Source organism: Camellia sinensis, chromosome 10, assembly GCF_055761805.1.
Source record: "Camellia sinensis isolate YWXY chromosome 10, ASM5576180v1, whole genome shotgun sequence".
Lineage (NCBI taxonomy): Eukaryota > Viridiplantae > Streptophyta > Magnoliopsida > Ericales > Theaceae > Camellia > Camellia sinensis.
In genome coordinates, this window is record NC_138970.1 from 182,980,900 (window position 1) to 183,052,988 (window position 72,089).

Here is a 72,089-nt window from a genome sequence, read left to right on the forward strand (position 1 = left end):
GCATCCGGGTTATCACCCCCAGGAATACCGGACTCAGACTCAGTCGAGCTGGAACCTGATTCCGACTCACAAGACTCGGTGGAATCAGACTCCGGCTCACTACCTGACCCGGTGCTGCTCGACAAAAATCCCTCTTCATATTGCCAGACGAGAGAGGGTGTGATGGATGCATCCAAAATAGTTGATGGTAGGCCCGTAGCCATTTCATTTCCGATCATGCATACCGAGGAGTTGTCCCCCAAGCACTTCTGTTTGATCGGAGGATCTGAAAGTAGACATGCCAGCGCTACCCCCATTTCATTTTCAGCATCCTCAGACTGCACTTCCTTACTTTGCTCAGCCTCGGCTAATGGGTCTATCTGCTCTTCGGTAATGTCATCCCCAGGTAACTGTAGATCAAAGAAAATCTCAAACCCCGGCACACGCTTCCTTTCCGCGTTCAGCCACGGCTCTGGGAAGCCGCAAAACGGAAAATCCTCCTCCTCCCGGACGAAGCGTCCGTTTAGGGTACCCTGAATGGGCCTGTACATCAATTCAAAAGGTTTCCCAGCCTGCTTTGCTCTGGCTCTTCCAGCCATTTCCTTTCCCTTCCTTATCCAGTCCTCTTTGGTGGGTAGATAACCCAATCCAAAGGCATGAGGGTTGTGTGGCACTTTGGCCAATGCTGCGACGCCCTTGCGGGCACTTTTTCCTATTCCCATCCCGGGGATATGTTGGAGTTTGTTCATGAGATAGACTGCTTGAGCATTGACATATATCCCTTCATTAGCTGCCATGATGTTCTATACAACCTGAGCCTCAGCTAGGGTGAAACCTGATATGAACACATCCTCCATGCCATGCTCGATTTCTAGAACAGGCGTGGATACCTCTGGCGGCGGATGAATTGATGAATTTTTGAAGACAATGGCTACTCCCTTCCCATAGGGGTATTTCACCACGTGATGTAGGGTGGAGGAGACTGCCTTTACCTGGTGCAGCCACAGCCGCCCCAAAAGCAGGTTGAAAGTTACAGGAACCTCCAAGACATGGAAATCTATCTCATGCTGTCCCGGCCCAACCTTTGTTTGAATCTTAACTGTTCCCATTACTTCCCGGTTTGTGTTGTCATACGCCCGAATCACCTGGGCCGTTGGCATAAAATCCGCGATTTTCAAACCGATCGCATAGGCTGTCCTTACCGGACAGACGTTGATGGCAGACCCTGTGTCGACAAGCACCATGGGTATCCATTTATTTCTGCACTCCACGGAAATGTAGAGTGGCTTGTTATGGTTTGCACCCTTAGGTGGCAATTCTTTGTCAGAAAAGGTCAACATCGGGGTAGCTCCTCCCGAAAAAACTAGGCCCACCAGCTGTTCGGGCGTGGTGTCTATAGAAAGCTTGGCCTTGTCCATGGCTGAAAGGATAGCCTGCCTATGTACTCGAGAAGCCATAAGTAGCTCCCAGATGGAGATGTCTGCTTGTATCTTTTTCAATTGTCTCAATACGGCCTCATCCTCAAGTTGCTTTTCTTTTTGCTTCCCTGCCTCCCTATCTTTTCCAGACGCCTCTGGCTGACCTAGGTGCGGAGGCTTGAAATACCATCCACTCCTAGTCATGTGATCGACTTCGCCGATATACCAGGTATCATCTGGTTGGATACTTCCCCAATCTTCGTCTGTATGGGCAAGACATAGATCATTGTCTTCCCACCACATTCCATCTGCAGCCGATAGGCACCCGTCCAGTTCTGGCATGACTGTTCTCATACTCGCAGTACCTTTTATCCTTATGCTCGCTGCATTCTCCATCTCTGTGCTCACAGCAGTCTCAGTCCCCACATGGGCCTTTGCCTTCCTGATCCTCTCGGAATCTTCGAATCTTCCCTGTTCCGACTGTGTCAATGCAGCCGACTGTTCAATAATCACCGTACTAGAAATGCTCCAATCCCGAGCGAAATTCTTGACACCGACGCTCTCCGGCGATGCACTCTGTTCTTCAACCCTTCTGGCTGTCACTGACATTCTCGCCCCTGCCGGGCCTTGTTGTGGCTGAAACTCTTCTACCACATCTGGCTGATCGTCCAACCATCCCATAGCCTCTGTTGATTCCTCATAATCGAAACAGTTGACGGCTGAGTCTCCTGGATCTTGGTTACTGTAAAACTGGAGCTTGGCAAGGTCCTCTTCCACAGCCGTTAAATCATCTGTTCCTCCCCCCAGACTGTCCCCTTGGATCACACACAGCTCTCCTCCTGCTGGAAATTCCACATCTGGTCCATTCTAGCCTATTGGTGAAATGTAGTCACTCGGACTATATGTTTTCTCAACACAACTCCCAGATTCCGCAGACTCTGGCTCAACAATCCTCTTCTCCTTTGGGACCTCCTCTCTCCTGTCCTCGGCAGCCACTACCGCTGGCTTGGGTTGAGTTATGGAGATGTCCATCATGTACAAGTCGGTGCAATCGGGAAGGAAAACCTCCGGCTTAGGCAGGTAGGAAGGTGTGATATAAATACTAGGATCGTAGGACACGACCCCAGTATGGATGAAATTGATTCTTTTGGGTGGTGGAGCTTGGTTATGTGTGGGGAGAGGATTTGTAGTAACATTGGGTTTCTCAGGAGGCAAAATCACCCCGTTATCAATGAGATCTTGAATCTCATGACGTAATCGGAAGCACAGATCGGTGTCATGACCGTGCTGTTGGTGAAATGCACAATATTTGGCTGGGTTGTGAGCAGTGGGGAGTCTTTCTGGTAAGGGCCGCGGCTCTAGGGGCTTTAGATGCCCTTTTCTGATTAAAACCCCCAAAGCTTTGGACAGGGGCATATAAAGCGGAGCGAAGGTTCTGGTGTTTTTGGGTGGGTATTTGGCTGTTTGTGGGTTGCTTCCGGACGCACCGGAGAATGGTGCAGCTGCCATAGTTCTTGAGGGAGGGTTGGTGGTGACCATACTTACTTCGGAGGTCTTGGTAGTTGTAGCGCCACTCAAGCCTGCATTAGTGTTATGATTGAAAGTTCTGCGGGGTTGCTCCCGGTCATTATCAATCAAGCCTTGCTTTAAGGCATCCTCAATCTGCACCCCCATTTCATGTAGATCAGAAAAGGTAGGGAAGGGGAGTACGATCATCTTTTGCATCAACTTCGGCTGAAGATTGCGCACAATTATCCGAATCTGGTCTTTGTCTGTGGGCCTTAAGGTCATCATCGAAGCCTTAGCCCGCCATCTGGTTACGAATTTTGAGAAGCTCTCTTTGGGTTCTTGCCTCGTTGTCTCGAGATCCCGGGTCGTAATCTCGATTTGTGTATTGTATGAGTACTGCAAGATGAAGGCCTCAGCCATCTCGTCCCAACTTCTCTTGACGTCATCCTCTAATTTGGTATACCATATGGCCGCTACACCGGACAGGGTCCGGCCAAATAGAGACAGCTTCTGCAGTCTAGTGAGGCCCATTGGCCTTAGGATGTCTGAAAACAATCTTAGGTGCACCATGGGTTCCCCGGACCCATCAAATCGATCAATGTGCGACATTTTGTGTCAAGCAGCGTCACGGCTGCGTCGGTGTATCCATCTTCGATGTCAGGGATGGTCTTGACTCCCTGGGACTTCTTGAACATCTTTTCCAACTTGCTTAATTTTATAGCCGTGGGGTCCACTTCGAACTCAAAAGGAGAGTCCGGCATATTGACAGGCGTGGGTGCCTTGGATAGTTGTGGTGGAATCGGGGGCGGAGCTGGCCCCGCTGGAAGGTCTGTATCCTCTTGGACATTCCGGGCATTCAGTGTTTCTTCGGGTATCGGAACCCTTAGTGGGGGAGGGACTTGCTGTGAAGCAGATGCTCCGGTTTGCTGCTGTAACCTCACGATTAACTCTGTTTGTTCATTCATAACCGTGGCTTGCTGTTTGACGAACTCTGCCTGTCGGACAGCATCCTGCTGCATCACTTTCACGTTTTCTTGGAGTTGGCGCACCATCTCCTCTAAACTAGCCATACTATTCTGTTCTGACTGAATTATCGGTATATGTTCCCTCTCTGTGGGTGAAACAGAACCCTGATCCCTACTGTACACAGGTGGGGTAGATAAAGTACTCTGTACTGACTGCTGAACTGATGCTCTCTGCCTAGCTGTCCTCCGTCTAGTAACCGGGGGTAGAGAGTGGTACACTGGTTGTCCATCTACCAGATCCTCAGATCGATGGAGCCGACGACCTCTAATCCAGAGTGCTTGGGGAATATCTACCAGGTTGGAAGCAATGGTGCTAAACTACCTAGCAAAAAGATAAATAAAGCAATAAATAACCAAACAATCGGACAGCATAACGGCGTAAAATAAACACATACAACGCGCAGTTGGGTATTCATAATGCACAGTTGGTAAGCCGAACACACTGTTCCTCGATACTGGTCATTATTCTCAAATCACCGCTCCCAAAACTGAACTTGATATCCGCAGATAACCGATTTCTCAACAACACTGATACTGGTGCCCTCTGGCCTGATACTCAAACTTGCAAACTGATGTGTACGTCCCTGTAGAGATACACTCTAAAAGCACATAGCAAGTAAAGAGAACCAAAACACCCCTATGTTGGGGTAGGGTTTCCCTGTCCTATTTTGTCAGGAGCTAGGGTTCCACTATGCACGCAACAGTTTTCAAACAACCTAACATCGGGTAAGCAACCTGTCCTAGCTTGGAATGGTCACTATGGATTTCGATATGCGCTAGGTCGAATGGTCGAAAAGGGTGCCCCGGTAAAACCGGGGTTTGTGTTCCCATACTGTCAGAGCCCATAACCGGTCAGCCTTATGGTCATGCCTTGACAAGACAAGCCTTCGGCAAACCGTTCAAGAATGGCAGATGGCAAACACGGTGTCCTAGGTGCACCAATACACATGCAATGCAAAGAGACACATAAATGAGATCAAAACAGGATATCATGAGTTCGAGCCAAGCTCTCTAAATTCCCCAGCAGAGTCGCCAGAAACTGTAGCACGCGCCCGCGAGCGGCCCTCGCTACAGTTCGGACTCGATTCTGTGTCACGGTTCTTAATCTGAACCAAAGAGTCCAAATCCAGCAAATCGTTTTGAGAAAACAGATTTTTGAAAGAAGTGTCAAACATGGACTGCTTTGCAGGATACAGAGTCGCCACCTAAATATTTTATTTTTGGGGGAATTTAGGAAACCCTGACTCGGTGCCAAAGGCCACGTGTCCGTCATCACCAAAGTTGCCTCGGCTCGGGAACTTGGGTACGATTGGGGAAGGTCAGCTATGAGCACCCCCTCTCGCCCGATCCAAAGATCGGCCTCTACTAACCATGATATCCGTTTTTGAAAAACGTTATGTGTTCTTATTCCGGTTATTAGCCTAGAATTACTATGTTATGCGCACAGCAAACAAGTATAGACTAGATTGCCTAATTTGGGAATAAGCATTGCATCTCCGATTGTTTTGAAAAAATGTTTTGGAATTTGCTACTCGCAAGTAGGCTAAAACACGGATTTCAATGAGTCATCCCAACTCAGACAATCCAACCTTCACCCACAGGCATTCAAGCAGTTATATCACATAAGCAGCTAGCCTCATGGTAATCATGCTATCATGGCAACACTCACACGCATGCAAGGATGCTAAAGCATAAATACTTACATCGTACTCCGTGCCAAAACAAAAACTAGTTAGTAATCACATGCATGATCCTAGTTCATGTTAAAAATGGCTAGTGCAACATATGCAAAGATGCAATCTAGACAGGCTCAGCTATTCTAAGATGGCATATGATGATGATACAACTAACATGTATTCAACTTGGAATTGAAGTACAATGCAGTTAGTATGATGCGCCGAGCCCGATACATGCAAGACAAATGTATGGATGCACGCATGCGTAGCATAAGGTATGCTAAATTAAATATGCCCTAACACTAACCATCGAAAGCAGGTAAGTAAAAGGGAGAAAGAAGTGGGGATTGGAAGACATGCACACACGCACCCACACTTATTACAAATCCGCCCTCGCTCGGAGGGACCAAATAAATATTACAGTCCGGATAAATAATACTAAATTAAATATTATAAAATTTCTAATCTAATTAACAAATTAAATGCAAAGAGAAGAGGGCCGCAGCCCCCGCCTCGGGATGCGTGAATGATGCATGCTGGGTCCATTTTGCCCGGAAACCCGTACCATGCCACTGCTGCCTCTGTTAATGCTGCCCTGTTCCTCTGAAAATTGCCAAACTCTCAGGGTATCTTCAATGAGAACTGCATAACATCACCGGCTAAGTGAAATGACCACCGGCCATGGGAAACTTCCATCGGCTGCTTTCAAGTCTATCGGCCACCAATATAAGGCCGGTCGGCATTCTACAGTGCCGGTCGGCAAAAGCTTCCTGCAGAAGCTGGTTTTTGACAGCAGCAGAGGACAGGTAGTGCATGGCATAGAATTTCAAGCACATGTAAGCATGGTCATGTTCCCTATCATGTATTGAACTCAGGGGAGCATGGTCCTTGATCCTTGGGCCATCAATTGCGCATGATGGCCTAAGGGACCAAACTTGCCATTCAATGTAAAATGCATGCAACACACAAATGAGGACCGAGACCCTATCATGTCAAAGTCAAGGGCCTCGGTGACCGAGGGTTGAGATGTGTTTCATCACTTGTAGTATGAACACCTCTCACCCTCACACTAGGTTTGACACCCCAAACCAAGCAATGCAATGCATGTTGTGCAAACATGGCTCAAAAATGCAACAAGGAGTAAAGATGCAAAACATGTCAAATGTGATGCAATGCAAACTATCATGCAAACAATATGGTAATGCCACTAGCATGCAACACTACAAGCAATACTACAATGCACACTAGATAGGCAAGTATGTAAAGAGGTGGGCATGCAACAATGCACAAACCATAAGGATACCACAACATGCAATGTCATGAGCATACTACAAGATGCAAATATATGATCCATGGACTTACACTAAGATGGAGGACCCTTAGCCACACCCCAAAACAGTGGCCAAAAGTGATGGAATGATGGGTAAATACTCATGCAAACTTGCATACCAAAGAGCATAAGGCTAAGGCATAAAAGAAGCCTTCTACCACAACTATCATAACCACACATGGTATGAATGGAACAACCAAAAAAAAAAACAGAGTTTTAATGCATTAAAACACACCCCAAAACCCTCATGAATGGTAATCCAAGTGACCTAAACATGAAAGCATGCACAATGCCCATTTCAAGGCACAAAACTACAACACCTTAAGGCATAAAAGGATGATGAATGCTGTCATACGAGCATGATATAGGGACTGAAATAGCATAAGAAATGACTCCAAATCATTTAAACAACCTAACCAAAGCATGCTAATGACTCACTCGCTCAAGGCCAAAATTCTAGAATGCAAAGGAGCTATGTAAAACACGACAAACATGACAAAAACAGTGGCCAACAGACCTAAAGCATGACAAATCATGACCAAAAACTTCAATAAGCTAAGCCAAATCATGAAGATATACTAGGCTAAACACATGGCACATTTCTAGGCAAGATAAGGAATTACAAAGCAAGTACAAGATCCATGCTAAGGGCTACAAATCCAACCAAAGACAGAGATATAACATGACTAATAGGCACCCAAAAACCTCTGAGATGGGACCAAAAACAACCAAGCATGCATGTTGCCCTTTTAAGCCAAAACAAAGGTAAAAGAAAGACAAAGGGGAGAGGGGTGTCCCTCCCCTACACAAGACTCCAAAATCACTCCATCACCACTGAAAATCCACTGGATTTCAGTGGTGAGAAGACCAATACAACAAAGTAAACAAAACTTAAAGAAAAGGGCACCAAAATAGGCCAAAAGAGGCCTAAGGGGAGGAGTTCGACCCCCAATGCCAAAACACCCTTAATGAAAGATGTTAAGCACAAAAAAAAAAAGACTTTTTCATGTTATACACAAAGCCTAAATCAGCATGCAAGACAGGTAGAAAACTAGTGCAAGATTGGGGAAACTAAAGCAAATGTCTCACCCTTGAAGAAACCTTGAAGAACAGATGATCCAGCCACTCTCTACTGATCAAAATCAGTCCAAAACCTCAACAAACAACCCTCAATGCCTCTCAATCTCGGAGCAAGGTGTAATGGTGTGTGTGTTAGTGCAAAAGTAAGGTCAAAATGCACTTTTAGGCTTCCAAACACACCCTAAGGATGAGAGAGAGGATGATATATCAGATATATAGATATAGAAGCTCTGGTTTTTTGGTTCAAAAGCTCTAACCCCAAACAAATGGAGAGGATGGGTGCTTATATAGGCAAAGGCCAAGGTTCTAGGCTTCTCCAAGAAGCTAGATGAAAGGGGCAAAGGGTGCAAAAGGGTTCTTGGCTTCTTGGAGAAGCTAATACAGAGCTTGGCCAAAGGGTTCAAGCTTCTAGAAGGAAAGAGGGTTCAAAGGTTCACACTAGCCAAAAAATTGCACGGGGAGGAGTGATGGTGCATTCTAGCTGCCACAGCTGGCATGCACCATGCCTCAAGGGTGCAAAGGAGTCACACCGGCCAGCAAAAGAGGTTGCCGGCAAAATAAAGTGCCGGCCGGCCAAATATGGTGCCGACCGGCCATTGGTTTTAAGAAACCATGGCCGGTGGCACCCACAAATAGCCGGTGATGCTAGGGGAAGGCCGGTAGAATGTGGGGATGGCCAACAAGCCATTCCCCGCCCTTCAAGGCAGAAACACAAGTGTTTGGTGCCAAAACCAAACACGGAACAGTCAAGTCGAGAGATCCTGAGGCAAGGCGCGCAACCAAGACTTTCGGGAACTCGAGACGGAACACAAACAAAAAGGATCACCGAGTGTTCTGATGGTGACGTCCAAGTCTTGAGGACGGTCAAAAATGAGGTATCTACAGTATCCAAATAATGAGTGATAAGGGATGGGTCAAGACTAGGCATCTCGTCGTATGTCCAAGCAAAGACATCACTGTATCACTTTAGTAGTGTTATCAATTCTGCCTTAGCTGTTGGAGCCATTGTATTGTTGATGAACACCAACTTGCTCTTCCCCGGTAAGGCACTGAGGTTGACCTCAGCAAGTACCTCCTGCTGCGGTTTGGGTCTATTTTGCATGCATTCAAGGGTGGGCTCAGGCGTCTCCACTAACCCTTCTTGGGACTCATCACCGTCATACTTATTTGTCTCGAGGCCATCCTCCCAAGGTATGAAGCCTGACCCCTAAGGCTGTCATAGGTAATAAACTGTCTTACCGCCCTTGTGCACCTTAACAATCTTGGGCAGAGGACTTGTGGATTTGCTACTCTTTTTCTGTCCATTGCTTTTTGGAGTAGCCTCTGCATCTCGAATGTCTTCCTACTTCGACAATTTCACCCCTGTAATTTTACCAGTCCTTGGAGTTTCATCCGTTGACAACTCAGTAAAGAAAACTGCATCTAAATAGTGTGCCTCCTCCACTCCGAATGGCCTTTCAAACACATTTATGGTTACTGTGCACTTTTCCAACTTCGCCTTTACGTATTGGTGATAACTCGACAAGATAGCTCCATATCGATGCATCCAAGCTCTGCTAAGTATCATGTGGTAGTTTGTGTCTGCTTCAATCACATGGAACTTAGTGGCGGAGCGGATCTCACTAACTGCTAAGTCCACTACAGTATGACCCTTAGTAACGTTCTTCTCACCACCAAATCCCGTTATAGTGATGGGTTGGTGAACCATCCTGGATTCTGGGATATCAGCCTTTGCAAAGGTGTCGGTAATGATGATGTTTATGGACGCCCCACCATCAAGGAAAGCATGCTTGAACTCTACATCATTGATGTAAACTGTGACAAAAAGAAGACGGTTATGAGGAAATGGGTACGCTCTGTCTGCTTCTGAAAAAGTAATGGCTCCATAATCTTCCTGGATGCACCGAGACACATACTCCTTAGCCTCAGCAACTTCATCATGGTGCACTTTAGAGATGTTAATGAGGGCCTTTGTTGCTTTCAACCTAGTGGCTTGGCTCAGACCCAATTGATCAAAGAAGGTGTGAAACTTAACAGAGTTTTGCAAGGCCTGAACATAAGTATCCTCTGCGAATTTTGCCTCTGCAGGTACTGCCTCAGGGAGCTGGCCGCTAGCGATTTCTTCTAACTCATCATAGTAGGACGCCATGTGCACTTGATCGTGCATGGGACCACAGTACCCAATCATATGTACATTCTTCCTTTTCTCTTTGTGATTAGGATAAAGGTCCTTCCTTACGTCACGATTACTGACATCCTTGAGCTTCAGTTCATTTGCGTCAACTTTCTTCTTGAAGATACTTTTCAAAGTTTAACAGTCCCTAGTAGGGTGTCTGGTGGTTCTGTGATAAACACAATAATCTGGGCTTTCTTTGTCCTTATTGGTTGGAGTGACATCAACTAGAGGCAAAGTAAGTTCACCATCAGCTACCCATTCTTTAACCAAGGCCTTAACATTCTCAAGGCTACAAGAATATGGATTTCTGTCCTCATAACTCTTTCTCTTTCGAGAGGATGATGCCTCCTCTTACGAGCGACTCCCTCCTGTAGAGGTTACCGCAGCAACTCTATTACTACAGGGGTAGCGGTGGCTGTCACGAGATCTGTGCAAGGGACCAGTGGTACTGAGGTTCCTAGTTGCCTCAATTAAGGCTGAAAAGGTAGGCAAATTATAGTTCACCAAGAAAATTTTGCAGTCGCATATGGCACCCTCCATACATATGCTAACTAAGTGGACTTCATCCACTAGTTCATGATAGTCAATAGCCATATCTTGGAACCGTTTAACATAGTCCAGTATATCTTCGCTTTCATTTTGGACATCTCGCCAAAGTGTGAGGGTTGTAATTTTCTTTTGGACTTGGAAGAACTTCGTATAGAACTTGTTCACCATCTTCTCCCAACTCTTGATCAAGTTGGGAGCCAAGTTCACATACCAGCTGTAAGCCTTTTCAGTAAGTGATTTAGAGAACTCCCGAAGGTGCAGAGAGTAGTCACTGCCATGGATACCAAGAGTTTCGATGAACCTCACCACGTATTCTCTGGCATTACCTTGTTTCCCATTAAACTTAATAAACTTGGGCACTGTATACCCAGTTGGGTATGGCATGGTCAATATCTCCTGAGAGTATGGAGGCTTCACATCTAGGTCGGGGAGAGATGGTAGTTGTTTCTTACTATGTTCTTGCTCGAGCATAGCTTGTTCATCAGCTAGAGTAACAAAGTAAGTGAGCTGGAATGGTCCAATCTGCTCCTGGATGGCTGAACCAGCGGTCGTACCATTTACCTGAGGTACCACCGGAGGTACCTGGATCGGAGCTCGAACCTTAGGGAATAGGTTAGGCACTGGGTTTGGGACTACTATAGGCGGAGTTGCTTGCACTGGAACTGGTCGAGAAGCCATGGCCATAATAGCCTCAGTGAGGGTTTGCAAAGCTGCCAGGATCTCCCTCTGCGTATCCTGGAGTGACTGAACTGCCTCAATCACAACACTGTGGTCACGGTCCTCCGCATGTGTTACTCCGTCATTGGAAGAGCCTTGTTGCCGTGGGGGTTGCTGAACTTCATCCCCTGCCATCTTTTCCAGTGAAGTGTGTAAGCCACTACGGGTATGAACCATCAACAAAGCAGCCTCCCCAGTAGAGTCGTCAAAAAATGTAAGGGGGTTCAAGGTCAGAGAGGTGATTAGAGAGGCAAAACTATGCTAATGGTCGAATAATGGTAGAAATGATTGGAGAATGAGTAACAGCAACTATCTGGGAGTTAGAGAGTGTGTAGCTAGGTGAGGGTGAAGCAAGTGGCTCAAGAAGAAATGTACGGCAGTGCCAAAATGGGCAGCATCTTCCTCAAATCCCAAAAATTCCTCTTCTTGAACCTTAGGAAATGGGTCTTATTTATAGGGTTTTCGTTGGTGCCAAGAGGACACCAAGTGGCCAAACAGAGAGAAGACATATGTCCCAGAGGATTACATGGATTATTCTGCCTTGAGCCACCAGGCTGGAGATGCCACGTGTCCCTCTGCATGTACTATGTACTATCTGTTTGCCTCCACAACTACCTTTTTGAGCCTCAGCAAGTGTAGTTGCAACGGGAGTGTTTGGTGTTGCAACTCCCTTTTGAGTCTTAGCAAGTGCAGTTGTAGCGGGAGTGTTTGCCTCTATACTTGCCTTCTCAGCCTGAACCTCAGCAAGTGCACTTACAGCGGTGAACCTTGTTGCTGTACTTGCATTCTCAGTTCTATTTGGCCAGTTCATGTATTTTCAAGACTCCATTAGTTTGTTATCGACTATGTTTGTGCTCACCTCAGCGAAGCCTCCACTCTTAGCCACCTAACCACAAACTCTCCAGCTTCCCAGGGCAAAGGTCACAGCCTAGCCTACTGTCGACTATGTTGTGCCTTAGTACCAAGCCCAAGGGGGCTTCCTTAGTCCTGCCTGTGAGACTAAGGTAGGTCCATGACCTGGGTAATGGAAATGGAGTCCTTTATGTTCGGGCTACCCTGCTTCCATCTTCGCGGGATTGCCGCGGTAAACCGGTATCGCTGGGCCAGCAATCAGTGCCAAGTTAAATGAGCCTTGGGGCCTGCTATCAGCCCTAGGTTAGCAATGCCTTGGGGCCTGCTATTAGCGCCAAGCATTAGCCTCTACTTGCAAAGGGAGGCCTCTCTCAAAGGCTGCTATCACCTCGGCAGGATATTCCCTCTTCAACTTAGTTGCTGTGGTACCCATTTCCCGCGGCGAGTTCAGACGGCAGCATCGAAGATATTAGAGATGGCGGTGCCGATAGAATGTCTCTACAACTTGGGCATTGCATATACTGCCTCTGCAACTTAGTTGATTCGATTTTCTCCTTTCCTCAGTAACTCCAGATGGCTGTGGTACCGACATTACTTGGAATGGCAGTGGAACTGACATTACTTGAAACGGCTGCGCTGGGACGAAGTGCCTCCGCAACTTGGCCATCGCAAGTGTTGCCTCAGCAACTTAGTTGCGTCGGCTTTCTTTTTATCTCAACAACTTCGGATGGCAGTGGAACCAAAGATATTAGGAATGGCAGTGCTAAGGCAAAGTGCCTCAGTAACTTTCCCGCTGCACATGTTCCCTCCTCAACTTCACTGCTGCAGGTGTTGCCTTCGCAGGTTTGACTTAGGCATTTTCCTTCGTGAAGTCTACTTGGACCCTTGGTGGGTCAGACCTGCTTCGGCCCACTGTTTGTCCACTTCCGTTGGGCTTTGGCCCATGCTCTTTTTTCAATCCTGGTCGCCTCTTTAGGGCAACCTTAGTACTTAGGCCCATACTTAATTTGGAGCTTAATTTATGACCCTCTACATTTGCATGTGAGAGTTTTCCTTCACGAAGTGATATGCCTTTGCTTATGTAGGAGGTATCTATCAACACTCTGTCGCTAGCGAGACACATGTTGGTTCGTCATTGATCGTAAGCTTGTGTGGTTGCTTTACACATGGCATTCCTTAATGTAATCATATGAAAAATGTAATTAACTTGTTGATTGAACTTTTTTGAAAAATTTTATCATAATTGATTACAAGAGATCCACTTGATCCTAAGATCAAGAAACTTTTTAGCATATTCCAAGATGTGCACAGTAGGAGCATAAATATCTTCTTCGATATTGATTCGAATTAAGAGAATGTTATGTTTCAATCTCCCACAATGTGATATGTCAATTTCTCTCAACAAATTTTTATGAAATAGAAGTCTTAAAAATTGATATTTTAGTCTTAAAAATTGATTTAATGAGTTTATGTGAAAATTATTATCTTGATTCTTGTAGATGTGTCCCCCTAAATAATAAATAAAAAATGATAATGAATATATTATTATTTTGATTTATAGTTATAAAAATATTAAAAATTTTAAAAATTTTATTAAAATTTTTATCAAATATTTCACATAGATATGAGACTCATATGATATGTGTCTCACATTCATATAAAATATTTACTCCCTCCGTCCCAAAATATTAGTCCCTTATTTCATTTTTCATTGTCCCAAAATATTAGTCTCTCTTTATAAATTAAGTACAAAAATAATGTAAATTTCCTATTTTGCCCTTCTTTTAAATTAATAAACAATTTAAAAAGTACAATTATGACATTGATATTCCCAAAAAATGTACTATCAAAAGGGTAATTTTGGAAAATCAACTTTTTTTAAATGCAATAAGTGTACTATCAAAAAAAGTTAAATTCCTCAAAAGGGACCAATATTTTGGGACGGAGAGAGTATTAAAAATTTTAAAATTTCTAAAACTGTTAATAATAACATAATTAATTGACCACTCATTGACATGACAGGAAAGGATGGAATTTTTGCACTGCCTTCTCCTCAATCCAAAGGAGGTAGGTACAAATCCTAAGTTGACCGCTTGTGTGTCTTATATATTATTAAAAATATTAGAGATTTCAAAAATTCAATTAGAAATTTTATCAAATGTTTCGTGTGGGATCCATATAGAACCTACATTATGTAAGTCTCACACTCATATAAAATATTTAATAAAACTTTTAATAAAATATTAGGAGTCTCTAACATTAGTCATATATTACTCAACACCTAAATTACACACGCATTACAATACAATCTTCAAAAATTCCAATTGATGATTTTATCAATACTAGTTAGGTGGTACATCATGAGTCGCATCCAGCTTTCCTTTATTCAACTCTACGTCGAGTTAGGTTAGGAATTCTAAATAACTTATTAATTTTTTTATAAATTTTTTTATATAAGTATATATCTTATACATAATAAATTTGTGTGTTATATTCATATGAAATATTTGGTAAAAAATTTAATAATTTATTTAGAATTTATAACATTTTTTTTTTACATTGGACTCCAAAAATTCACTCCATTCATATGCAAAGAAAACAAAGGTAGCGTTTGGTAAAATTTTCTAAATATGATTTGAGAATTAAGTTGTATTTTTAATTTGTGAGTTTTGAAATTATGATTTGAGTGTAAAAATTTGTTTGGTTATGAGTTTTGAAAAAAAAATTCAATTGAGTTTTAGAGGGAGTTTTGAATTTTTGAAATTAAAAAAATTATTTGATTCAAAAATTTAAAACTCATAACCAAATACACAACCCAAAATTCTATTCAAAACTCATATAAAAATTAAAAAAAAATCTGAAAATATTTTTTATTTACAATATAAAAATAGCATGTGCTCAAGAAAAAAAAAAAAAAAAAACCGAATACTGTACCGATCAATCAGCCAGATGTCCGGGTGGACAACTAGGTTAGCCAAATTTTCTCGTTTGGAAATAAGTTTTCAAAAGTAAATGTAGAATTATAATTTGAAAACTCAAAACAAACACTACACTCAAATGAGCTGGTGGAAATGAATTTAGAACACATAACCAAAAACAATCAAACACTTTGAAAACGAAACAACTCAATCATATATATATATATATATATATTTATTTATAATATTATCTGAATTTGGCTAACAAGTTTTGAATATATATATACAATATATTTTTTTATTAATTTAAAATTTTTATCTTTCTTAAAATACCTCTTACACAAATTGTAATATGAAAAAAATATCTCAAAAGCATTTATTAGCATTTGACATAGTATATTAGAATATGTTAGAGATGGAGGATTCATACAAAGATATCAAAAAAAAACAATTAATACCAGCTTTACCCCGTAAATATTGAAAGTTATACTTAAAATCAATCTACACTATGCATTAAAGTTGTGTTTGGTTTATTAATTTAAGTAAAAATTTGAAAAAAAAATGTGATATAAAAATAAAATATAATTAAATTTTACACATATTTTATATATATATATATATATATATATTAAATCTTTATCAAAATTTATAAATCAAAAAATAACGGTACGGTAATATTTTTCTATGCCAAACTTTTTAGTTTCTTTTAACATGATGAGAAATTAAACAAAAACAGACATCAACTAGAGAGACCCATGGGCATAAAAAAAAAAACTAGAGAGACCCATAAACCTTGGTGGACGCCTGCTCTTGATTCATCACTATCTAGTCATAATGAATGCATATTTCTCTGTACCTTGTGGCTTTGTGCTGATTGATTGTGGGACCTAATGGAATTCGCCATTTATTAAATTGGAACTTGGACCATTTTTGCTTTGTCTTTCAATGCCTTTCATAATTACCAACATATTAAATTAATCAAAAATATATACACTAATAAAACTTATAAATTTATTTATCAATTAAAATATCATTCAATAAATAATTTTTTAATTTAAAATAAGACCCACTTTGATAATGTAATCGGTGATGTTACATGCATAAATTAATTTACACATTAATATACCAACTAGTGTTATGATATTATTATTGATCACATTTATTATACAAGTTACAAATACTTAAAACTATATAAATGATGCCACATCATATATTAGTATATTAATATGTACATTAATTGATACATATAGTATTATTCTAATGCAATAAGTATCGCATTAATTATTAAAAAAAATATCAAATTTATTAAATTGTATCGTTTGGCAAGTTAACATTTTAGATAAAAAGTCAAAAAGTTATTAAAAAAGTCAAAAAGCCTAAAATCTATATAAAAAAAATCAAAGATTTCATTTTCTCTCTACTTTTTACATATCTTTTTGTAAAAAATTAAAAAAATACTCTAAATATATTAATTTTTTTTACTTTATATTTTAACTAAAAAATTTAAAAATTACTAAAATAATCTATTCCCAAACAAGATCTAAGTAATGTATTTGACAATATTGTGAGGCAAGTTACTTGTAAAGAGATGGTGTGAATTCAGTGTGTTAATTTAATAATTAATTATTAACTTTCATTGGTAAAGTGCTCTTTTAGTAAAGGGTCCAGCTTCTCTCAAGTTGAGATCAAGATTGGACCCGTCCAGTCTGATTTATGCAGCCTTTTTTTTGGCCTGTTTTAATAATCTGAACCGTTCAATGTGCAGAACTCGTCGAGTACTGTATGCCTGTAAAAAATCACGTTGATCGGATATCAATAGCTATGTGATCATATCAGTTTTGTATCAAAAAAATGGACGATGAAAAAATTAACGGTTGATAAAAAACTATTTTGTTCATATAGCTATCGATATCCGATCAACGTGATTTTTTACAAGCATATAGTACTCGACGAGTTCTACACATTGAACGGTTTAGATTATCAAAACGAGACCCGTGGTCGGTCCTCACGGACCCAACAGTACGATCTAGTTCGATCTTGGACTGGACCAAAACCACTGCCTTTAGTAAAAAGCTACGTTTGTAGCCTTGTTTGTTAAAAAAGTTAGGTTGACTTTTTTAGAAATGAGTCATTTGGCAAATTTTAAAAAGTCACATATTTATACTATATATTAAGTAAAAGGAGATTTTTAACCCCAAGTTTTGTGAGAGTTTCAATCTCCCAATCTAAATTTCTTGATTTTTTGATTTAAAAAAAAAAACCTTAACATTTATTAACTTCTCCAAACTCCCAAGTCTTACCTTCATAATAACACTTTAATACATTAGGAACATAAAAAAAATATTTTGAAATCTAACACATGAATTCCTTGAAAAGTCCCAACACATATGATTATTATCCCTCATAATAATACTTTAATGCATTAAGAACAAGCATAAAAAAAAATTCTTTAAAAGTCTAACACATATGATTATTATCAAAATATTAAACTTTAATATAATATAATAAAAAAAGACATTTAATTTCTTGAAAAGTCTAACACATATGATTATTATCAAAATATTAAACTTTAATATAATATAAAAAAGGAAAAAAAGAAGACATTTAAAAAAAAAAAAATTTAAAAATCGCAATTCAAAAAAAAACCTTAACATTTATTAACTTCTCCCAACCCCCAAGTTTTACCCTCATAATAACACTTTAATGCATTAAGAACAAGCATAAAAAAAATTCTTTGAAATCCAACACATATGAATTCCTTGAAAAGTCTCAACACATATGATTATTATCCCTCATAATAACATTTTAATGGATTAAGAACAAACATAAAAAAAAATTTCTTAAAAAGTCCAATGCATATGATTATTATCAATATATCAACTTTAATATAATATAATAAAAAAAAAGACATTTAATTCATTGAAAAGTCTAACGCATATGATTATTATCAAAATATTAAACTTTAATATAATATAAAAAAGAAAAAAAAGAAGGCATTTAAAAAAAGAAAGAGAAGATATTTAAAAATCGCAATTCACATATATAGATAATTGTAAACACAATCCGTGCATAACATGGGTGATATGCTAGTAGAATTATAATTATATCGTTTATGTTTTTTTATTTATATTTACATGGATAAAAATATAAATTTTTTATATTGGGTGGAGGTAGTTTAGTCATTTTATTGTGATGTGACATTATAAATAAATATTAATCAAAAAAGTTAAAAGCAACTTTTTACTAACTTCCCAAATCACTTTCTAAAAAAACCAAAAACTTAGTTAAAAACAAAAAATTAATTTTTAACAATCTTTTCAAAACACTCCAATATATATATATATATATATATTAGTAGTCAAGCATAGGCAGCACAAATGCTTCTTTTATTTTCCTATAATTTTTTTTTTATAAAAAGATAGAATAATTGGAAAATGTTATTTTTTTTCAAAACTTGTATACACTTCTACTTGAATAATGTAATAATAATATTTTTATAATGGAAAAGTGCATTAATAGGTTATTTGTTTTAAATTGATACACCCACAATCAAATAACTCATCCTTTAATATTTTTTATTTGTGTAGTCTTCTTACTCGAAAGAAAATAATCATACATGTCACTAAACAAATTTTACAAATAAATTTCACTCTCTACAACAACAAATGAAATTGTTATGTGTATGATCTATTATGTTCAAAAAGCAATGGAACCTTTACTATTTTCTTAAATATAACAAGTTTTATGTATTTATATTTAAAGGGAGAAATAAAAAAGGTAAAACTTATATCACAATAGACAATAATCCTCTCTACTCAATAAGGCTAGGTTTGACATCCCTTAAAAAAGTCAAAAAGTCATTATCCTATTTAAGTTAAATCATCTTATTTAAGTCACATCACCTTTCTATCACATCACTTCAAACCCAACTCATATTTCATAAAAAGTTAAAAAGTACACATATTTAAAACATCCCAAACAATCCTACGAGAAAAAACAAGATAAGATAAAAACAAGACATTTTTATTAAATTAAAAATATATTTTACTAAATTAATAAATCTTTTATTGAAATTAATATATTTTTTAATTTTTCTTTACCTATTTGAAAGATATTTTTCACCCAATTTGGATACTAAACAATTGCCTTACGATACTTAGGGATTGTTTTGCATTTCCTATATTAGCACATTTTTTTTTTAATCTTTTTATCTTTTTGTTGTCATCACCTCTCTATTTTTTTATATATCTTTTCGTGAAAAATCAAAAAATACATTTACTTAGATCATCCCAAATAACCTTTTAATAGAATTTGATTAATGTCAGGCATCGTTGTTTTGGAAAATAAGTTAAAAGTTTGTTTTTTTTTTTGATTTTTTTTAAATATATATAAAAAAATAGAAAAGTGATGTAACTTAAAAAAAATTAAAAGTCAAAAAATTACTTTTAACCTCATCCCCAAAAAAGGCCTTTGAGACTAATTCAAAAGTGATTGAATAATATACAATAAAATAATACAACTAATTCAAAGATAAAGAATCTTTATAAAAATTTTTCATAATATCTCTTTTATGATATCTCACATTATTGATAAAATTTGCCGTTGTACGAATGATCATCCAGGTTAGCAGCTTAATTATTTATTTATTTTTTATTCAAGGGGAGCAGCTTATTGAGAAGTGGAACAAATGGAATAGGAATGGCAATGGGGTAATGGGGTGGATATTAATTCCCCATCTCCATTCCTCTATAATAAATTTTTTTCATTCCCCATTCTCCATGGGTACCACCCTCCCCATTTTTTAATGGGTATGGATTTTCCCTAACCCACTTTAATCCCCATTTTTATTTTTTATATTTAATGTTAACAACCACTTTTTTTTTTTTTTTTTAAGGTTCACAACAAAAACTAAATATACCTTCAATCTTTTTTCTTTCTTTTTAAATATATTTAATGTTAACAATTTTTTTTATTTTTTATTTTTTATTTTTTTTAAGGTTCACAACAAAAGTTAAATATACATTCAATCTTTTTTCTTTTTTTTAATATATTTAATGTTAATAATTTTTATTTATTTATTTATTATTTATTTTTTTATTTTTTTAAGGTTCACAACAAAAGTTAAATATACCTTCAATCTTTTTTCTTTCTTTTTTAATATATTTAATGTTAACAACCTTCTTGTTTTTCTTTTGTCTTTTTTTTATAAAGGTTTTAGCTAAATATACCTTCAATCTTTTTTCTTTCTTTTTTAATATATTTAATGTTAACAACTTATTTTTTTATTTTATTTTTTATTTTTTTAAGGTTCACAACAAAAGCTAAATATACCTTCAATCTTATTTTATTTTATTTGGTTCAACAACAAAATCAAATACACATTAATTAATTAATTAAAAAGTTTGTTTTATAATAATCAAATATATAATTTTGAGAAAATCAAAAAGTTTGTTTGAAGAAAGTGTTATAAGACTCATATTAAATTGCATCAGGGCATAAACAAGTAATTGTTAGCCACGGACAATTTAGACATTAAACCATCTTTCTCTTAGCAAATTTGAACAATTCATTTTAATTTATCCAAAATCTAATTATACCTTTAACAAATCTGAACCACTCATTTTAAGATATCTATGCATTACCACACCCAATCCATCCTCCATCTTCTTCCTTTAGTCCCCCACGAATTTTGTTGTTTGTTACTTTTAAAAAACAAAAAATATTTTTTCAATTAAATTTTTACTAATTTCACAACACCATCACCACTATTCTCACTTTCACTGTCACACTATCATCACCATAGCCACTACCATCATCACTGCCGCCATCACCCCACCACTATGTAACAATTTCTACTTTCACCTTCGTTCCATCACCACCACCACCAAATATAAAAAAATATATTTTGAATTTTTTTTATAAAAAATATTTTTCATTAAAAAATATTTTCTATCTAAATAAATGAAGCATAACATTGGGAAACAAGCTGATTTTAGTTAAATCTGTTCATAACTAAGAAAAATTCTTTTAATTTAAAAAAAATTATTTAGTATGACTTTGTATCCCCTTTTTGTTTTTCTAGCAAATAAATCTATGTACCCATCATTTCTAACCAATCACAACTCATGTTTGTTTTGATTCTCTACAATTTCCTTATTTTCATATATATATATATATATATATATATGTTGTATAAATTGTGTGATAACATAAAACAAATAGATTCATACTCGTTAATTGAAATTTCAGAACAAGCAAACCATTCTGAAAATTACAATACACAACAAAATAAAATAACATAGAAAAGCAAACAGAAACCTACACTAGACAATGTCCTTAATTTTTTTTAAATAAATTTAAAAAATTCTAGATATGCATAAAATTTGACAAGAATAATGTGACAATGTTAATTAATGTGTATTTGATTTTATTGTTGAGCCAAATAAAATAAAATAAGATTGAATGTATAGCTTTGGTTGTGAATCTTAAAAAAAAAAAAAAAAAAAATGGTTGTGAACCTTAAAAAAAAAGAAAAAAAATTAAATATATATTTAGCTTTGGTTGTGAATTTAAAAAAAAAAAAAATGGTTGTGAACCTTAAAAAAAATTAAAAAAAGGAAAAAAATTAAATGTATATTTAGCTTTTGTTGTAAATCTTAAAAATTTAAAAAAAAAATGGTTGTGAACCTTAAAAATAAAATAAAAAAAGATTGGAGGTATATTTAGCTTTGGTTGTGGATCTTAAAAAAAAAAAAAAAAAAAATTGGTTGTGAACCTGAAAAAATAAATAAATAAAAAAAAGAAAAAAGATTGAATATATATTTAGTTTTAGTTGTGAATCTTAAAAAAAAAAAAAAAAAAAAAAAAAAAAAAAAAAAAAAACATATGGGGAAATTAGTGGGTACCCATCCCCAACCCATTCCCTGTGGATATTTAAAGAATATCACCTACCCTACCCAATGGATAAGAAAAAGAGGAAAAAATCCATGTATTTGGGTTGGGTCTCCATGAATACCCACAGGGTAGGTTATCCATTGTCATCCCTAAAATGGAAAGAAGAGAACTTTATATAGTGACTAATAGGGCCATTGTTGTCACCTTTTTGACCATTGCACTCGCCATTTTCTTTTTCCACTCCCTTTCACATATTAATTTTTGAGGTGAAATTAATCTTCGTACACTTTTTTCCAATACCACTGCACCTTGCAGAACTCCCGTTCCACTGTTTTGATTTGAGAAAATCCCCTGTAAATTTAATTAGAAGAAAATTACAAACTTATTAAATAAAAAAAGTCAATTAGTTTCATCTTTTGCCATCACCTTAATTTATAATTATATGTCACTCCACTGACTTTGCCACTCATATACTGAAATAACTAATGTTCTTTGCCTGATTAATGGGGTCAATTTAGTAAAATTAATTATAAGGTAAAAGTTGATAATTAAATGTAAAAGCTAAGAACATAAATCTCAACACATTATGATAATTAGCTTTTTTTTTTTAATCTCATAAGTTATAAGCAAAGAATAGTGTAAAAAATAATTTTGTATGACTATGGTGCTTAGCCAAACAAAGAAAAGGTCACGCGAACAAAATGTGTGATTAGGTGTTTAGATAATCATCTAGTCAAATGTTTAGTCGAACATAAAGTTTAGATGGGAAGCCCAAGCACAAAATGAACCAAGTCAAGGATAAATCCACAATAAGTGAGATAATACTTATCATTTCTTGGAAAAAAATCACTCAACCAGGGCACAATACCACTTATGGCAAAGCAACATAGGCAAAAAGTTGCACAAAACTCTCAACAGTAAAGTAAATAGGTATAAAGCAGAGTTCAACTTCCAGGCCTTGGTACACAATCACTTGTGCTCATTGCACTTACATTGAGAGATAAGTTTGTAACTATTGATTTGACCTATAGTTGATCATCCCAATCACAAGAACTCATTGTATTGTTATTGTAAGCTAGTTGAGAGTGACTGGAATCAACCACGGTTTGTGTGAATCTATTCATTGCCACTGTAGTAGATCTTTCCCTACATATACACTAAATACTCTAACATAAACTTTCAAAATAAAAAATTACTATAATCAACCATACAAGCCACATCAAAACACTATGAATGCATATAACTAACATCAATTACAAAGATTTTTCTAGATTTAGGCTCTGTTTGGTTGTGAATTCAAATCATGATTTCACACCTTAATTCAAGTATGGTGTTTGGTTAGTGTTCTCAAACGATGATTCCAAAACTCTGCACAGAACACCTGCAGTTTTCTGTTTTGATAGGCGCGTTTTTCTTTTTTTTTTTTGAAAATTTTGCCAGACGAGACGTCCGGCAGGTCGTCCGGCCAGTTGACCGGAATAGTAATTTTTTTTTTTTTTTTTTTTTTTGCAATTGATTTATATAATTGGAAAAAATATTTTCTGAAATTTTTAAATTTTTTATGTACTTTAAAATAATTTTGAGTTGTATGTTTAGTTATGAGTTATAAATTTTTATATCGCATATCAAATATCACATCAACAATTCCCCACTCAAATAAAAATCTTTACCAAATAAATTTTCTACACTCAAATTATAATTTCACAACACACAAACTCAAAATACAACTCATACTCTCAAATCACATTTACAAAACTCTACTAAACACTACCTTAATTTTTACGTTGTTTAGTAAAAAAAAGTAAGGGACATGTTTATATATATACCAATAGATAAATGAAGAATATTACGAATTATAATATATATTGTACATCTTTATAAACAAAACGAAAAAGAAAATGATAGAGAAGAAAGAAGAAAGCAAAGTCCCGACAGATAGGGACACCTCAGAAGAACGAGGTACAAAGTTTAAACAAAATGTCATGTTTTTCCTCTCATTGAGGGTGGAAGTGATTTTTTTTTAGTTGTTTTTTAATTAGAATATGAGTTTAAAAGAAAATATATGTTTGAAAATAATTTTTTAACTTTTTTATAAAAAAATATGTAAAAAATAAAATGAATGAGAAAGATTCTTTAATTTTTTTATATGAATGAAAAACTTTTAAATTTTTTAATTTTTAATGACTCTTTTACTTTTTAACTAAAATGTAAATTACCCACATGAAGAGGAGCTTTAGCTAGCTTTTTTGGGTGAATAAAGCTTTAGCTAGTTGAGAGAGTAAAAAATGACAAGAGATCTCAGTTTTCAAACTTCTCAATGTTTTTGTTTTAAAATATTCCTATCTATTAAATCATATTTTAAAATTATCACAGTTTGAAGTTTTTAATAATTGATTGATTGTGAATATTTTGAAATAAACAATATTATACACTCATAATTATGTATTCAGTAATAGGAATTAAGGTTATGTTTGATTCACAAGACAAATATTAAATTAGTGTGGTATTTACTATCTAATTGGATTAATATCCATTGGATTAATAATTCCACCCCTACCCTATTACTAATAATCTTACAAATTTATTGAATTAATTATCCATTGGATTAATAATTTTAAACCAAAATGTTAAAACAAACGTAGGATAATTGGGCCTACCGATTAATAATCCCAATCCTATGCTCTACTCCATCTAATCAAACATGCCCTAATAATTCAAATTCATTTTATTCATAGATTTCACATTTCATTAATTTAATCTCCACCATATATATCCATTATGAATTCCTAATTCCAAATTCTAGCTTTTTTGTTTTGAAATAACAGGGGAGAGAGAGAGAGAGATTTGAGAAAAAAGCTCCAATGTGCTTCTTGTTGACAGGTTGCCAAGGGAGGGGGATCCACGACAACTCACAAAACCTTTGAATCTAATAAAGGCAAATTCAGATACCTCACCCGAGGCCTGACTTTATGTGTTTAGCCTCTCTTATACTTTGCTATCTTGAAATGTTTTTTTTTTTTTTTTTTCAAAAGAAGTTAAAGAACAAGACCAGAAGTCATATCAGCAAAGGACTCGAGCTCATTCTCTTCTTAATATCATTAAATCTTTTTTTCCCCATATATGTAAAACTCAAGTTATGTGTAGAATTATTTTATTGGATAAATTAATAATTAAATTAATTTGTATGAGTAATTTAGTATTTTTAAGAAATTAGGTTCATATTCATTTTTTGTAACACCCCGCCCTACATCAGAAGTTTACATAAGTAATCTTAAGACTACCTTACTACTTAATAACTTGGGTTTAAAGTTTTGGGTCATGTTGCAAGTAGTAGAGTGTTACAAATGGGATCAGAACCGATCTATGCACACAACTCTGTAGGCAACTTATTTTGGACTAGCCACGAGTAGGGGTGTGCGCGGTGCGGGTCGGTGCGGTTTGAGAGAAAAATAGAAACCGTATGGCGGGTGGCGGATTGATAAAAGTGTCACTAGAATTTGCCATTTTTCTTATCGAAAACCGGCGGTTCGGTTAGCAAATAATGGCGGATTTGCCTTGGCGGTTCGGGCGGATTGGCGGTTTATAAAAAATATAATTCAAATTACAAAACTTAAATCAAAGAGTAAAAAAAAGACGAGAGATATCGTAATGTTAAGCATCTTGTGAAGCTTTCTTCTGATGCAGCAAGTGTAGCAACAACATGATAATATCAACGACTATACCATCAGTTCATTACAAGCATCTGTGGAAGCTACAATGATCAAATACAATACATAAAATTCCCCTCGAGCAGTAATGTAATACTATATTCTAAGATATAGAACAACAAGCAAACTTAAGTAAAAAAGAATTTTTAGAATCCTATAAAACATGATTTAATAGCGGTGCGGGTCGGTGCGGTTTGGAAGAAAAATAGAAACCGGCGGATTGATAAAAGTGTCATTAGAATTTGCCATTTTTCTTACCAAAAACCGGCGGTTCAATTGACAAATAATAACGAATTTGCCTTGGCGGTGCGGTTCAGTGCGGTTTTGGCGGTTTCGGCGGTTTCGGCGGTATTATGCACACCCCTAGCCACGAGCTTGTCTCCACAAGTTAGCTTTTGGATCGTGTTGGTAGACTCACAAGTTACTTAGGTCAAAAAGTAGTGTAACCCAAAAACTAACTTGGGCTAATAAGTAGTGGGACATTACATAAGTATTAAACCTCTTGAAATAAGAAAAAAACTAGAAAATACATATAGATATATTGGGAAAAAAAGTTATAAGGAGTCCTAAAACCTTGCTCCAAAAAAAAAGTATGCAATGTAAATTCAAATTTAATGTGTGATATGTAGATCATACTTAGGGCAAGTTTGGGAAGATTCAAAAAAGTCAAAAAGTCAAAAAGTTACTCAAAAAGTTAAAAAGTTAACACTATTCACCAAAAGTCAACAATTACGGCTGCACAACTCCCAATTCAAATTTTTCCCTACAAATCAATTTTTACAATTTTTTATTACACATTTTTCAATAAAAAGTCAAAAAGTTAACCCAAACATCTATATTTTCAACCTCAATTTTTTAGTCCAAAAAAACAAAAAGTGCACTTTTTTAGTCTTCCCAAACTTGGCCTCAGAATGTATGTAGTTCCCACTACGGAATCATAGCCTACCAATCCATTTTGTGAGACTTTGCATGTGCATGTGTGCCAAATTGCCATAGAGGGAATATATACTAGAGAGAAAAATGGGCTGTTAAATAAAAAACAAATACAGGACAACAGAGAGAGATTTTGTGCATGTATTGGGCCAGAGTTCGGTCCATTTGGACAATCCATAACACGATCTCTCCATCTCTCTCTGTATGGACCAACAAGTAGAGATATGTAGCCCAACACGGCATCAGAAAAATATTGAAAGGGACATTCCATTCCATTCCTAATCTCTATGTTTAGAGGTGGTTTGAAATATTCTAAATAAGTGTATTTTTTGATTTTTTATAAAAATATGTGTAGAAAAGTAGAGAAAGTGGGTAGAAAAATAAAAAGGAAATGTTGATAGATGTGACTCAAATAAGTGTACGTATGTAAAAAAAAAATTTTTTTTTAGTGCATGCCAAACACTTACTTAGGCCTCATTTGGGATGCTACCTTTTTAGCCAATAAGCCAAAAAGTTACTAAATTAGCCAATTAGCCAATTAGTCATACCAAAAAGTCAACAATTACGGCTTCTCTCTATTTTTTGCACAGCTTTTCGTAATTAGTCAAAAGTCATCCCAAACATATAAGTTTTTTATACTTACCTTTTTAGCCAATTAACCAAAAAATTACTAAATTAACCTGTTCCCAAACGAGGCCTAATCAAAGTGTTTTTAAAAACTATTTTCAACGTAACCAACCAGAACGTTCTTTAAACAATCAACTCACAAACATACTCTAAAGTACTTTTAAAATAGAAAAAATGGTGTGGTTTTTCTTGTAACACAACAAAAGCATTAGTAGTGACAGCAAAGACATTCCTGGTGAAGTATACAATATGATTTGGTCACTTTTGATTTGAACACCTTGCAACTAGGCTAAACCATAGAGTTGGTAATTGGTAATGTACATAAAAATTTAAGTTTAGATTGTTCCACACAATTTTTTTAACAAGGGAAATCCACATCACATACTGGTAAAATTTGAATTTAAAAATCATATCCAATGAAAAGGAATAATTATGTAGTAATCTTAGAATATAATGTAACGCTAAATTTTATAAGTAAAACATGTTGACTCATTTTTATTAAATAGTTGAGAAATTATGACTTTATTTTGTTGCAATTTTCTATTGACCACATTATATGAATAATACCACCTAATACACTTTGAGAATATTTAACAAAATTTCTTAAAAAACACCTCATCAACTGTTGATTAACTTGTTTCATACCACATAAATGAAAATATTTATATTAATTTAACTACTCAATATAAGACCAACGGGTTTCTAATCCAATGAAATTATCGAATTCTCATTAAGGGTTTAATTTTTATTGGAGACGAAATTGAATAATTAGCTTACTAAAATACAAAAATTATCAAACATAAATACAATAATATTGTGCATTAAAAATAAAATAAAATATGTGACATACTATTCCCAATTTAGATTTGTATTATTAAATAATAGTATTCAAATTTGGAAATTTTTTTAATTTTTAGATAGGCATATGAACCGAATCGAATCGGGTTTAATTTGAATGAAACCCAGTTATAGCCCTAGCCTAGGTAATGCAACGCAACACCGCCTAAAGTAAGCCTTGTTTGTTTAAAAGGCAAGGGCAAGGAACAAATATACACTCCATCCATATAAATAATAATCATGATAGAATAGATTTATCACCACAGCACAATACATACATACAGACTTGTTTGAATCGTCAACCAAATATCAACCAATCATCGATGGCTTCTTCTTCGGATTCCATGGACAACACTTTCAGAGCTCGAGTCCAGAAGATCTTCGGGTCTCTCTCCTCATCATCATCATCGTCATCATCGCTACGCCCTCCGTGGTCTCTCACCGGCGACGAGGTCGAGAAGAGACAGTGGCGACGACCCTCCTCCGCAAAAGACGACGACCAAACCCCCGTTTCTTTCTCCTTCGATGGCCTTTTCGCCAGTAATACTCGACGACGACACGACCTCCAAGATATCAATGACGATGATGATCAATTGGGAGGCGGTAGGCATTCCTCTGAATATGGCGAGGGTGATGGTAGAGACGAATGGGAGATCAGATCGTCCATTGGCTTGGACTCAACGCTTGATACCGAGGTTCAAGTTCGAATTTTGTTTCTCATTTTTGTTAATTTATGTTGGTGAAACTGTTTGTTCTTGTTTTGATTTTACTTAATTGGATGTGAAGGCTTTGCTTGATTATGGTTATATGACAGTATTATGATGTGATCAAAGGACACCAACGTGACCTGGTGCTACCTTTGGATCTTCGATTGTATTTGTGATGTGAAGGGAAGAAAAAATACACATAGACTACATTTTTAATTTTATGCTTAAATTAACCCAAAAAGTAGATTTCTTCTGACTAATATCTCCTATTAATTTTCTTCTCATTTTCCCAAAAAAGAAAATATATATTTAGCTTCTATTATTTCAATTTCTTTGCCTTTCAGTTTGTTGTTTCACCACAAGTTCAAGATTCAAACACAGTAATAATTTTTTAATTTTATAAGTTTGTTTGATAAATAAATAAAGGTGTTGATTGTGTTTTGGATTTGCTTGAGATGGCACAATACATTTGCTAATCAATGGATGATATAATTTTTTAATGCACAAAAGCAATGAGTACTCATTGGTTTTAGAATATTTCTTGTTGATAATACCATTCAACTTGGTTTTAGACATTGCTATATTTCTTGTTGGTACCATATTTGGTTTTATCTTGAAAAAATTTGGGATGAATTTTTTATATATTCATCTACTTTCGTTGGTGGAATTCTAGTGTCTGTCTATGCTTGTAGGGTTGCTTGTAATTTGTTTCTTTATATATATTTGGATGAGTGTGGGAATTTGGAGGTTTCAACTAGCTTCAAACTTTCCTTGGGAAATCAATGGACTGGCTGTTTACATCCAAGGCTGATATGTTTCTTGTGATCAAACTGCCTTCAGGAAGAAGAAGATGAATATGATAAAGTGGCCGAGGGCAGAGAGAATGTTAGTGATCGCTTGTATATGAGTGATGTTACCAATCATGGACCATATTTGAACTCTCACAATGTGCTTCCCAGTTCTGTTCACAATGCCCCTAGGGATCCTCGCGCCAATCAATTTGCTGCAAGACTTGGGCTGAATGAAGAGAAAGTAGAAGATCAGAAGTATTGTTCTAATCACACTAGTGATGATGAATCTATTCCAAAAGTTGAGGAGCCACATATTAAAGCATCAGAAGATGGTTGTAAACTGAAATCTATATTGAAGAGGAAAAATAATGCGGCAAGTTCCAAGGCGCAAAAACATGTGAGGTTTGATCCAGATTGCAAAGATGATTGTGAAGAAGCTTCAGAAAAACCTCGAGATTTCATGACGGGTACTTCCTCCATGGAGAACAGCATTTCTCATCATAACTCTTTGTTGGCTGGAAATACGCCAGGGTTTCCCAATTATGTGTTGAATCCTTCCAAATATACACATTACAGTTTTGATTCGCCCAGTGAAATTGATGATGAATCCAATAGCCAAGCTTGTGTGGACCTTCTTAAGCTGGTAAAAATGTCAAAGCCCAAAGAGTCTGGGTCACAGTCAGGGGAGGTATCATCTCATCTTCCCATAACCTTCATACCAAGGAAGAAGGCAAGTGGTGCAAGACCAAAAGATAATAGCAGTGAGGTGAAGCAAAACCAAGATGAGGTTTGTAAGCAGTCGTTGATTCAAACAGAGTTTCCCCTTTGCATTGCTGCTGTGGAGACCCAGAGAATTGAAGTTAATGCCATGGAAGATGAGCTGGAAACAACTGCAACAGATGCGGGTGCTGTTTCTAAGAAACCATGTCGTCTTTATCGAACCATGTCAAAGTTAGAAGACCTTGTTTCTTGATGTTCCATTGCTGTTTTGAAGAGTTGCCTAAATTTGTTAATTCCGTAAACTGAGATCTTGTTCTCTTCAAATCTTGGTGCATTTCAAGTTATAATCCCCAGCCCTGGCAAACTGATGTCTGGAATTGCTTTGAAGTGTTTGTTTTTTGCTTAGTATGGAATTGTTTGACAAAGATTCAGTGGTTTGAATGTGATATGAGGAGGGGTTTTTCTTATCAATTACTTCGTTATTTTTTCTTGTTCCATAGTTTTTTTTCATCGTTTTAGTGAGTTTGTTTGAGGTAGTTTCTTACTAGCTAAAAGTTTATAATAGAAAGGCAGAAGTTGAAGGAAGTACTTTTCTCTCATTTTTTCAATAATTAATTATTTTCAGTTTATTTAAACTATTTTTATTTGTAAGTTATAAGTAAAAGTTGCAGTAAACATTCTCATAGCATAAGCTCTGCAAAAAAAAAAAGAAGAAATGTATGCCTACAAGTTGCGCCAAGCAGGGCTGTTGAGTGGTTATGGTCTATTGCTAACATCTTTTGATCTACTTCAAAGTTACTGAACCAAAGCTCTCTTCCAAAGTCATTTGATCAATAGTATGACACTAAATTATTGAAGTGAATGAAAGCAACTTCAATTTGAGTGTACTCTAATCTCATTGTTATGCAATCAACTTTCTTTCTTTCTTTTTTGCCACATCCAGAGTCCAACAAAATTTATCCATTTGCATTTTCTTGTATAACAATGAATGTCAATTGGAAGTTATTAACTTCATAAATCTATATAAATAGTTAAAATCAATTGATCAGAACCTAAAAACAAATAAATAAAACAAATAAAGAAAAACACTGGACTTCTATTTCCAAAACTAATCAATTTCTACTACCATATTAGAATAACTAAATGCGTTTCTGGTTCATCATCTGAAATTCCCTTACTTGTCCAACTGAGAAGGATGCACACTAGATGAAGCACATTCCATCTTCAAACACTGCATATACGGCGACATTGTCTGTATGCTCGGATTGCAGTAGCTTACAGGCTGTGAAGGATTGTTAACAATCACATTCTCCAACATCATCGGATCATAATAAATTAGCCTATCTAGTGCATTGCAGATAAAGTTACTGTTAGACACGCCGCCCAGTTGATTGTAATACTGATTATTGTTCATTGGCATCATCGTCATCATCATCATTGGATTCGCCTTGGAATTTGCATCAACTTGAGCCTGATTGAAAGAGTACTGTAAATTAGCAATGCCGTTGTCAACTTCAGTCCCAAACATGCATCCATGCATGAAATAAGATTGGTTTTGGGTGGTTTGAGTGTGAGAATTGTCATTGATACATGCTACTGACAGTTTTTGATCAATACCCTTCATGAATGCAACCCTAGCCTTCACATCTTGAAGCTTTCCCTCCAAAACACTTTCAAATTCTTTGAGTTGTTCTTTCGACAAACCATTGTACCGAACATCCCACGTAGAGTACCTAGCCTCATCATTTTTCTTTCGTAGTTTCACAAGCGTGTCTTCAATCTTTTGATTCCTATCCTCAAAAAAGTCGGACAAACCAAGGGTTCTCCTCGTGCGATCTTCACTAGATTGGTTTTTGTAGGTGTCGATCAAGTGCTGAATTACGTCGAGATTTGGGGGCCAGATTTCTGCTTGATCATCTGTAGGACGATCATTGATCTTAGGACCATAAATAATCAAGCACACTTCAACATCACAGAGGGTTTTTAATTCGTAAGTCTTCTTTTTCAACCCCTTCTTTCTCTTTTGAAAGGCCACATATCGAGTCTTATCATTGCATATGAGTTCCATGTTTTGTTTAGCTCTACCCATCTGCAAATTCATATATACTTATCATGAGTTCTTCATAGTAAAAACACATAAACAAACAAATAAATTCAAAAATTTTAAAAAATAAAATAAAATTGAATACAACATGATATGTAATACAAAACATAAATGAAATTCAAATTATTCAGAATGTACTATAAAGTTTATGGCAATGAGACTTTGAAGTGTTTTCATGCCTCTGTTTATAGGAAAAGATATGCATATTAACACCTATGAAGACATGTATACCTTATATATATATATGATATGAGAGAGAAGCCTGTCTCTTTCTTTAAAAATAATTCACAAAAGAATTAAGATTGTCATTACATTTATAGAGGAGAAGATTATTAAGATTAACTTACCCATTGTTTTGTAATGTATTTTGGTAACTAAATCAAAATTTTCAACTCACTATTAATTGAAAAAGGTATGATGAATATTTGAAAAATTGGAAAGTTATCATTAATTATTGTCATAGAAACTTTTTAAAGATTCATCATACCTTTTCAATTACAGAATAAAGGTTGAGACCCCCTTTAGTTTTGATTGGTCAACTTTTTCTCTTTTTTTTTTTTTTTTTTTTTTTTTTTTTTTCTTCTCACGCAATCCCCAACCTCCATGTGTGTGAGGGGGTTGTGGGGGTGAGTGTTTTAAGGGGTCTAAATCAATGCCCTTCAATTACATATACTAGACACGTGTACTAATCATGTGCACCCCAATAGTTGATCAGGGGCTAGGTGCACCAAACCATGACACGTGTACTGATCATGTGCACTTCACATTATGTTGTATGGTTGGGTACACTGTGGTTTTATATATATATGTACTAGAGTAATCCCTGCATGGTTAATACATTTATATTATTAATATATATTTTTTATATTTTCATAAAATAAAATAAAAAAAATTATTGTGTAGCTCATAAAGATAAATTTTTTTAAAGATAATGTGAAATATTGACAATATAATAATAAATTGTTAACAAATTAAAGTATTAAAATTATTTCAAAATTAAATGTGCATCAATCTGGATAATAATATAATAATGGTCTATTATTTATTTTGTTATGAGTGAGAAGTGTTATAAGGTGTATCGAGCATGTAATAGTTTTAAGTATCAAATTTGTTGGTTCCGAAAAGTGAAAAAAAAAGAAAAAAAAGAAAAAAGAAAAAAAGTAGTCCTAAGAAGTTATACATATATAAAAAAATACTAAATTAGTCTCAATAATAGTATCAAGAACCAAATAAATGTATTTTAGCATTAAAATTTTAAAAATCTCACTAAAAATGTACTTTTAAGGATAAAATAATTTGATTTTTAAAATATTTAAACAAATAAAAATAATAATAATTCATCACTAAATTTACAACAACAATAATTTGGCAATAAAAATATTTGGTCTTTAAAAATTAATTTTGTCCGTAAATGAACTTTTGTTATAGAGATATGAGAAAAATTTTGTCTACAAATATTTGATCACTAAAAGTTATTTTTCCCTTAAAGTTTTTTTTGCTTAATATGCGTTTTAATTAAAAACAAAAATATATTTATTTAATTAAAAACACCTTGATGTGTTTTACCTTAAACCTAAAAAAAAAAAATTAATAAAATTATTACTAAAACTATAATTAAAAACACCTTCATGTGTTTTACATTAACCAAAATAAAAATTAATAAAATTATTACTAAAAACTTTAATTAATTTTTTTTAATTAAATACAAAATGAACTTTTAGTGACAAAAAAAATTAAGGTTTAAGAAAATTTTATTAATATTTGCTTCAATGGAAAACCAAAATATTTTTATTAATATTTACATTAAATGCATATCAATCAAAATAGTCTTATTAATATTTACATTTAATGCGTAGCATGGGTTTCAGAAAATTTTGTTTTGAAAAGAAAATGTACTCCTAATAATAAAGTTATTAGCTGCGCATAGTAGGATTAAGGTTTAAAATTTGTGTTTTATTTGAAAAGAAAATGCATGCGAATGTCTTTAAAAAAAAATTTCACTAAAGTAAAATATTAATAAAAATATTATCATATAGCGAATGTTCCATTTTTGTAACTTGCACCACATTAGCAACCTGTTCCATTTTATCTATGAATATGGATTTGATCCATTCTGCAAAAAAAATTCAGATATAATGAGGGCATAATTGTGAGAAAAAGAGTAAAGAAAAATCAATCATAAAAAATAATAATATACTAATAATGTATCAATAAGTTATAAATGTTAAAAGTTGGACATCATAAAAGAGAATGATATAAATTTAACATAATAAAAGAGTTATGAATCTAGAGCAATGCTACGTATCTCAAATTTGATCTTGTCTTGAATGGCTCGAATTTTGTTTTGTTGGTCGTTCGGTAAAAAGGTTGACAGTCATGATCGACAAGGTGACAATCACGATAGACAAGTGCTTTACCCGGTCGTTCGGCCGGTAGACCAGTGAACACAAATTCAAACCATTCGAAGCAGCTCAATTTAAGGCAACAAGGATTTCTCATGAATCTAACATCATAAAAAAAAAAAAAAATTGCATTCACAAATATTCGTCAATGATTACCTTTCAAAAGATAAAAAAAATAGTAGGAGTCTGAAGGTAGTGATTCTCCTCTGAAAGATCAAAAAGAGTTTAAAAGAAAAGGAATTAAGTCTTTGAGTTCAAAAGAAACGTTGGTATTATTATAGAATGTGTTAGAATTTCTATGGAAATTTTTTGTAATAAAGGTAATGGAATTATTCTATAATAAACATGTCATCCGTATTGAAGGTAATGAGATTATTATTATAGGAATAGAATTGAAGGTAATGGAATTATTATTATATGAATAGAAGATAGCGGAAAAAATATAATGGAAAGCCTTTTGAATTAAATTTTTGACATTTTCATAATTATTGATTTTATTATGATAGTAAGCAATTGTAATTTTATAACTTTTGTTATATTATTGAAATTCATTAAAAAGCATTTTAATTTAATTAAATTATGTTTTAAACCAATTGTAAGATCACACGTGTATTTTGAAAATTATAAAATTTAGAAAATTGAGAGAATTTTAGTAACATAATTAAAGGGAGTATCCAAAAAAAAAATAAAAAAATTGAACACAACACGATATGTAATACAAAACATAAATGAAATTCAAATTATTCAGAATGCACTATAAAGTTTGTGACATGGTGTTCTCATGCCTCTGTTTATAAGAAAAAGGTATGCATATTAACACCTATGAATACATGCATGTATACCTTATATGAAATATACGATATGAGAGAGAGCTTATATGTATATATATGATATGGGAGAGAAACCCGTCTCTTTCTTTGAAAACAACTCACAAAAGAATGAGCCATGATAGAGCCCCCCTCCAATCACCACCCCTACAACCCCCCCCACAGACACGTGGCGGGTGGTGATTGGAGGAGCAGGAAAAAAAAAGAAAAGAAAAATAAAATGTAACCAATGTGAGAGAGGGGGGGTCAAAGGGGGTGGGAGAAAAGGGGGCATGAAACATTTTTGCAAAAGAAGAGCTTAACTTTCATAGAGAAGGGAAGATTATTAAAATTAACTTACCCTAACAACTAATCAAAAAGATATGATTTATATTGTTTCCTAATGTATTTTAGTAACTAAATCAAAATTTTCAACTCACTATTAATTGAAAAGGTATGATGAATATTTGAAAAATTGGAAAGTTATCATTAATTATTAATTGTCATAGAAAGTTTTCAAAGATTCATCATACCTTTTCAATTAGTTGAAAATTTTGATTTAGTTACCAAAATACATTATGTCTAATCACATATTCTTGATTTCTAGGTATGGCTAGTTTTTTTTTTTTTAGGGTAGCTATGCAAGTTAATCTTAATAATATTCCAATCTCTATAAATGTAGTGGCAATGAAAAAGACGAAACACAACCCACCTTAATTCTTTTCTGAGTTGTTTTGAGAAGCAATTGTAAGAAGAAATCATCAAAGCTAATGGCAAGGCAGTGAAAAAAAAAATCAGTGTTACTGAGATACAGGAAAAATAAAATATGAAACACTTTTTATTAAATTTAAAATATATTCTACACTAAATTTATACTTTTCAACTTCTTCAAAAAATTGTTTTAAAGATATTTTTCACCCATTTCGATACCAAACAATACCTTATGACAATTATTAAATTTGCCTATATACAAATGATCATCAAGGTGAGCTGTGAGCTTAATACGAGGTGGAACAAATTAATGAAAAGAAAAAGCATGAGAAGTGAACTTTAGGTAGTGACTGAAGGGGTGTTTCGGGGACACCAAATCATTTGATCAATAATATGAGACTAAATTATTGAAGAAGTGAATGAAAGCAACTTGAATTTGAGTGTACTTTAATCTCATTAGTATGCAATCTACTTTCAGAGTCCAACAAAATTTATTCATTTGCAATTTTTGTAATACAATGAATGTCAATTGGAAGTTATTAAGTTCATAAATCCATATAAATAGTTAAAATCAATTAATCAAAACCCTAAAAACAAATAAAGAAAAATATTGGGTACTTCTATTTCCAAAACTATCAAATTCTACTACCACATTAGAATCCATAACTAAATGCATTTCTAGTTCTTCATCTGAGATGCATGCACACTAGAGGCACCTGCCATCTTCAGACACTGCATATACGGCGACATTGTCTGTATGCTCAGATTGCAGTAGCCCACGGGCAGCGAAGGATGGTTAAAAATCACATTCTCCAACATCATTGGATCATAATAAATCAACCCATTTAGATTATATGATTTTATTGTTTCGTTGGTAAATTAAAATTTTTAATTATTATTAATTGTACAAATATGATGAATCTTCGAAAATTTTCAGTTAATGGCAAGCCAATCGATGGCAATTAATGACAACTCTTCAATTTTCAAATATTCATCATATATTTGCCATTAATGACAAGTCAGTGAAATTTTTTATTTATTTTTCCTTGTTCCATAGTTTTTTTTCTTCATCATATTGGATTTGTTTGAAACAGTTTCTTACTAGTTAAAAATTTATGATAAAAAGACACAAGTTGAAAGAAGTAATTTTCTCTTATTTTGTCAATAATTAATTTTTTTAAATAATTTAAATCATTTTTATTCATTTTATTTTCAACTTATTTAAACTATTTTTATCTGTAGATTATAAATAGAAGTTATACTAAACATTCTCATAACATAAGCTCTCAAAACAAAAACAAAAAACAGTAGCCCTATAAATTGCACGAAACAGGACTGTTAAGTGATGGTCCATTATTAACATCCCTCGATCAACTTCAGTTCAAACACTGAAGTTATTTGTGGGGACATAATTTTTAAATGACAATATGTGACCGAGGTGGTACCGGAGTGCCAGCCGAGATGCCACGTGTCTTGGTCATGACGCCGAGATGATCTCGGCTAGGCCGAGATTATCTACGAAGAAATCGGAATCCGGGATAAGCGGATAAGGGACAAGGGTCCTAGAATGGAAGAGAACTTCAGTTTGGATAAAGATAAGACTCTTAGAGAGTTTATCCCAATCCTACTAGTAGTCTAAGATTAGCAGTAATCTTAAGTCCATTGAAGCTAGGCTTCTATTGGGATTAGGTAAGTGTTAGCTATAAAAGAGAGGCATTCCCATGGGTCTTAAGGTATTCTTTTTATTTTGAATAGTGAGTTAAGCACTTTTGCTATCTTTGAGAGATAACTGACTTGATCGTCGGAGTGCCCCTTGGTGGACGAACTGTGACAACCCTCACCTATTATTAGTGCTAATCTTTGACTAAGCATGACAAGTAATGGATCATACTGAAATTCTGAACTGATTGCATTAGTATACTGTTTTAAATCCATTTTTATCTGTTAGTCATTAAATGATCTGTTCATGTTTTATCTTTGAATTGCGAATTGAAGGTCCTATCGGCGACCGAATCAGAAATCGATTGGTATTTTATGCTAATTAGAATTTATGTGATTTTATGACAGATTTAATGTAAATTTGATTTGGAATGATTAAATTAGATTAAATAATGCTAGTTTAGTAGAATATAGGTTATTACCAAATTGCCATTTAGTGGGCCACCATTACAAACTTGTTTGGCACCTTCATACATCATTCTTCAGCCATGTTCTTAGAGACCCAAACCGTATGAGAGAGGGAGAGTAGGAGAACAAGATTGATTCATCTAGAATTGGCTTGGAGAACTAGAAGAAATTGAAGGAATTGCATAATTTGACCTCTACACTTAGAATTCAAGACTTAAGGTAAGGAATTCATCCTCTCAATTGTGAAATTGAAGTTGTGTCTTGCATGATTCATGAAAATTTGGAGATTAATGTCAAGAATTAATTTAAGAGTTGAGTTGAGTAGTAATTCATGCATGCATGTACATATTTTTGCATTTTGAGGTTATTTTTCATGAATTTCCACATGCATGTTCATATTTTGAATGTAGTCCATGAATTCACCATGTTCTTGAGCTAAAACTTGCATTTGGTCATGATTTGAAACATTAGAATTCATGGGAACTCATGCATGTATAATTTTTGCATTGTTCTTTATGTTCTTGAATTTTGAGTTGAAATTGAATTCAATTGTCTCACTTTTGGGCCTTGATTTTATCAATTGATCTTCAAAACATGTCATATTGTTGGTTTTTAAGTGTTTTCCAGAAAATGGGCCCAAGAGGTTGAGTTTTGAGGTGTTGAATTCTTGGTTTGAGCTTTGGAGGCAAATCTGGAAAACCAGATTTTGCCTTCTACGCTTGAGCGAAGGATTTCAAGCTCGAGCGACCATTCCTTATTCAGAGCTCCGCTCGAGCGATGGAATATTGGCTCGAGCGTAGATTGCAAGCTCTTAGGCTTTTGGTACACGCAGACGCACGCTCGAGCGAGAGAACCTATGCTCGAGCGAGGACTGTGTCTCATACTCGAGCGAGCGTCGAGCGAGGATTTTCAACATCCAGCACTTTTTACATTTTTACAGACCGCTCGAGCGAGGAAGTCCACGCTCGAGCGACCCCACTGTTTTGACAAGCTCGCTTGAGCGAAGAAAGCCACGCTCGAGTGAGACCCCTGTTTTCTGAAAAATTCTGAAAAGTGTTTTAAAGTGCATCTTTACATCCTCATTCCATCCTAGGCATTTCTAGGCCTAGTTTAAGGCATCTTAATGAGGATATTGATATAGAACCACACCGAGTCAAGATAGGGACTAAGTTGTTGATTCCCAAGTGTGTAACTTAGTGTGTGTTCGTTCTGTAACTGTGTAGGGTTGGCATCCGAGGACGCTCATTAGCTGTTTATAGCCCAGTGCTTTGTGAGTAACAATGTTGTAAAGATATGTTCAATGATGATTATTTTCTGAACAATTAACTGTACTGTTTTCTGAAGTGATACTGTTTACTGAATGAATGATGTCCTATTTATGAACTGTACTAATGGCATCCATAGTAATTTACCGTTACTGTACTGTTACTATTACTGTCATAGAGATCTCTGTCGGTTCCAATACTTGAACTAATACTGTATACTGTTATGATGGCCATCAACTGATTGCTTGGTCTGTTAAGACCTACTATACTGTTTGTTATTGGATGTACCACGTATAACTGATATGACTGATTTATTACTGAAAGGACATTCATTTTTAGCCTCTTTACGCATTTGTTATTCACTGGGTTTTAGCTCACTGTTTATATTTATATGTAGGTGTTCAGGCACCGGATCGATGCTAGGAGCGTCGGGTTAGCTCTCGTTTTGTCAAGCCAACCATTGTGCCTCACTGCGAGGTTCCAAGTCGTCTCAAGCTAAGGCCGTTTTGGGGTGTCCCAGTTTCACCCTTCTGTCTCTATTTGTAATAAACGTTGTGGACTTGTACTGTAGAGTTATGGTGAAGGGATTAGGTCCCTAACCTGAAGGTTTTTATGTATCTGATTGTATATATGTTTTTTATTATGAATGTGGCTTGTTTATGAAAGTCTTTTCGCATTCAGATTGTCACAGCTCATTGGACATCTTTTATTTACTGTTTTGGCTTCCACCAGCCCCTTACTCTATATTTCTGTCATTACTGTTAAGTAGGCCTTTGGTAATCACGGATTACTGGCCGATTGCGATGCTTACACCCATAGGGGCGGGTTTGGGTCGTGACACAAACCACCGACGGAATCTCTTCTTTCTGTTGCAGGTCGTTTGGGCTTAATCTATTTTGCTGGTGTTCTCCAGCTGAGTACTTAGTTGGCAGTGTGGTCGGAAATTGACACACACAATTTGGCGCCGTCTGTGGGAAAGAAAGGAGAATAGATGGCCAACGACGGACAGAAAGAGAAGGTTGGAGACGACACCCCTATTGAGAGTGGGAAACATATTGACCTTGACGTTAAAGAAGACAACTGCAACGAAGAGACTTATGATAAGAATCACGGAGGAAAGGACGTCGGCCAAGAGGGTGGTGAACTGAAGAAATCGGACCGGAGCGGATATTATAACGAGGACGACCTCCAAGTATGGAAAGATAGATGCCTGCGGAGGGACGACGAGATGAAGGGAATGGAGGACAAATTGGCGGACCTGCAAACGATCGTCAATTTCTTGATGTAGAACAACATCATACAGCCACCGTTCTCGCTACAAGATACGCCCAGCGGCCAAGAAAGGTGCCTAGAAAGGGGGGCAGAAAACGGTTCCTGCAGTCCCTCAACATGGCGAGACCAAGAGATATTCTCACCGACCTTCGCGGGAGGTCAGACATGGAGAATCCCAGAAGACACGATCTTGGTCTAGATGATTAGGTCCGAGAAGAGAAGAGCTCAGCCTAAAGTGAGCAGATCCCAGATTCTAGAAGACAAGATCTTGGCCTAGATGATTAAGTCCGAGAAGAGAAAAGCTCAGCCTAAGTTAAAGACTTTTTATATAAGGTCCACAAAGGAGTAGGTGGAAGCCATGCAGAGGGCTGGAGAATGATGCTTGGGAGTTGGAATTTTCAAGCTAAGATCGATTTAACACTTGTTGAAATTTAAGAAAAATTTATAAGTTGAAATTAAACTGAGGTCATGTTTAACACTTATTGAAATTTTTAAGAAAAATTTACAAGTTGAAGTTAAACTGAGGTCATCTTTAACACTTGTTGAAATTTTAAAAAAAATTTATAAGCTGAAGTTAAACCGGGGTATGATTAAAGGAATGAATGATATAGGTTCCATCACTTCAGGATGCCGATGTAATAGAACCTAGGGGGCAGTTGTGGGGACATAATTTTTGAATGACAACATGTGGCCGAGGTGGTACCGGAGTGCCAGCCGAGGTGCCACGTGTTCTGGTCATGATGCCGAGATGATCTCGGTTAGGCTGAGATTATTTGCGAAGAAACATGAATCCAGGATAAGCGGATAAGGGACAAGAGTTCTAGAATGAGAGATGACTTTAGTTTGGATAAAGATAAGACTCTTAGAGAGTTTATCCCAATCCTACTGGGAGTCCAAGATTAGCAGTAATCCTAAGTCTATTGAAGCTAGGCTTCTATTGGGATTAAGCAAGTGTTGGCTATAAAAGAAAGGTACCCCCATGGGTCTAAGATATGCTTTTTATTCTGAATAGTGAGTTAAACACTTTTGCTATCTTTGAGAGATAACTGACTTAATCGTCGGAGTGCCATCGGGTGGACAAACCACCGTCGAAATCTCTTCTTTCTGTTGCAGGTCATTCGGGCTTGATCTATTCTGCTGGTGTTCTTCAGCTGAGTACTTAGTTGGCAGTGTGGTCGGAAATTGACACACATATTACTGAACCAAAGCTCTCTTCCAAAGTCATTTGATCAATATCATGACACTAAATTATTCAAGAAGTGAATGAAAGCTACTTGGATTTGAGTGTACTTTAAGCAACAAACAAAGCAACCATAAAATGGCATCATAATATGAATAATCTGTATGTACATTAACTGCAATTCCATGGAGACAAAACCTTGATATCAACTTGAATTACATTAAATAAAAATAAAATATGGTAACTCAAATTCCATTTATTTATTCTCTCTATACTATCCTCCTATATTGGCAATAAGCCACAAAAAAATATATAAAAAAAGAAAAAGAAAAGAAGCAAAGAACTACAAAGAAAAGAGGGCAAAAATATGTGAAAAGCCATCTAAATGTGATCCCGACATGAATTATAAAATTTAACTAGTTCAATCCTTCATCCTCCCTTCCAATCCATTAAACTCCAATATAAATTTTTGTTGCTATATACACTCTGTTCTGACAGCTCTTCGCTATAATTTATCAGCAATTCTGCCCAAAGCATCGGCCAGTTTATGAAGAACAGCAACTAAGCCGTCTACATGGTCTTTGCGCTGCTCCCTATCCAATTGAAAATTGGTGTTCTGAGATTCAAGTTGCGCACTCACCATTCTGCCATTCCTTTCTAGAACTTCGATCAACTGGGACTGCAGCGTGTTCGTTTCCTCATCTGCATCGGAAGCAAACCTTTTGCGCTTACGTCCTTCCTGAGAAGTAGCTCCCGTCTCAGGGTTTGATTGTTTCACAGGCGTAGTACCTATCGAACAAAAGTTAAATCTTTTAGTTCATAAGAACACAATTTGCAGACCAACGTCTTGTTCAATCATTTTAGCTCTTCTTTTTTAATTTAAGAAGAAAGTCCATCGGCAGCTTAGCTCAGCACAAACATAGGATACAACAAAGCCACAACTCCACATTATATAAATATATTTTCTAGCATAAAAAATGAAGTATTAAATTTTGATGGAAGTCCAAATATTAATCACAATGCACACTTACATTTTCAACCTTTTATCATTTTTTGTTTTTTTTTTTAAATAACAGAACGACAAAAAAGGGAGTCTATATCTTTACAGTGCCATACAGATTACCGAAAACCATGAAGAAAATAAGGAGGTGGGGTCCTGCAATGGATATTTAGGTACTGGAAATAGACCTGATGAAGCAAAAAATTTGCAAACCATTAACCATAATGATAATATTTCCGAACTGTGGTTGAGTAGGCTGTAATAAAGCCAATGACTGAGAAGTTTCCGGACAATTGATTAGTCATCCATTGGTCTATTTTGAGAAGGACGACTGCAGGAAGATGCATACAAAATTCTACTTTAAAAAAATCAAAGAGGAAAGCGAGAAGTTTTGAGTGTAGAACTACATCAGCCAAGGGTTTGACAGTATATTTGAGGAAATATTGAAAAATTGTAGATGAGGTATGACGCGGCAAAGGTTCTGAAAAATGCTTTGGTCACCTTGCTGAAAATAAGCACAGCCAAGGCCAACAAATTCTACCAATCACAGAATCATCCTTAAGAAACTAGTTTGAGAGCACAGCCAACCACAAGGTCTCTAGAAAGTCTATCAATCTTTTATTGAACACAAAGCTTCCTAGTTACACAGTTCTAGAATTTGATGAAAAAAGGGATAGCAAGTGAGGCCGTTTATGATACAAATGAGTCATCTCAGTTTTGCAGTATCACAAATTCAATCCAGTAAAAATTGGTATGAAAAAGATGCAAACTAATAACTAAGTTTGATTAGAACTCAATCAGAAAATAAAGAAGCAAGGCTTGAAATGTATTTTTGTCACCACTAAGTTACTAATGCAGTGTGTGCAATACTGTATACAGAATGTGTAGACAACTAGACATTGAAAGAAGAATAAGTCCACCAACACAGAAATTGGTCACAGAGAATGTATATAGATAGATGAAATTTTCTGAAAGTGCTTTGTGCTAACAAATCTCATAAAATATTGTCCATTGACGTGTAATGTGTAATGTGTAATGTGTGCTTTGTAATTTGTGTCCACTAGTTTTCTGGGTTGGTTGGTAGTAGTAGAACTGGTCAAAATAAACACCAATTCTGACATAAACTATAGCAGATGGAATTGACTTGATACAAAATTATCAACAAATGCGAATATGAGTATTAAAAGGCTTTGACACTTTCATATAATATATAAACATGGGCATCCTATAGAAAATGGTTGATATTATTGTTTCTCTGTAAATCAAGATATCAATTTACAAAAATCAGCATAATCCTAGCAGACGTACCAATTGCAAAACCAAATAAAAAACAGAGACCCAACACAGAGAACATAAAGAAAAGAAAACAGGAACGCCACCAACGCTCCGTTCCATGTGTTTCTTCGACAACAATATATTAATAAATACAAACACTTTTTCTTAAAAATATATTTTATAAAAAAGTTTTTTTTTTTTTTTTTTTTTTTTATATATATATATAAAAAATTTGGTAACAACTTGAAACTAATGGTTTAGTGTATTATTAGTAGCGTTGTGACACATAGATAAGATAACTTTGGTTAGAAAAATGGTTTGCACGCTTTAAATGTTTTAGTGTATTATTAGTAATGTTGTGACATAGAGCTGTTTAGAATTTGGGTTAGTTTTTAAACTATTTTAACCTGGCTTAAAAAGTTACGTTTATGATAAATTTTTTGATTTTTTTTTGACTTTAATGGAAAAAAAAGGAAATGATTATGAATTGAATGTGACATTTTAGTTCCGTTTGTTTGGAGAGTTAGAGGGGGGATTGAGATTGGTAGTGAGGTAAGACCCACTGATATTGTGTTTGTTTTGAGAGATGGAGAGGGGATTGATAGTGAGCGCCGGATTATGATGAACCTCCCTAAGGGGATTCGGATGGGCCTCTAGGGCTTGGCATTAGAAAAATAGTCCGGCGGACTATAAATTTTTTATTTTATTTTTTACATGTCAGACATTTTTTTTTGAACGTTAATATTTAATTTATTTTATTTTTTGTTAAGTAAAAATCATTATTTTATTTATTTTATTTTTTAAAATTTTTTTTTTATTATATTTTTATTTTTTAAATTTTTTTTTACATGTTAGGCATTTTTTTAAAAACATTAATGTTTAATGTTTTTGTATTTTTTTATTTGTTTTATTATTTTATATAAAAATAATTTAACAATCTCAATACTAACGACTATCATCAAAACAAACATACAATTTCACTTGATCCCTTCACTAACCATCCATTCACTATTCATCCCCTCCAAACAAACACAATTTTACTTGATCCCTTCACTAACAATCCCCTTACTATTCATTTCTTCCATTCTGAAAACAAACCGTCCTTTTGTCCTATCTAACTAAAATAACCTAATTTATCTCATATGGCTGTTTTAACCCCAAAACATGTCAAAAGAACCCCTAGATTTCTTTCCAATGTAACCCAAAAAAAAAAAAAAAAAAAAAAAACCATAGATTACTTTAGTTAGGAAAACGATTTGTGCATTTTAAATGTAAAATATTTCTGCATAAATAATATTGTTTTTGCATTTACGATGAAAAATCATATTCATTGTGAATTACACACAAAAATAATAAAAGAAATGCAAACATTTCTGAAACAAAAAAATTTCCCCGAACAAACAGAAAGTAATCGGATTTTCACACAAATGACCATGCATATGCATACCAACTATATCTATGTCTATATCTAGCAATATGTGCAATTCTCCAATCCAAATTACCTGAAATCGGAACAGCAACAGCAGCAGGTACAGTGGTGGTGGAAACGTCCTTCGCCGGCGGAAACTCCTTCTCAGGGCTGCCACCACCACCACTGCCCTCCTCTTGCACCGACTGTTCAAAATCCGAAAACAGCCCATCCTCCGCGGCGGCGCTCCGACCACTATCAAATACCGCCTCAGCCTCAACCTCAACCTCAACCTCCTGCGCCGCCGTCTGCTCCTCACCCTCTTTCCCCTCCTCCGCCGGCGCCAGACCCGTCGGAGCACCCGCCGTGGTCCCGCCGTGGAGAATATCGTAGACCTCTCTATCGAAGAATCCGGGCAACTTCCTCTCTCTCCTCAAATCGTTCCTCATGACCCAAAACGACTCAGCCTCTTCCCTAATTTGCGATTCCCATTCCTTGATCTTCTTATAGTCTCCGGCCAAATTGCTCCACCTCTTCCGGCACTGAACCGGTCCCCGGTTCACCCCGTGCCTCTTGCAGTAGGACGAGACCGAAGCCCACTTGGGTTCGACTTGACCGGTCCCGAACGCCATGCCGACGGTCCGACCCCTCCGAACCCGGTTCTCGGCTACCCTCTTTCCCTGTATGAGCACGAGAATCTCTTGTCTGGTCCAGCGAGGCAGCCTAGGGGCTCTGCTTCCGTCATCTCCGGTGGCGGCGTCGGAGTCGTGGGGTGTGGGGCCCAGACTCAATCGTTCAAGAGACATACAGAGGAGAAGTGTATGTATGTGTATGGAAGAGTTTTCAAGGCACGTGACTTAACGGGGTGTGCGTCAAGTAACGGCGTTTTCAGGAACGGTGGTTGGTTCATATCTCATCGTTCTCCGTAATACAGATTAAGGAGACAGAGGTGAGTGATTAGAGGACTCAGAGACAATGAGACAGAGAGAGAGAGAGAAGGGGTTGGGGGGTTTTGGATTTGTGAAATTTGGGTGGGGGTGGGACTTTTTTTACTACTACATAATTTGTATGTATTTGTTATGTTGGTATAGACATATGCCCATCACTCTCCTATGCTTAGAAAATTTTGAGAGAAATTTATAAAGGAAAAAAAAAAAATGTAAAATTAGAAAAAATATAAATATATTTTATTTATATTATTTTTTTATTTCTTTTCAAATTTTTTCTTAAATTTCTCAATCAAACCGACCGTTAAGATTTCAATCTTATTTTCTTCCACAATTACATTAATTAAATGGACGAACAGTTTAATATACTTGTATTGTAACATTATATGACAATTACAATAATCTTTAGACATTCATCAATGATCAAGGGTACATTGAAATATATATATATATATATATATAAGAATAACAAAAATATTTAAGAATAAAGAATCTAGTGCTAATTAATAAAGGGATAATAACTTTTCAGCGGGCGTAAAAAAAAAAAAAATACATATTCATGAAAAGCTTATAATTCTAAACATAAATATATAAAAAATTTCTCGCTGATTTTGTAATTATCCGTTAATATACAAACTTTGTTAATAGGATTTTTGAGATATTTTTTGGTTTGATATTTTGGCCTTAAATGATTCAAAAGGATTAAAAGTAGGGTGATAATTTTTACATGACATGAATTATATACAACCTTAGTAAATTACGATTAACTATTTTTTCACACCAACATGATTATCACATATAACATGACAACACGAAAAATAAGTGAAATTAAAAGTCACTTTATTTTGCTGTGGGAATGTGGTGGTAAATGCGCTTTAATTTGCATGTATTTTGTTCACTAATTTACGTTTTTGTTAAATATATTAAATTTTTATGTAATATATATATATATATAAAAAACTTAAATGTTTTATTTATCTGTAATAACTTTCTTAGGGCATGTCTTTGATTTGAAATCTTTGGTCAAAATCACTCATCCCATTTAATTATGCATCTTTGATAAGAAAATAATTAATGTTGTAGAATCAAATCTTCAAAAGTTTCCAAATAATCACAATTTTATGGCTTTGGGAATATGTTATTTACTTGACTTTTTTTAAAAAAAAATTTTATAACTATTTTATTCTGACTAAAAAATAATATTTGAGAAGATTTTTTTATTTTATTTTTTATAGTTGATATGATGGTTGTGAAAAAATCAAAATAAAATAATTATCATTTAAATGTGATATTTTATCTTATTAACTATTATTTTTATTGACTATTTTAATCAAAACCTAACTTTCCCAATAGGGCATGAATCAATGAAAGTATTCTTCTACACCATAGCATGGGGACTTCCTACTATCTATTCAACAATATTTCTACCAACTCGTAAAATAAAATAAATAAAAACTATTAAAAAAATCATTGTGGCAACATACCTCAATAATTTTTTGAGAAAAATATCAAATAAGTTTTTTTTTTCTTAAATATATATATGTATATGAAATTTCTATTCATTCTTGTAAACATTAGGTTGAGTGGTTTGATTATGTGTTAATAAAATTCAATCAATACTTCTTAAGAAAACTAATAATATTAAAAAATTCTATTTTTTTTTTAGATTAGTACAATTATTGTGTGGAAATTCAACATCAAGTTGATATTTATCATGAGGTATTAACTGATCTTTCATTTTTTTTTCCTTTAATAAATTGGGTTGATAAGGGCACCCCACCCTACCCTACCCTTCCCTATCAACAAGTGAAAAAAAATCTTATCAACTTTCTCTTTTTATCCTCTCCACCATTGAAATACCATTTTGAATCATTAAAGCCTAATCTTCCACTTAATAATGCTTATGAAATGATCCTTTAAAAAAAAAAAAAAAAAAAAAATAGGGCCCATTATCCTTTTTTTTTTTTGGGTGGAGAGAGGGAAGCACTGGATTGAAGAGGACACCATTGCCCACCCCACAAGTCATGTATCTCATAATAATATAGAAAAATGGTTTATTTTCTTAATTTTATTTTTCTAATTTCATCTTTAATAATGTGAAATTAGAGAGATTAAAAATAAGAGAGAAAAGAATATGAAATCACTTTACATAGGTCTTAACCATGTTATTCAGAGTGAAATTGAAAATCTTAATAAAAGATGTAGCATATCTTTAATAATATATATATATATATATATATCTTTCTTAAGGACAAAGGGTTACCTCTATCACCCTATAATTAAATATTGTCATTATTTGTCCTGAATCTTAATCAAAATTAGGATTTGAGGTGATTATTGTGCGGGGACATAACAACCACTATTGTCCAGCTAAATGATCCATTTCGGGGCACATGTCGATAATCCGAACCGTTCACAATTTAAAATACATTAAGTAGAACACATCTACAAAAAATCAAGTTAATCGGATATCATTTACTCATTCATCCACTCATATCTGTATCTATAAAAATAAATAATAGAGCTTTGATAGAGACCCTCTCCAATCACCCCACACATGTGGCGGGTGGTGATTGGAGGAGAAGGAAAACAAAAAAGAAAAGAAAATCTAATCAATGAGAGAGAGAGGGGGTCAAGGAGGTGGGGTTGGGGAGGGGGGAGGGAAAGGGGGTATGAGGCTTTTTCCTAAATAATAATTGTAATTTAAAGTATTAAAATGAATACAAATGTGAGTGGAAGAAAGAGTTAACGATATTCAATTAATTTGTTTTTTTACAAATATGTTTTACTTAATGTATTCTAACATATGAACGATTCAAATTATCCATATAAAATCCAAAATTGATCCATTAAACTGTGTAATAGTAGACTGCTATACATCTCACACAGCAGCCACTTCAAATTCTCAAAACTAAGAGTGTGATTATGTGCTTAATTATTAATCATGAAACGGAAAGCTTGCAAAGATGGGTTTCTAAGTGCAAGCAAGCAAAAGCGCGCACACACGTCTTGTGAGGATTTTGTGACAACGAACTAGAAGGAGGGGGGGGGGGGGGGGGGGGGGCGCAGCGGGGTGAGTACGGGGTCACCTCTACAATGGGGCCCAGTTTGATTCCACTTTGATATGCCTTTTATCACCCACCTTATATATATATATATATATATTCTCAATAATAAGAAAAATATATATAATTTTAATTTTTAAATCATAATTAAAAAAATGTCATAACTAAATTAACATGAGATATAATAAAAAGAATTTATAAGTCATAATTAAAAAAATTATCATGAATAAGAAAGAAAAATTGATTATAACTAAAGAAAAAAACTACATAATTAGTGATACACATAGTACATCTTTTTTAAAGGAATGTATATTAAAATTTCTCAATAAATCTTATAAATATTATATATATATTTACCATTTTACCTTTTAATAATATTGATATAATTAATGGCCCCCATCATTAAGAGATCAAATTAATTAATTTTTTTAATATTTTAACTTAGAAGTTACCTCTTTTTTATTTTGCTTATACATTTTTTAATACACTTTCAAGTCGTTCTGTTTTGCAACCCTTCATACAAGCAAGGGAAAATGAGATGATAGGACAGTTTTAGTGTTTGGGTTTGAGTTTAATAAGTTTAGAGATGAAAAAGAAGAACTTATCATCTTTTAAAATTCCAAAAGTGCCCCTTTGACCATCACTGCTGTTTCTCTCAAGTCCATGAGCAAGTGCACTCCAAATTCCTGCAATTATGAAAAAATTATTGACTGGTTCAGGGATATCACGTGATCATACTTTCATCAATTATAATTTATTATTTCTTCTCATATTTTCTAATTACTAAATATAACTTTGTGAATCTTACTTCTTTCACTAATCAAAATATTATTGAAATATCACGTTACGGTATCTCCCAATCAATATGTACCAAAAAAAATACTTCCAAATCAACTAATAACTTTTCGTAACTATGGTTGGACTAAGTACTACGAGGCAGTTAATGAGTCAGTGATGTGTCCAGTTACCCATTTATCCTTATAATAATAATAATCCATATAATTAATTAATTTAATTTAATTACAAAAGAAGTTTACATCTCACCTAATAATGTTTAATGAATGAATAATGTTGGAATATGGTTAGTTGGTTGGTTGGTGTGTAATCACTCCTCACTGATCACCAAGGAAAAGTCTAGGCTTTCAAAATTAAAGAGCCAGATTTTACCCGGAGTAGGTATATATTAAGCCTCCGTTTGGAAAGTGGATTGGCTTTTTTGCTTTTTGGCTTTTTTGGCTATTTTAGCTTGGGCTAAAAAGTTTGGTTTGTGAAGGGCTTTTTAGTTTTTTGGCTTTTTTGGCTTTTTTTGTGAGAGAAGAATGTAATGATTATAGGTTAGATGTGATATTTTATTTTTTATGGCTAAAATAGCCTATTTTGTCTTTTGTGGCTAAAATAGCCAAAAAAGCCCCATTTAGCTCTTGCCAAACGGAGGCTAAGGGTGTTCATGGATCGGATTTGTGCAATTAGCGGTTCAATTTTGATCCGTCCATACCTATGCGGTTTGGAAAAAAGTCAAATCGTAATCGCCTGCAGTGCGGTTTGCAGTTTGTGCTGGTAGGGTTTACGGATGTGCAGGCGGTTTGCGGTTTAGATTTTTTCCTTTAAAAATTAATTTTTAGTTTTTTTTCCTATTTTGTAAATATTTATTTTGGGTCATTTTCTTCCAATTTTCTAAAATGCTCCAGCGTTAATACTTTAATGAATTAAAAGTTATAAAATTAAAAACACAACAAAATCAATTCCTAACACAAACAAATCATTTAAAATCCTATATATCTGTTTCAATCATCATTATCAGCATCAAAAAATTTTCCAGATCTGTCTGTCTCATACATCCACACACTTACAGACCAATACCTATCTGTCGCAATCCAAACCAAACCGTATCTGTTCTATTTTTTTTTTCCTCTTTTCAAATCTTTCTTTTCTTTTATCCTTATCTGTTCAACACAAAAACAAAAATAAAAACTTTATCTGTTTCATCATCAACAACAACAACAACACCATCAAAAAAATATGACACAGATCTTCAAACACAAGGAACCCAACCAAAAAAAATAAAATCAAATGTCAACAACAACAGATTTGTTCAAACATAGACCACCATCACAAACACCACATATATTTATTTGTTTCAAACGCAAAAAACCAAAAAAAAAAAAGAGCTACAAATAAACCAAAAAGCAATGGAACATTTCACCACCATGTGAACATTTCCTTGACTCTCACTAGCGACGATGAGCATTGCCTGAACTTTACCCTCATCGACTCCCTTCGATCGGCTCTACGTAGAGCAGTCGACTCGCAGATATGCAGATCTGATGATGAGGATGGACGGCGACAGAGAGAGAGAGAGAGAGAGAGAGAGAGAGAGACAGAAACAGACAGAGAGAGTCCTTACCTGAGAGTTGGAGAAGATAGAGAGTCGATTGCGAAGGTTGATCGATGCTCTCAGTGTTGCGCAGATGAAAAACGAGATAGAGTGTGATAAGAGAGTAAGATGAGAAGAGAGTAGTGCTCTCAAATGTTTTGATTTAAGAGATTAGGGTTTCTCAATTGGTTTCGTTTGAGCAAAAATATCTACATAATAGATGAAATAGATGAACGGTCCACGTTTTTCCCAACAAAAAAAAAAGTGCGGGCGGTTGTGGTGGGTGCGGGTCAAAGTCGTAACCCGCCCGCAAACCAAAAATTTGAAATGTTCCAAACGTCACCCGACCCTATTGTATTTGCGAAACCGCCCATATGTGTGTGGGTAGGGTCAGGTAGAGCGGGTTGAGCAGGTCGAATAACCCTATGTCCAGCCCTAGTATATATGGTGAAGTTTAAATTGATAAAGTATGGGGTTTATGAGTGAAATGAATTTGAATTATTAATGGTTATTTTTGAATAAATTCTACATAGATAATTTTGGATTTGTAATATTTCTTTATTTTTATTTTTGTCAATAAATAGGAGAATAATTACAATCATGAGAAATATTTACATTATCAAACAGACTATTAGCTCACAATAACTAGAAAATTTAACAACCAATAACCACAACCCACCAAGTCCACCAACTAATCCATCAAGTTCAAACCCAATAACTACAAATAATCAACTCCCATAATAGAGGAGAAATAAATCACCACACTACAAAAAGCATTAAACTCTGAGTTATGCTAGGGACCCAAATAATCTACCAAATTTTCTGCCAAATCTCTTACATGAGTGTAAGACCTACACACATATGAATTTGTGAAGGTCTCACACTTATGTAAGAGATTTGATAAAAAATTTAGTAAATTTTTTAAGATCCATAACATTTTCCTTAAACTCATCTTCATAAAATTTGAATTCAAAATCTTACGCCATAAAAATATATAATCACTAATCACGCCTCTGTGATTTACCAAGTTCCGCAGCTCATGGAAATTGGGACCTCCTCAATTGGTTTGGGGTGTCCTAAAAAAGTGTACTTTTTGTCTTTTTACGAAAAGATGTGCAGAAAAGTAGAGAGGTGATGTGATGGAAAAAAGATAAAAAGATTGATTATATAGTAGATCCCAAACTAGGCCTTAAATAAATTTCTTCACTCTCTTTCTTGGGAGATGTTACAATGTACACTCCCAAAAGGTACATATGGTATGTCTTTTATAATTTTTTAACAAAATTTCATAACTTAAATCCAAAATGTCATAACTTTTTCACTACAAAGTTATAATTTTTTTTACTGAAAAATGTCATAACAAAATTTTGAAGTATCATAACAAAAATCACAAAATATCATAACATTATCATTCCTAACTTTAGGGTGCACATTATAAATTTGCTATTTATAACTTTACTACAAAATGTCATAATACACATCACAAACAATCATAACATTTATCATAAAAAATCGTAACTTTTTTACAATATGCATCATTTAAAAGGATACACATTGTAAATTTCTCCCTCTTTCTTTAGTGTATAATATAAACAAAGCATCATAATATAACAATACGTGTTTGAACCAAAATGGTGAGTTCTTTTTTTTTTTTTTTAATGTAAAAATAGTAATGACTCCATTTGAAATTATAAATTTTATTATTTTATAATAATAGTGTCATACCCACAGTAGTGTGTGTAAATTAATTGTATAATTAAACTAAACAACAAAATAAAATAATTCAGAAAATATTTATATAAATTAAGTTCCAAATAAATTGCTTATAGAAACTTTAAACGTCGAGACTTGTGTTGGACACAATCTCCATAAAGTAGATTTTGCCCTCGCTTCGGTGCTTCGAGTTTTAACAGGCGTCTACTTCCCAGGATGCAACAACTAACACTTGAATTTGCAGCACTACAAAATCAAGTCTAGCGAACCAAAGCTCTGTTGTGACTCTTTCTTTTTCTTCATAAAATAAAATGTAGAACAGATGCAGAAACAAAAGGACGAAAAAATGAAGAAGAAAAAAGAAAAGCTCTCCAAAAAAAATTCGATGGAAATGAATGCTGGATGGCCAACTATTTATCAGAGGAATGATGGCTATTCGAATAGGTACCAACAGATAGACAACTGTTCAGACAGATTCAATAACAGTTTGGATAGATTCAGTTTAAATTCAACAGGTATGAACCTGTTTTGAACCCTTTGAACCTGTTTGGGTGGATCTGAACCCGTTAGGGATCTATTTGGGTGAAGGAAAAAACTAGACCAATTTATTTTGAATTTTGAAACCAAAATTAAAAATAAACAAATAAATTACAAATGATTTTGCCCCAAAAAGATAAGTATTGGGCCGGACAAGCCCAACCCAACCCAACCTCACACCATGCGCCGGACAAGCCCAACCCAACCCAACCTCACACCATGCACCCGCGCCCAAGCCCATGCACAGCCTAGCCAAGCCCGCCCAATCGAAGGCGGCGGCGGTGGCTGTGCGCGCGTGTGGTTTTTGTTTTGGGTCCAATAGGTCTAGCCCACTTTACCCATAAACTCACCCTTTCATAAACTTGGATACCCCTTGGGGCCCATCCCAAGTATCCCAAGCTAGAGTATATAAACCCACACAAATCCATAAGCCTTTCTAACGTGGGACAAGCACATTTCACAAATGTGTAGGAAATTAACCTAAAGCCATTCCACAAACCCGAAAACGCGCGTTGAATTCTCATTCATTCGGAAATGGTTTTGAGCAACAAAATATAGAATTTTATTCACTACGCGACATTAAACATGAACCCAATGAAAAACGTTAAAAATAACGCTTAGGTCCCACTTTAATTAATGCTCAAAGTTAGCAAAAAATAAGGATTTTGCAAAGCCATTTTCTAACAATCCCCCACATGAATGGAATTCACGATAACGGACATGCAACAAGATACAGACAAAGAAAGAGTATATTAAGAAGATACACCACATCGAGATAGGTAGCTTTTGGTTTTGAACCTCCTATAGTGAAAGCTAATCGGACTTATTGGCTAACCAGTGGACGCGATGCCTTGAACTGTTCAACTGTTTGTGTAAGCCAAGATAATAAACTACACATAGTGTATCTGCAGACACAGTTTGGTTCTTACGATTGTGTTCATTTTGACCCTAAACAATACTTGGTAATTCATGAGTCCTCTAAAGAATTTAGCATTCTCAATTCTCACAGAACCGGCCCAGTTCACACTCATATAGGTGACTTCTTATTAAGAATATCCTGTTATACCCCACTTGGATGTTCAATCTATAAGAATCATTAAAAACAAAGCTTATCCTACTAATGCTGCAGGTATCACTCTTCTTATTATAGAAATGGGTAGGAGTAAACCTCCTTAGTGATACCGGAAGTCATCCATAATTCGGTTGTCCTTTTGAACCTAAATCTTGGGATTTTCAGTCAACTAGGTTAGGTTGCCATTATGGTGACTTTTAAGTAATAGGATTTAATCCCATTCCCCTTAATAAATGATGCAGTTACTCTCTGGCTAGCCCTTTAGTCAGTGGATCCTCAATATTCTTCTTTGACTTTACATATTCTATGGAAATTATTCTGTGTGAGAGCAAATGGCTAATGGTATTATGTCTTCGACGAATGTGTCAAGACTTACCGTTATACATATGATTTTATGCTCATCCTATTGCCGCTTCACTATCATAGTGAATGCATATAGTTGGCATAGGTTTATGCCACATTGAAATGTCTTCTAAGAAATTACGAAGCCATTCTGCTTCTTCTCATATTTCATCTAATGCGATAAACTTAGATTTCATTGTCGACTTTGCTATGCATGTCTGCTTAGAAGATTTCCAAGAGACTGTTGCACCTCCCAGGGTAAAGATGTATCCACTAGTGAATTTTGAGTCTATAGTATCCGATATCCAATTTGCATCGATGTACCTTTTGAGTACTGCTAGATATTTGGTATAATGTGAGCCATAATTCCATGTATGCCTTAGATACCTAAGTACCCTAATTATTGCTTTCCAATGATTGGATCCTGGATTACTTGTGTACCTACTCAATTTGCTTACAACATAGGTTATATCTGGCCTTGTGCAATTTATTAAGTACATCAAGCTTCCGATTATCTAAGAGTACTCTAATTGTGATATGCATGCACCTGTATTTTTTTACAAATGAAGACTAATGTTAACAGGAGTTTTAGCAGGACGGTTGTCATGCTTTCCAAATTTCTCCAGAATTTTCTCAACATAGTGAGACTAAACTAAAGCATATCTTTCAGATGTTCTAGTAATTTTATTCCTAGAAATACATCTGCTACTCCCAGATCTTTCATGTCAAATTTTTTGCTCAACATTTTCTTTTTGGATTTAATCATGTCATTATTGCTTCCAATAATGAGCATGTGATTAAGGCTGAATTGTGCAACACTGATGTCGTTAATTAGGATATCTTAACTTTACTTGCTTGTCAAACTATATATTTTATGTCTGTCCAATGCCAATTAGGTTGTACATAGTGGGAGCATAAAATAAGCAAAAATGTAGGACTTGTGAAGAAAAGTTCTTTCCGCACATGCGTTGACTTTTCCCGCACGTACGATAGCACCTCAGAAATCGTGCCGCTGTTTTAAACCTATTTGAAAGACAACAAAGGTATAAAAAGGCAGAAAATAGGCTGGAATAGGGTTTTGAAATTTTGAAGGAAAAAGATGAGGCTAGTGTTTGGAAAAAGGTGATTCTTAATCTTCAAAGCAAATTTCCATGGAGGGTTCCATCTCTCCCACTCCTACATGAGTGGCTAGGCTATTCTTTTTTAGGGTTTTGATGAAACCTTAGCTATGTAATTAGGTTTTCTTTTTGGTTTTTGATTATGTAAAGATTTGAACAATTGTATGGTGTTTTAGAAGTTATATATATATATATATATATTTTCCACCATTTCTTCAAGTATTTGGCTTTCTGTGATTGTTGAATGCTTTCATACAATAGTTTTCTATTATTTCATATTCAAGGTATGAGATGAACCATACTACGAGGGACAAGTTGTGTCACTACCCTAGTTTAGAGCGAATGATTCGTACTACTTAAGATGGTTCGTGCCTGTACATTGAACGTGATGATTTTCTTAATAAATGCTTCGAACTTGTTGCGTATGTGTGTGCTTGATTTTCAAGGGAATTTGGAAAGTCACTTGCCTTTAGCTGAATTTACCTACAACAACAGTTTTTATTCAAGTATTGGTATGGCGCCTTTCGAGGCTTTATATGGCAGAAAATGTCAGTCTCCTATTTGTTGGGCAGAAGTTGGAGATGGTCCTTTACTTGGGCTTGAGATTGTATATGAAACAACAGAAAAGGTGAAATTAATTCAACAAAGATTGAAAACTGCACAAAGCTGACAGAAAAGTTATGCGGATGTCCGAAGGCGAGATAGGGAATATGAAGTGGGTGACCATGTTTTTATTAAAGTGACACCAATGAAAGGGCAGACACGCTTTGGAACTAAGGACAAGTTAGCACCGAAATGTTGGGCCATTTGAAGTTATTGAAAAGATTAATCCGGTGGCATATCAAGTAGCACTCCCTTCTGAAATGGAACATATGTATAATGTCTTTTATGTTTCGATGTTGCGGGACTATTTTCGGGATCCTTTTCATGTTATTGAGCCTACCCATGTGGTATTGGGTGATGACTATACTTATGAAGAAAAGCCCATTCAGATTGTAAATCGGCGAATCAAGAAGTTGAGAAATAAAGAAATTCCATTAGTGAAAGTGGACTGGCAAAATCATGGTGGTATTTACGCAACTTGGGAGAGAGAAGACGATATGAAGAGAATATATCCGGACCTTTTCCCACTTGATCCTATATTCTTTCCAGAGGAAGGTAATTGAGTTTGGAGGACCAAACGTCCTAAGAGGTAGAGGATGTGACAACCACCTCTTTAATTAAGCAAATTAATTAAATTAATTATATGCTTATTGTTAATTATGTAATTATGTGTGATATGAATTATGTTCCATATGATATATACTTGCATTGATTGGTATTGTAGTGTTATCGTGAATAGATATGTAAAGGAATGGATTAAACCTATCTAATTTGCTAATTTTAACAAGTTAGATTTAACTAATAAGATAGGAAATTAGAGCCTAATCCATCTAAGTATAATTTAATTTAGTGTAATTAAGATCATTAGATAATGAGATTAAATGAATTTGAATTACTTGACTACAATTTAATTAATGAAATGAATTATTATTATTATTATTATTATTTGTATGAGCCTCTGTGTGTATAATCAAAGAACTAGAATATGACTCATCACTTGAATAGGAATAAGGGTGTAGTGTAGTGGGTTGGGTTTTCTTATTCCCGGATGCATACACGTAGAGAGAGGGAAGGATTTTGAAGGTGAGAGAGTTTAACAAAGAAATAAGAAAGAAAAGAGAAAAAAAAGGGCTTATGAAGAAGATAGAAGAAAGGGACAAAAAAGTGAAGGAAATCCCTGTAACTACACTCTATTCTTCATAATATACTCAACCTAGGTAAGGATTACTCTCTTTTATCTCATGAATTTGTAGAGTTATATTTTAATTTCATATTAGTTAAGAAATTATGAGTAGAATTGAGGTTTAGTTTATATAATTAAAGAATTGAAACATGCATGGCCTATAATGGACAAATGAGAGAAGTAACTTAAGATAGCTTCATGCATGGCATGATTTTCATGGAAAATTGTTTTTATATATTTAAACTCTTGCATGGTTCCATTGATAAAGAACTTCCATGAAACTTTGAAGGTTGAGGCTCACTTGTACAATTTGTGACCTTGTAATGAATTTCAAGAGTTTAGAATTGTTGTTTTCTTGGATTTAAACCCCAAGTTGGAGCCATGAATTTTGTTCGACATTTGTTATGTTTAAAAAGATGTAATCTTGGCAAATTTTGGACTTAAATTGCATGAATTGTGACTGAACCTGCTAAAGGATTGCACTACTCCAGGAGAGCAGTTTCGACCACCATTTCAACCCAGACCGCCTGAGCGGCCTGGGCCCCCACTCGAGCGGCCAACCTTCATGAGTTCAAGGGAGCATCCTGCTGGACCACTACTCGTGCGACCAAGGCCACCGCATGAGCGGCTAAACCACCGCATGCGCGGCCAATAGGGTAGTCCCGGTTTGCTTTTCACTCATCTTTTCTACCTCTCGGGCCTCTATTTACATGGTTTTAAAGTGTGTTTCATGTGCATTGCATCTCATGAGTGAACGAATGGCAGTTAGCACCGACTAAGTAAACAATGAATAGAAATTAACTAAATAACAACAAAGCGAATAGAAATAGAAGTGATTGACAAGCGATATGAATATCATTGAATTGTTGTGCTTGAATTTGTTTGTTAGGTCAGACGTCACATCTTTAGTGCCTTATCGTATGTGTATTGAAGAGCCTACTGTGAGTAACAATGTTGTAAAGATATGTTCAAATTGTATTTATTTTCTAAATGATAAATTATATCGTTTCTAAACGGTTACTTTTTATTAATTGAATGATGATCCTCTTTTGAATTGCATTCGTGGCATCCATAGTGTATTGTTATTGTTATTGATATTGCTATTGTTACAAAGATCTCTGTCAGTTCCAAATCTTGGAACTATTGTTATTGTATGATGGCCATCAATTGATTGTTCGGTCTTTTAAGACCAAGTGTATTGTTGCTATCGGATGTACTGCGTATAACTTATATAATTATCGATTGACTGAATTGATTGAATCGCACGATAGATCGACGAATGAAATTGATTGAAAACGTTCTAATGCTAATCGATTGTTTTAAAGATTGAAGGACATCATTCTTAACATCTTTACACATTTGTTATTCACTGAGTTTTAGCTCACTGTTTATATATATGTATGTAGATGAGCAGGCTTCTGAGCGGAGCTAGCAGTGTTGACCTGAATTTGTTTTGTCAAGCCAACTTGTTGCGTCTCACTACGAGACTTCGATCTGTTGATGTCAAGACTTTTGGGGTTATCTTTTTCCACCCTTTTTGGAGAGATGCTTAATGTTTAAGTAAATGTTTATGCTTATTTTTGGCTTTGGGGTTTTTCTCCCTAACATGTCCTGGTTGTTTTGGACTTAAGCTTTTATGTATATGATAGAAATAGACAAGAACTTATGTGTGCATTGGTATATATATATATATGGAGGTTGTTTGTTCCTTTATGTCCTCACAGCTCTTTGGACATTATGACTTAATTTGTACAGGCTTCCGCTGACCCCTTTTATTGTTTAATTATTATTACTGTTAAACAGGCCTTTTGGTAATCACGAATTACTGGCTGGTTACAATGCTAAATTCTTAGGGGCGGGTTTGGGTCGTGACAAAGTAGAGCGCAACTGAGCTTTAAAAATAACCCGTAGCACTAAAGTGCTTTAAAAAAAAACAAAAGCAAATACTCGTAAGCAAAGCACCAAAGAACTACAACTAGAGAGTTCAAGTGGAAATTAGAGATAACGTCTACATGTCAAGCACCAGCAAGACGACTAAAGCGTTTTTGTTAAATCGCTGTGAGTATTCTCTTCTTTGGTATTTTGCTTTCATAACTTAGTGCACATAGTCGGAACTGTGTATGTGTGTGTGTGTGAGTAGTGTATGCACGGGTGCCATTCTTGTCACCTTGAATTGTGGAATTCGGACCTTGAACTAGAAATGACTCTTAGGAAACTTAGAGCCTCTTCCCGTGTTCCTAGGCTTGAATACCCTTATCCAAAACCAATAGAGATGGAAAACTCGAATGGCCTAAATGGGCCCAACTGGACCCTTAAGGATTATTTCACACCCACTGCATATACATCACCATCATGCATCCAATTACCCGATACCACTGCTGCTCATTATGAGATTAAGTCCAGCAACATCCAAATGCTTCCATCATTCCATGGACTAGCTCATGATGACTCTTACAAACATCTGAATGAATTTCTAGAAATTTGCTCTACAGTGAGGATCCAGAATTTCACCAATGAGGTCCTCATGTTGCGTTTTTTTCCATTTTCATTAAAGGACAAAGCCAAACATTGGCTGAACTCCTTACCTGCTAATTCAATCACAACTTGGGACCAATTACAGCAGAATTTTTTGGAGAAGTACTTTCCCATTGGTAAGACCAACCAACTCAGGCGAGCCATTACCAATTTTGCTCAAATTGATGGCGAGCAATTTCATGAGACATAGAAGAGACGTCGTGAACTTCTCCAACAGTGCCCCCACCACCAAGTGCTTGATTGGCAACTTGTGCAAACTTTTTAGTATGGCTTAACTGAGCCTCATCGCCAAACGGTGGATTCTTCTTGTGGTGGGACATTCATGTCCAAAAATGACACCGAGGCATGGCAATTATTTGAGAACTTAAGTGATAATTCCCGTCACCATGCCTCCACAGCCCGGCAAGTCCAGCAACTAGTAGTTAGAGCCCCGAAAAGAGAGGGCATTTATGAGGTAGGGCAAAACCTAGAGTTAGCCCAACAGGTAGAGGCATTGTTCCACAAGATGGACCAATTATTAGTTTCGGGACGTGGCCCTACACAACAAGATTAACCTCAATTTCACAAGGCATGTGCTATTTGTGCGAGTCCTGCTCATGACTTGAGCGAGTGCCCTTCGGCATCACAATTTTCGGAATTGGTCCAAGAGCATGTGAATACGGCTCAAGGATTCTCCAACCCGGGTAATGACCAATATTCTAATACATATAATCTGGGATGAAAAAATCACCTTAATTTTTCATGGAGACCTCTTCACAAGGCACTTCTTACAATCCTCCAGCACCAAGGCAGAATTTTAATAATTTTACCAACCACAACCTTATCGACCATTATAACCTTACCGGCAACCACAACCCCCGCCTGTTCCTCAAGGCAACTCGGCCTTTGAGACTCAGGTGTTAGAAGTTCTCTCAGAACTTAGGGGGTTAGTACTAGTAGTTCACTTTTGTACTTACTCCATTGCTAAGCTAGAGGCCCAATTGGGTCAAATGGCTAATAGCATTAATAGAAGAGATGAGGGAAAATTATCGAGTCAGACTGTGGCCAACCCTAAAGGTCAATATGAGGCAGAGGGTTTGGGTGGGAATGGAAAGCACCATGAGCAGGAGCAAGCGGTGATTACTTTGAGAAGTGGAAGAGAGTTAGAGTCTCGGCCAGTTGCGTTTGATGCAACTAAGGCTAAGAAGGGTGATCATGGTAATCAACCCAAATAGAGCAAGAGAGAGGGAGAGACACCTAAGGGCGATAACTTAATCCCTAGCACTTCACAGGAGCCTAAGGCACCATATGTGCCTAAGGAACCATTTTCCTAATGCCTTGATACACCGTCATTTTTTAATAAAAAGGCGGCATCCATGGAAGCGATGATGGAGGCTTTTAAGCAAGTGAAAATCAACCTCCCCTTGCTGGAGGCGATTAAGCAAGTACCCTCTTATGCTAAATTTCTGAAGGACCTTTTTACGCAAAAGCGTAAATCTAGGACACACATGTCCCAAAAGGTCATACTCACGGAGCAAGTAAGCTCCATCTTTTTGAATGACACACCCCTTAAGCTTAAAGACCCGGGTGCCCCAACCATTACATGCATTATAGGGGACTATTTCATTGATAGGGCCTTGTTAGATTTAGGGGCTAGTGTCAATTTGTTGCTGTACTTTGTGTACGAAGAATTTGAGCTTGGCAAGTTGAAGCCCACTACTATTAATCTCCAGTTGGCTGATCGGTCCCTCACAGTGCCATGTGGCATGATTGAGGATATGCTAGTAAAGGTCGATAGGTTTTATTTTCTTGTTAACTTCTTGGTTTTAGATATGGAATCGGTAGCTAGCTCTAAGAAACAAATCCCGGTGATCTTAGGTCGACCTGTCTTGGCTACGGCCAATGCGTGTATTAATTGTCGTTCTGGGGTTATAGAAGTTTCGTTTAGGAATATGCAAGTGAAATTCAATGTTTTCCGAGCATCCTAACAACCCTATGAGAAAGAGGAGTGCTTATTTGTGGATGTTGTGGATGTGATTGTGGAGGAGGCTTTACCCTTCATTCTTGTAGAGGACCTTTTAGAGGCTTGTCTAGCTTATTTTGGGATTGGAATTTTTGATATTAACTAGTTGGTTGAGGAGGTGAATGCCTTGCTTAATTCTTCTTCTACACCGGATTTTCCTCCGTGGAAAGCCCGGTTTTAGTCCTTTCCTTATCTATCTAAAGAGCCTGCCGTACCATCCTTAGTCACACCATCTACACTTGAGTTGAAACCACTCCTAGCCACACTTAAGTATGTATTTTTAGGGCCTCAGGATACTTTACCTATAATCATTGCATCTGACTTAATTGCAGAGCAGGAAAGTCAATTAATGAGTGTTCTTGTGACACATCGGAGTGCTATAGGGTAGTCGGTGGCCAAATTGAAAGGAATAGATCCCTCTGTGTGCATGCATCATATACATTTAGAGGATGATGCCAAACCTCCTCATGAAATGCAACGGAGACTTAATCCCAACATGGAGGAGGTTGTGAAAAAAAGAGCTGCTAAAATTGTTGGATGCGGGTATTATATACTCCATCTCGGATAGCAAGTGGGTGAGTCCCGCGCAAGTGGTGCCCAAGAAATCGGGCATCACTATTGTAGAGAATGAGCAAGGAGAGTTGGTCCCCACACGAACCGTTGCTGGGTGACGAGTGTGTATTGATTATAAGAGATTGAATTCCATGACTAGGAAGGATCACTTTCCTTTGCCATTTATTGATCAAATTCTTGAGAGGTTAGCGGGGCAGGATTTTATTGTTTTCTTGATGGCTACTCGGGGTATAATCAAGTCTCGGTGTACCTCACTGACTAAGAAAAGACCACATTCACTTGCCCTTTTGGCACTTTTGCTTACAGGCGCATGCCCTTTGGGCTTTGTAATGCACCGGCAACTTTTCAACGGTGTATTACGGCTATTTTCTCTGACATGGTGGAGAAATTATTAGAGGTTTTCATGGATAACTTCTCCATATTTGGGCCGAATTTTAAGGAATGTCTCTAAAATTTATCCAAAGTCCTTATTCATTGTGTCGAGACAAACCTGATTTTGAGTTGGAAAAAGAGCCATTTTATGGTTCGTGAGGGTATAGTGTTGGGACACATTGTGTCCCCTCGAGGTATAGAGGTTGACAAAACTAAGGTTGACCTTATTGCAGGCCTTCCTCCACCCAATTTTGTGCGTCAAATTAGGTCTTTCCTAGGGCATGCATGTTTTTACCGTACGCTCATCAAAGACTTTAGTAAGATGTTACGTCCTTTGTGTAGTTTACTTGCTAAGGATGCACCTTTTATCTTTGATGAGGCATGTTTGAAAGCCTTTGAAACACTAAGTGTGATACCCCTGTTCCGTACTATGCTAATTGGTCCTTAATTTGTATATGATTATGTGTTTGTTATGGTTTTGTATGCCATTATGTGAAAATATGTGGTTTTGAATTTCTACCTGTTCACCGTAGGAATATCTGTTTGATTTTACCGCTTCGAAAATTAAATTGGAGGCCTTATCGGCCACAGAACCCGAAATTGATTACGCCATTGTAATTGGCATAATTTTTAGAGCCTACGGTAAAATTTAATTGAAAAACTGATTCAGGCCAGATTACATTGATTTAATTAATGAATTAGTGTCATATTATTTATTATTATTAAACTTGATTAGTGGGCTTATACATAAGGGCCATTACACTTCAATTCCTCATCTTTTTAACACTTTGGCTGATTTTGAACTCAAGGATAGAGAGAGAGAGGGGGAGGGGTCGGCCTTAGAGAGAGAAGGGAGAGAGTTGTGTGGTTTTGGCTCAAGGCTTGGGAAGCTTGAAGATTAAGTCCAAGAATTGACTAGGGTTTGGAAGATTAAACTCCTAAGTGAGTAAATTCATGAGATTGAACTTGTAATTTTGTGAATTAAAGACTAATTGGTGATCAAGAACAAGAGTTGTGCTACAATTGATGAATTTGAAGCTAATGTGCACATGCATGTGTAGGATCACCATGATTTTGCATAATCAAGCATGTATTAAGTTGAATATGGAAAGGTAAATGTTGAATCATACATGCAAGCATGTTTTTGTTGAGCTCCATGAGAATGAACACCATTTGCATTATTTGGAATGGAAATGAAGTAAAGATTAGCATGCATGTTTGAATAATTAAAGATAGGAGCTTTGAATGCATGAATGTGTATGATAGAATTGAGCTTGAATTACATTGAGCCATGCATGTATTTGATTTATGAAATTGGGCTCCATGAAGATGTGTTTTGGTGTGTATACCATGTTAGTACAAGTATATGTGAAATTGGAGCCATTAAAGACAAGAAATGATGGTTTGAATGTTGAAGGGAGCTCAAAAACTCAATCTGGAAAACCCAGATTTTTGATGTCCGCTTGAGTGGAGTGATTGCCGCTCGAGCGGGAAAATTGTGCTCCCAGTACTTTTTGCAGAGTTGGATGTCCGCTCGAGCGAAATATTTAACGCTCGAGTGGGGGGAGCTTTTATAGACAAGCCTTCCACTCGAGCGCCCTAACTCACGCTCGAGCGTAATTTTGAGGTAACCAGTACTTTTGCAAGCCTCTCGGGTCTGCTCGAGCGGGTAAGTCCACGCTTGAGCGTGGACCATATTTTTTATAATTTTGTATGCTCGTTCTGTGTTTCGTTTTCCGTTCTCTTTTACTTGTAAGCACTCTTAGGCATGCATTGAGCATTGTAAATGAGTTAACGAGATAAGAATAAAGCCTAAAGAGGAATGTGTGAATTAAAGAACGGATTGAACTATTAGTGACCCGTTTTGTGTTCATGAAATGTGTAGGGTCAAGCTCCAGGGCAAATCCACAAGCCGATCACTGTGAGTAATATCTTAACAAAAGATGTTTGAATATGTTGTTGTCCTATTGCTTACTTTTATGTAAGTCTGTAAGTTCATTAATTTGAATGGTGGACAATGTCTGACATGAAAGTTTGCAATGGGCCAGAGGTCGTTTTGACAAGAAATAATGAATGGGCCAGAGGCCGTTTTGACAAAAATGAATGAATGGGCCAGAGGCCGTTTCGATATGAATGATTAGGCCGAAGGCCAGTTTGACACGAAAGTGTGAATGGGCCAAAGGCCGTTTTGACATAAACGAACGGACCGAAGGTCGTTTTGACATAAATGAATGGATCGAAGGTCGTTTTGAGATAAATGAATGGACCGAGGATCGTTTTGAGATAAATGAATGGATCGAAGGTCGTTTTGACATGAATGAATGGACCAGAGGTCGTTTTGACACGAATGTATGGGCCAAAGGCCGTTTTGACGTAAACGAATGGACCGGAGGTCGTTTTGATAGAAATAAATGGACCCAAGGTCATTTTGACATAAATGAGTGGGCCGAAGGCCGTTTTGACGTAAACGAATGGGCCGAAGGCCATTTTGATAGAAATGAATGGGCTGAAGGCCGTTTTGACATAATGAATGGGCCGAAGGCCGTTTTGACATGAATGGAAATCTGAATGGGCCAAAGGCCAGAATGTTTGGAACTACAGTCACTTGATTTGAATTTCGTATAGTTATATATATCTGTTAAATAGAAATATGAATTAGGCCCAAGGCCGTTTGGAACATGTTGTTCTACATTGTTATGTAACTTCTGTATTTGATTTGATATTATTCACTGGCCTTTCGCTCACGCTCATTCATGTGTTTGTAGGTGAGCCAAGAGAAGTCCAGACCCAGCCTCAGTGAAGTCTGTATAGAACAACTAAGGTTTTGAGAGAGTCAGCCCTTGTGTCTCACGCACGAGACCCGTCTTCGCCCTTTTGTTATGTATTTATATTTTGTCAGGTTGGCGAAGTTTTGAATACGTCTGTATGTAGTTTTGCTTGGTTGACTTAGATTTAAATGATCCTGTTTGTATAGTACTTATGTTACTATACTTTCTGTTGTGAGTTATTAACATATGTATGTCTGGAATGTTATGATGTGTATATAAGCACGGCTCTATGGACAAAGTTTTAAAATTGCTTCCGTTTGGCCCCTTTTACTCTGATGAGTTTTGTCTTATTTGGTTCGAGGCCGTAGGTAGTCTCGTGATTACTGGCCGGTTATGGCCTTAACCCCGAGGGGCGGGTTCGGGTCGTGATAGAGTGGTATCAAAGCACGAGTTAATAACTCACGCACTTGTCCAAAAGAGCAATGAGCGTCTAGAAAAGATCTAGGATGCATTCATGTGATAAGTGTGAATTCGAAAGCATCGAGAATATGCTTAAGTGTTTTGATTTGGGCAATTACGTGCTATAAGTTGTGCTGTACTTGCATTGCAAATTGTTTGACTACATACGCTCTCTAGTATATGCATATTTGTAGAATCTTTTGTATATTGTATAATGCAAGTTTAATCAGATGGTGAGTAAGAACTCCGTAAAGTTATGTTTAACTTTAAATATTTGTTGATGATATGAAATGACAAGTACCCTGGAATGCTATGTTTTGTATGAATGATTGTCCAAATTTTCCTGGAACGTAATTGTGGAATCCTTAGCAGAGGCCCTCGCCCGGGGGAAACAATACCATGGCCTATGTATGAGATCTGTTGCTCAGTACCGGAGGTTCCATTATGGAACTTGATATGCTTGACCAACTTGATATGCTATGCTAAAGGAAGTACCACACATGATTTGAATATGAGATATGAATTGTTACACTAATGTGTACAACAAGTTTGTTTTGTTATAATGCACATACATGAATTTATGAAACATGAAAAGTTGTTTATGTGCATTCAATTTTGCCTATAGGTATCTATGTGAAATATGAACATGATTTGAGTATATAATTACTTAGTAAATGTTCAGCATGCGATATCTGATTAGTATGCAATTATCTATTACGTATGTGATTAATTGCGTACGATATGTGAAACGAGAATATAAAGACGTGCCTATGTACGAATATGACTATATGTATCTGTGTTTATTTTTGTATTGGGCATCCCAGTATTTGGCAAGGTTTAGTGAGAATTGTGTAGAGGATGGTTAAATTAAGGGCATACGAGTTGGAAGGCTCTTCCGCAGCCCAACTTGATAGACGGGAAAAAAAAATATGGTACAAGAAATGGCGGGAACCTTAAGACGACAACGTCAGTTGCCGCTACGGTGAGAACCATTGCCACCACCAGTGTAAGAAACGCTGAAGAGTCGTTGTCGGATTTCGGGGGCTTGTTATAGGTGTGGTAAATGGACCATATGGTAAGGAATTGCCCCCGAACTAAACAAATGCGAGTAAATCTTCTGCCTCAGTTGAATTCGTACCAATGGTGGGAATTGCTAATCAAGATAGAGTAATTGTACTCGTCCCAGAAAGCACTCAGAATACTGTAACCGTTATCCCAGGTATCTATACTGTTTATAAACAAATGCCTATGTGTTGATTGGATTTGAATTAGTACGTTTGTACATCTTTGCTTGGGATATTATTTGATTCGGATCGGCATATTTTTCCATAACTGCTGCATGTGTATCTGGATTGGTTAGACCTAAATGATCGAGACCGTGTTCATTGGAGTTATATGCCCCGTTTGGGAAATTTGTGAAATACGTTTTGGGATATTGATTGACTCTGCACATGCACATGTATATCTAAACCTATGCTCCGGTTGATTTGCTATGTTACTGTCTTCAATGACTAAACCACTAGAATTGTGACTTTGTGATTGTATAATTGAGTTGAGCACCCCAAATAATAAACTTTGCAAGTTACAAGACCATGCATTTTGATTGGTAGAAAATTGACTGGATTATGTGACTATGAATTTCATTATTGGGCTACCTTAAGTACTCAAGGTGTAAGTCCCATTTGGGTTATTGCATGAAGGATTACTAAATTGCTCGTTTCCTCCCTGTGAAATTTTTGTATAATGCTTGTAGATTAGCCGCTGTTACATCGATAAGGTTGCTTGTTTGCATGGGGTCCCAATATCTATTGTTTAGACAGGAACCCTAAAATGTGTTCGGATTCTAACAAGCCTTCAAGAGCCAATAGGGACTGAATTGTGATTCGGCGTTGTTTTCCATCCGAAAATCGATGTATAATTAGAAAGAACTTTTGGGAGAAATGCTCCAAATATGTGCAGTAGATTTTTCGAGGAGTTTGGGGGATTTATCCATTGTTGGTAGACTTTGCTTACAACCACAACCTACACTCTAGTTTTGGTGTGACACCATACAAGTCTTGTATGGAGGAAAAGTTGAGTCTTTGACTGATTGAGAGTAGAGTGTTGCTCGATTTTGAGACTAAGCAGCTAACTATCAAAATGATTGGAACCATTGAATAAGAAGGTATTCCGAATTGTTTTTAGCTAAAGGTAATTAAGTTTGGAGGACCAAACTTCCTAAAGGGGGGAAGACTGTGATACCCCTGTTCCGTACTATGCTAATTGGTCCTTAATTTGTATACAATTATGTGTTTGTTATGGTTTTGTATGCCATTATGTGAAAATATGTGGTTTTGAATTTCTACCTGTTCACCGTAGGAATATCGTTTGATTTTACCGCTTCGGAAATTAAATTGGAGGCCTTATCGGCCACAGAACCCGAAATTGATTACGCCATTGTGGAAATTAAATTGGAGGCCTTCTCGGGTCCGCTCGAGCGGGTAAGTCCACGCTCGAGCGTGGACCATATTTTCTAAAATTTTGTATGCTCGTTCTGTGTTTCGTTTTCCATTCTCTTTTACTTGTAAGCACTCTTAGGCATGCATTGAGCATTGTAAATGAGTTAACGAGATAAGAATAAAGCCTAAAGAGGAATGTGTGAATTAAAGAACGGATTGAACTGTTAGTGACCCCTTTTGTGTTCATGAAATGTGTAGGGTCAAGCTCCAGGGCAAATCCACAAGCCGATCACTGTGAGTAATATCTTAACAAAAGATGTTTGAATATGTGTTGTCCTATTGCTTACCTCTATGTAAGTCTGTAAGTTCATTAATTTGAATGGTGGACAATGTCTGACATGAAAGTTTGCAATGGGCCAGAGGCCGTTTTGACAAGAAATAATGAATGGGCCAGAGGCCGTTTTGACAAAAATGAATGAATGGGCCAGAGGCCATTTCGATATGAATGATTGGGCCGAAGGCCAGTTTGACACGAAAGTGTGAATGGGCCAAAGGCCGTTTTGACATAAACGAACGGACAGAAGGTCGTTTTGACATAAATGAATGGACCGAAGGTCGTTTTGAGATAAATGAATGGACCAAGGGTCGTTTTGAGATAAATGAATGGACCGAAGGTCGTTTTGACATGAATGAATGGGCCAGAGGCCGTTTTGACACGAATGTATGGGCCAAAGGCCGTTTTGACGTAAACGAATGGATCGGAGGTCGTTTTGATAGAAATAAATGGACCTAAGGTCGTTTTGACATAAATGAGTGGGCCGAAGGCCGTTTTGACGTAAACGAATGGGCCGAAGGCCATTTTGACAGAAATGAATGGGCCGAAGGCCGTTTTGACATAAATGAATGGGCCGAAGGCTGTTTTGACATGAATGGAAATCTGAATGGGCCAAAGGTCAGAATGTTTGGAACTACAGTCACTTGATTTGAATTTCGTATAGTTATATATATCTGTTAAATAGAATATGAATTGGGCCCAAGGCCGTTTGGAACATATTGTTCTACATTGTTATGTAACTTTTGTATTTGATTTGATATTATTCACTGGCCTTTCGCTCACGCTCATTCATGTGTTTGTAGGTGAGCCAAGAGAAGTCCAGACCTAGCCTCAGTGAAGTCTGTATGGAACAACTAAGGTTTTGAGAGAGTCAGCCCTTGTGTCTCACGCACGAGACCCGTCTTCGCCCTTTTGTTATGTATTTGCATTTTGTCAGGTTGGTGAAGTTTTGAATACGTCTGTATGTAGTTTTGCTTAGCTGACTTAGATTTAAATGATCTTGTCTGTACAGTACTTATGTTACTATACTTTCTGTTGTGAGTTATTAACATATGTATGTCTGGAATGTTATGATGTGCATATAAGCACGGCTCTATGGACAAAGTTTTAAAATTGCTTCCGTTTGGCCCCTTTTACTCTGATGAGTTTTGTTTTATTTGGTTCGAGGCCGTAGGTAGTCTCGTGATTACTGGCCGGTTATGGCCTTAACCCAAAGGGGCGGGTTCGGGTCGTGACACTAAGAGTGGCCCTTACTATCGCCTCAATTATGAAATCACCAGATTGGTCGCTTCCCTTTGAAATCATGTGTGATATCTTAGATTATGCTGTCGGGGCTGTGTTGAGCCAAAGGGTCAATAGGGCACCATATGCTATATACTATGCTAGTCGCACTCTCTCAGACGCACAATTAAATTACACTACCACCGAGAAAGAGTTGCTAGCCGTGGTCTTTGTCTTAGATAAATTCTTGTCCTATCTCCTAGATTCCAAGGTCATAGTCTTCACTGATCATGTCGCTTTGCGATATTTATTATCAAAGAAAGAGACCAAACCTAGGTTAATTAGATAAATTTTGTTGCTTCAGGAATCTAACTTATAGATCCGAGATAAGAAAGGATCTGAGAATGTGGTGGCGAATCACATCTCCCAAATCCTTGT

The 72,089-nt window shown here is 35.9% G+C and overlaps 3 protein-coding genes across 3 annotated transcripts; 1 reads left to right on the plus strand and 2 right to left on the minus strand.

The window, feature by feature from the left end:
- Window positions 1–28,343: 28,343 nt before the first annotated feature.
- Window positions 28,344–30,916, plus strand: LOC114279021 (uncharacterized). The gene is made up of 2 exons (XM_082893082.1): window positions 28,344–28,922; window positions 29,775–30,916. The coding sequence occupies exons 1-2, from the start codon at window positions 28,551–28,553 to the stop codon at window positions 30,696–30,698; spliced, it is 1,296 nt and encodes a 431-aa protein (XP_082749208.1). The 5' UTR covers window positions 28,344–28,550; the 3' UTR covers window positions 30,699–30,916.
- A 703-nt stretch (window positions 30,917–31,619) lies between these two features.
- LOC114261057 (MADS-box transcription factor 3-like) lies at window positions 31,620–32,513 on the minus strand. The gene has a single exon (XM_028201260.2). The coding sequence runs from the start codon at window positions 32,511–32,513 to the stop codon at window positions 31,620–31,622; it is 894 nt and encodes a 297-aa protein (XP_028057061.2).
- A 9,951-nt stretch (window positions 32,514–42,464) lies between these two features.
- On the minus strand, window positions 42,465–47,107 carry LOC114279022 (trihelix transcription factor ASR3). Its single transcript, XM_028221185.2, has 2 exons — window positions 46,090–47,107; window positions 42,465–43,101 (listed from the first exon to the last, which is right to left on the minus strand). The coding sequence occupies exons 1-2, from the start codon at window positions 46,799–46,801 to the stop codon at window positions 42,818–42,820; spliced, it is 996 nt and encodes a 331-aa protein (XP_028076986.2). The 5' UTR covers window positions 46,802–47,107; the 3' UTR covers window positions 42,465–42,817.
- Between the last annotated feature and the right edge of the window lie 24,982 nt (window positions 47,108–72,089).

Excerpts from the sequence above, each read along its gene's own strand:
- LOC114279021 (XM_082893082.1), top strand. The coding sequence starts at position 28,551 with ATGGCTTCTTCTTCGGATTCCATGGACAACACTTTCAGAGCTCGAGTC. Across the intron at positions 28,923-29,774 it reads ACTCAACGCTTGATACCGAG|GAAGAAGAAGATGAATATGA; the intron begins GTTCAAGTTCGA and ends AACTGCCTTCAG.
- LOC114261057 (XM_028201260.2), bottom strand. The coding sequence starts at position 32,513 with ATGGAACTCATATGCAATGATAAGACTCGATATGTGGCCTTTCAAAAG.
- LOC114279022 (XM_028221185.2), bottom strand. The coding sequence starts at position 46,801 with ATGTCTCTTGAACGATTGAGTCTGGGCCCCACACCCCACGACTCCGAC. Across the intron at positions 43,102-46,089 it reads TGTTGCTGTTCCGATTTCAG|GTACTACGCCTGTGAAACAA; the intron begins GTAATTTGGATT and ends TTTGTTCGATAG.